This window comes from Manis pentadactyla, chromosome 12 (assembly GCF_030020395.1).
Source record: "Manis pentadactyla isolate mManPen7 chromosome 12, mManPen7.hap1, whole genome shotgun sequence".
NCBI lineage: Eukaryota > Metazoa > Chordata > Mammalia > Pholidota > Manidae > Manis > Manis pentadactyla.
This window is the reverse complement of record NC_080030.1, coordinates 3,220,707-3,286,969: the sequence shown is the minus strand read 5'-3', so window position 1 is coordinate 3,286,969 and position 66,263 is coordinate 3,220,707. Positions and strand designations below refer to the sequence as shown.

Below are 66,263 nucleotides of genomic sequence, written 5' to 3'. Positions count from 1 at the left end.
GGTGGGGCATGCAAGAGGGCTCAGGAACCGGTGAGGTGGAGCCCAGGGAAGGGGGCAGTGCAGGCGGGGAGGGGTCGGGCACACAGGCCTGGCGGCTTCAGGGAGTTCGGATTTTCTTCTGAGGGCCTTTGTGGGGGACAGGGGGCATCATGTAATTATGGGAAACGGCGCTAACAATGTTCCCATTTAAAATGTGGCCCTTCTCTCTATCTGACCTTGTGCAGGAGGCTTTATGCACACAACACCAGATGGGACAGAACTGTGTGTAGCCCACTTTACAGATGAGGAAACTGGGGTGGGAGGGGGTACAATCACCCTGCAGGGAACAGGGAACAGGGTGGGGGGGCTTGGAGCAGGGCTTCTGTGGCCTCCTTTCTGTGGCCTCCTGGCTGGCCTGCCCCAACCCCCACCTCCCCTGGTGTTCCTCCCGGTGGGGTGCAGTGACCCGGTGTGTCCAGCAGGTGGGGAGACCTTTGGCTGCCCTGGCTGACCTCGGGAACCAGCCCCAGAACATCCAGATGGGGCAGAAAAAAATGCCATCTAGACCCAAAGCCTCAAGGGGCTTGGGACCTGGGTCCTGCCTTCCTGGGTCCCTGAAGGGCTGGAGAACAGGGTCTCCAGGGAGATGACGCGGGTCCCGTAGAACAGGGCCTAGGGTCCAGGATTTCTGGATGTCTGAGGGGCTGTGAGCCTCCACACAGTGTCCCAACCTCTCAGAGAACCATAGGCATTGTCGGTGAGAAACCCCCAAATCTCCCAGCACAGGCCTGGAATGCTCTCAGGATTCCGGGGATGGGCTGGCTCAGCCCCCTGGTCCCTGGGGTGTGTGGGGGCCTGGAGAGTGGGGGATGTGGCCTGGGAGGCTCTCCAGAAGGAAGGATGGGGACAAGCCAACCTCCGTGTCCCCCTCATCTGCAGCCAGCCTCTCCCTACCTGCAACGTCACACAGAACAAAGCCAGCCCGGCTCCAGACCCCCAGGCTCCAGGAAGGTGAAACTGTGGAGCCAGCCCCCCCATTCCATGCACATTCCCTCTTCCTGTGGACTTGCTGTCGGCATGGGTGAGGGTCCAGAAGGCAGCAGGGAGGGATGTAAGCGGGTGGGTGAACGTGGCTGTGAGCTCAGGGCCACTCTGGGGGATCCCCGGGGGACCCCCAGTCCTGGGGGAGGCCCATCTCCTCCAGGAGCTCAGGGCTGCAGAAAGGGGGATACAGAGGACCGTGGGGGCTCAGAGGAGGCTCCTGGCCTGGACTCTGTGGTCAGGGAAGCCTCTGTGCAAACTGCCACTGTGGGCCACATGGACTCCAGGCGTGGGACGCTGCCAGGGCAAAGGCCTGGAGGACTAGCAGAGTTGTGTGCCCGTCAGGCGCCTGGGAGGCTCGTAGGAAGTGGAGGTGGGGGTGCAGAGGCAGCAGCCAGCCCAAACCTGAACTGTAAGGTCAAGGTAAAGTCCTTGGATGCCAGGCAGGGGAGCTGGAACTTTGGACCACAGCAGAGGGGAGCCATGGAAGGTTGTAAGCAGGGGGAGGATATGGTCATGTCTGCAGGGAAGAGACTGAGGAAGGGGTGGGAGGGAGACCAGACAGGGGCTGTCACCCTTGTTCAGGAGAGAGGGCAATGGCTTGGCCTGTGGAAGAGAAGACAGGACTGATCAAAAAAGGGGAAATGTGGAAGGTGAGGGCCAGGGCAGAGGCAAGACCAATGTGACCTGTGGCTGGGTGGCGGTGGGGGGACAACGCTGTGCTCAGCATGGGGCAGGGGTCACAACTGGCCTTACACTGGGCTTCCCGATGTTCCTCCAACACACCGGCCCTGGGGGGTCCCAGCAAGCACTGGGGGACCTGAAGCCAGGAAAGTGGCGACCACACAAAATCTTGTCAGCTGGTGCCATTCACCCTGGCTGGTCCCTCTGCCCAGAATTCCACCCCCCCATCTCTGAACGCTGGCTCTTCATTCCCTTCAGGGGTCCCTACCCAAATATCATCACTTAGACAGCCTCCCCCAACCACTATTTAAACAGCACCCATGCCACCGTCCTGCTGCCTGCGTCTCTTGGTGATACCCATCACCACTGGACATTTGTCTGTTTCCCCAGATAGAACATGAGATTCCAGGGCAGGGATTCTTGCCTGTTACAATGTCCAGTGCCTCCTGGAATGAATGAATGAATGAACAAACAAACGAATGAATGAATGGGTGAGTGAGTTAGCGAGTCACTGCATGAACAAACCAAGCTCAGGAATTCGGCTGTGCTGAGGACAGAGACCCGGAAACTCAGCAAGGATCAGGGGTGATTGAAACCGAGGGGTTCTGGAGAGGCAGGGGGTGGGGACCTCACGGGACACTGAGGCCCGGAGTCGGGGGAGGAGTGTGGAGGGCTGCTGATGGAGAGGGCTCGGAGGAGGGCAAACGTGTGTGTCCGTGCGGCCACCCGACTGCTTGCATTGTGTGTCTGTACTGTGTGCCTCTGTGCGTTCTGTTCGTGCGTCTGTTTCTGTGTGTTTCTGTGCATTTGTGCCCACGATTGTGCCGCATGTGTGTGCACATTGTGTGGATCTGTCTTATTTCTGTACTTTGTGTGGTGTTCCTATCTGTGTGCTTATGTTGTGTGTGTGTTTCGGGAGTGCTGGTGTGTGTTTCTATGTATTTGTATCTGTGCGTGTGTGTTGTGCGTGTCCATGCCTGTGTGTGCACGGATGTTCGTCTGGTTGTGCTGTGTGGCCTGCTGTGCAGGTGTTGTGTAGACGTCTATGGGTTGTCTCTGTGGCTTTATTAGATGCTGTGTTTGTGTGTGTGTGTGGTGCACGTGTTGGGTGTGTGTCTGTCATCCAGGGGTTGCCTGCTGGTGTCTGTGTGTCTCTGTGGGTGATGGTGTTGGGTCACTTCGCGCATGTGTGCACACGCGCGTGTGTGTGTGTGTAGCTGTGTGTCTGCGTGTTGGGGGTTCCCATACCCGGCATCCCTCATTCCACTGAGTCATAGCAGTGGACACCTGGGCCCAGCCCTGATTTCTTCAGAATTTCCACTTCCTCATAGCCTGGAGTCCTGCAAGAGGTCAGGAGGCCTGCCAGCCTGCACAGGAGGAGCTGACCAGGACCTCTGGGCTTCCAGGGCCAGGAATCCAGTGCCCTCCTCCATGGGGGAAACTGAGGCCAAAGAAGGGCAAAGGCTGCTTAAGCCACACGGGCAAGGACAGGGGTGCTGCTGGGCCTCTGAGAGCTGACAGCATGGACAGCCCCCGGCCGGGAGGAGGCGGGGCACTGGCTCATGACTTTGAGGTTGCAAAGCCCCAGGGGAGGACCTGTGGGGCGTGAGGACAAAATCCCAGGAGCTGCCCCTGCCTCTGCTGGGGCGGGCCTCTCAGAATCCCCCCATTCCCCCAGGCTTCTGCATCTGCCAGTCTAAACAAGTTTTCCTCCATTCTTGCTTTCCACCACCTTGAACTGTCCTATGCATTTATGGATTTGAATCTGCAATGTGGAGGGACCTTGGGGACACGGTGCTCAGGGACATAAGCCAGACACAGGACAGACCCTGTCTGATCCCACTCCCAGGAGGTCCCCAGAGGAGCCCCATCCCCAGACGGAAAGTGGGTGGTGGGGCCAGGGGCTGGGGGATGAGGGGGGACTGAGTGTTTCACGGGGACAGAGCTTCATTTTGGGAAGATGGAATGTTCTGGAGACAGGGTGGGGACGGCTGCACCACAGTCTGAGTGTACTTAATGAGGCTGAAAATGGTTAAAATGTAAATGTTATGTTTTACCCCAGTGAAAAATAAAATATTTGTTTTTCCCCCTCATGGGAGCTGGGACTTTATCTTGTTCTCAGAGCCCGGCACACAGTAGGTGCTCAAACAGTGGGTGCTGGGGGGAGAGCTGATCTGTCCACAGCAGACGGAGAGAGAAGGAGATGCGAAAACAGCCGGAGTGAGGATGACTGAAGCCAGCACCTTCCCCTGGGCTGCAAATCGTGCTCGAAGCAGCGGCTCTAGGGGAATTTGGCCCTGTCTGGAGGTATTTCTGGCCGTCAGGACCAGGGGGAAGCTGACGGTGGGGGTGCTCCCGGCATCTAGTGGGGGAAGGTAGGGATGTGGCCGAACACCCTACAATGCCCAGGCGGCCCCACGACAAGGAATCATCCAGCCCCAATGTCAGCCATGCTGAGAATGACAAACCTGGCTCCAGACACACCTCCTCCTGGAAGCCCTCCTGGATTCAACACACCCACTGCTCTAGCCCACCATAGGCTCCTGCTTCCCTTCTCCCTGTCACAACACCAGGAGAGGTTCATCAGGTGGGGTGAGCCCGAGCTCTGCCCCAGTGGGGTTGGGGCTGGGTGGCCTGTTTGCTCTGAGTGGGGGAAGGGGGCCCTGTCCCAGGTGCTGAGGTTTCATGTTTGGCGCAGTGGGTGCGGCTCAGCGCACGGAGCGCAGGTTAGGGTCGGGGGCGAGTAGGGTCAGGGCCGGGGCTGGGGTGCCATCCCACCTGGGAACTGTATACAGTCACTGAGGGACCCCCGGACTCGTCCACACTGAGTCCAGATCCTGGACTGGCGATGAACCAGGCGCAGCCCCAGCCTCAAGAATCCTAAACCTGAAAGAAGAACCGACACCCTCAGACCAGGGCCCACATCCGCATGGTTTCCTGTTTTCCCCTGAAGGGACACCGCAGGGGGGAAGAAGGAGGGGACCATCGCGTGACAGGGTCCCCGCAGCCCCCAGTTAGTGGTCAAGGGTTCACCCCAAAACCATCCTCTTGATCCTGGCAGGGACCCAGCCTTGCAGGAGCCTGGAGCCTTGAAGGACACAACAGGGATGGGGGCAGGAAGATGGCCCCCCCAAAGCTCAGAAATGCCAACCGCACCCCTGCCCTCCCCTCCCCCTGCACCCCTGGCCTGGGTCCTCCAAACGGACTTGCTCCCAGACCGCCGCTTCCTCCTCCTGTGTCCCCGTCTCTAGGTCAGCCCACCGCCACCAGACCCTCCAAGTGGGACACCAGAGCTTTCCACGGCATCTTCTGAGCACCCACCCACCCTGTCACCCATTTCCAAGGCTTGCCTGCTTCTCTCCATCCCCATAGCTGCTGCCGCAGGCCACCTCCTCCAGCCCCTGCGTCAGGTGACAGCACCCTGTGTCCTCACTCCCCCCTGGCCCCCAGGTCCCCGGGGCCCCCTGCCGTCTTATCCACTCAGCAGCCCCGGTGACCTCTCTTGGATGCCCACCCCACAACTCCCTTCCCTACTTAAAACAGACAATCTCTGTCCTTCGGCAAACGTCCAGTGGCTTCAAGCCCCCACTTAGCCCAGATCAAGGTGGACAGGGGCACCGGGGGCCCTGAAAGAACAGCAGAGTCCTACACTCAGACATGTGCTGAGGGTCACCTGTCCGCAGGCGGGAACACAGTACGACAGACGAGGCGGCGTCCACCTGCCAGCCCAGAGTGCATGGTCCAGTCATGCCCCTCCCATCTGGTGGCTTGCTGGCTGGGTCTTGGCTGGGAGGTGGGACGTTGGGGGCTCAGATGGGCGTCCTCTGAGTGAGAGGCAGCTCATCAAACCTTGGGTGCGGAGGTGGCCCTTCCCAGGGTGGGGGCTTGGCAGAGGGCATCCCCCAAATAAGAATAGGGAGGGACTTTAGGATCAGGGAACACGTTTTAGGAAGGAGCAGCAGGGTGTGTGAAGTGCCAAAAAGTCCCTGTACGTACAAGGCTAAGGGCACGTTGGTTAGGGCTGCAGAGTCGGGACCCACACTGTCTGGGTGCAAATCCTGGCTCTGCTGTGTGACCTTGGATGAGTTACTTAACCTCTCTGTGCTTAACAGGCTTCATCCGCAATGCAGCACAGATAACAAAAGCCTCTACTCATGGGCAGTGGTGATCATTAAATGTGTTACTGCATCTCAGACACAAGTCCTGGGCTCAGCTCATGTTGCTAATAAATTAAACAATGTAACAAAACTACCAGTGTTGGACCAGAATGTTAACCCCATTATCTCATGGATCTTTCTTTTTCTTTCCTTCCTCCCTCCCCTTCCTGTCTCTCTCTCCTCCCTCCCTCCCTGTCTCCCTACTCCCTCCCTCTCTCTCCTTCCCTCTCCCTGCAGCAGTGGGTGGTGGATGGCATAACGCTTTACGCATCTTCTCAGTTTAAATCCTGACTCTGCCACTTGCCTCCTCCGGCACCTTGGGACCACGGGCTGGGCGTCTGAATCTCATTCTGCTCACCTGAGAAGGGGGATAATAATAGCAGGGGCTTTACCGGGTTGTGGGGAGCGTTGGAGGAGGCCATGCATGGAGCGGCAGGAGGTGGTGGGTGGTGAGCCCATAATTAGGTCTGTGAAAATAGAACTGTGGGTGGGTCTGCCTGCAGAAGGCGTCTCTCCGGGGCAGATCCTCACCCCAGCCCAGGGCCCTTGCCAGCCTCTCCAGCAGCCCCAATAAACCAGAGGGACAGCGACACGCTCAAAACTCATGTGAGTGAGTGTGGGGTGCAAGCGTGCGGCTGTGTGCAAGTATGCAACCTGTGCGTGTGTGTGTTGGGCTGGCCATGGGAAGTGGACACGAAAGGTGTCCTGGGAGAAATGACCACCGGGATGAGTCTGAGGAAGGACCAGGGGGAGGTTTGCATGAGGGAAGGGCAGAGGGCAGAGGGCAGGGGGCAGGGGGCAGAGGGCAGGGGGCAGGGGGCAGGCATGGAGAACTGCCAGGTGTGCGGGGACCTGGACTGGAGAAGCGGAAGCCAGTGGCTGGCGTGGCTGAGCAAAGAGACGAGCTTGGTGGGGGCACTGGGGGCTGATGCGGGGGGCTGGGCATCGGGGCCCTGGTCCTTGCCTCTTCCCAGCAGACACCCACCCGGAGGCCGGGCGTCCAAGTGGCTGAGCAAAAAGGCTCAAGGTCGCACATTCTGGGTTCAAGCCCAGTCCTACTGTGTGTCCACTGTGTGACGTGGACTAACTCCTGACCCCCTGGGAACCTCCGCGGCCCCAGGGTTACTGAGCGCCCACTGCGCGCCGGCGCCTCACCGGCTACCATTCTTCCTCCAGCTGAGCCAGCGTCACTCAGCCCCAGTGTGCTGAGAAGCTGGTCCGGGGAGCTCCCAGGCTCAGGCTCCCGTCTGGCCAGCCCGGGCTAGGGCGCGTCCGGGCGCAGGATGGCACCGCATCCCAACGCTCAGAGAGGGGAGGCGACCTACCCGTAGTCACACAGGAAGGAGGCAGCTGGTGACCCCCAGGCCGGTCTGGTCCCAAGGTCTGACCTCTTCAGCACACAGTAGGTGCCTTAAAGTCAAGCATCTTTAAACACGCCTTGGGCACGGAGGCAGAGGAGGCCATGGAGGCCTGGTGACGGGAGTCTCTGCACTTCCCAGCGGGACCTGGCTCGGAGTAGACGCCTGACAAACATTTAGGATCTGAAGACCCACTGTGCACAGAACCGCCCCGGGGGCCTCACGGACATTATCTCATTTGGCCCTACCACGACCTCATCAGCTGGGTACTATCGCCACCCCTGACAGAGGGGCAAACAGGCTCAGCAAAGTTGAGTCCCGGGCCGAGGTCGGCCAGGAAGCAATCGTCATGAGCTGATGGTGTTTTTGATCCTTAGGCCTTGTTCAGAGCACCGTCCACACCCGTGCAGAGGCCACCACCCTACAGTGTGTGCCTCCCAGTTAGCTGCAACGCTGGCCCCCGGGTCCCACACTGAACCATATCAGCCCATGGTCACTGAGCTCCTCGAGTCCCAGAGGCGCCCAGTGCCAGCAGCCGGAGCCTGACATCTCCCCTTCACCCTCGTTAGAACCCCGATCCCAGCCAGAGCCGCGACCGTGCAGTCCAGGGAACCTCTCTTGGGTGGTGAGCACCCCGTCGCTGGGAGGATCCAAGCAGGGCTGCCATGGAGGAAGGCTCCTACTCAGGTGAGAGGACCCTGGAGCTGAGCCTGGTGAACGCAAGAGCCCTGACCAACTGCCTCCCGCCCAGGAGGAGGGTGGGGCCGGGGTCCCTCTGGGAAGAGGAGCCAGGGTGGCAGGGGCTGAGCCCTGACTGGCCTTCCAGGCACAGAGCCAGGTGGGGGGGAGTCGCGGCCCCTCCCCGCCCTGACTCAACACGTTATGACAACCATCCGCTCCTGCATGAGCGCCTGGTAGATTGGGGGCCGAGCAGAGCAGGGCCTCTGAGCAAGTGGATTTCAGCCAATGAATCCTCACGGCCAAAGCGAGGGGAGGGGGCCTGTGCCCGCGGTGGGGCACCAAGGTAGGGTTTTGGGGGGGCCCAGGTGTTGGGGGATCTGACATCTGGGGACAGGACTGGGGAGGAGCTCAGACATGGGGAAAACTGAGACCCCTGTGTTTAGAGAAGGGACCCAGGGTCGGGGGCAGGCATCAGAGTTGGGGGCTGGGGTCAGAGGGGGAGCAGGACCCGGCCTTCTGGGGTGAGGCCGGGGATCCAGCGTTGGTGGGCAGTACCTGAACCCCGTAAAACGGGAAAGGGTACAGGCTAGCGCTGACTGGGGGTTGGCCATCTAAAGAGGGAAAGAGGGCCCCACAGAAGAAGGGTCCCGGCTCCTGGCCCCGGGTTGTCTCTCTGGACTCAGGCGTGCTGATGCTGGGGTGCGGGTGGAGGGGACAGTAGACACTGGGCTGGACAGACTCGGAGATGCACAGGTGCAGAAATGGGTGAAGGCCTGGGGTGGGGTGCTAGTAGGCACGAAAGACGGCAATGTGGGGGGAAAGTGTGCAGAGGAGGCTGGGGGTCTACTTGGACCCTCTGCTTCAGTGTGGGCTCTGGACAGGCTCCCGGGACTTTGAGGCTCTGGGGGATATGGAGTGGGGCAGAGCCGGGGCCCAGCCTCACCCCGCACCCCTCGGTGCTCCCCCAACTCCCAGTGGAGTTTTCTAGGCTCCGCAGAAGGCGGCAGTGCTGTGGACGGGGCATGCAGCTGGGGGTGCTGGCGCTGGTGACCGTGGCGCTGTGGGCCGGGCTGATGACGCTGCTTCTCCTCTGGCGTGAGGACACCCCCAGCCCCATGGGGCCCCCCTTCAGACCCTGGGAGCCCAGGTTCCCCATGTCTCCCCCTTTGTCCTGACCAGCCCCTGCCCACACCTGTTCCACCCCCCCCCCAGAGAGCCCCCTCCTGTCAGTACCCCCGCCTCCCACCCTTCCCCACATGGTAAACCCCAGGCCTCCTTCCCAGCCGGCCAGGGGGGTGTGGGTGGCAGGGGTCCCTGAGAAGCCCTTCCTTCTGCCTCCTGCCCAGACTGGGACAGTGTGCGGAACCTGAAGCAGCTGGAAGGGACCACTGCGTGGAACAGTAAGGGGGAGACGGGGGCGTGGGGGGGCTAGGACACCTTGTCCTGCTTCTGTCCCTGAGCCCTGTGGGACGAGGGGGACGCACTGAACCCCAGGGTCCCCTCCCCAGGAACCGAGCGTCAGGCTGGGCCCCCACTCCCTGGGGCTGCAAACCCAGCGGCTCCGAGATTGGGGTGGGCTCTGAGAGGGCCTGAGGGAACCGCACGTGCCTCGGCGTCCTTGCCTGCGAAATGGGCAGAGTCGGGGCCGCGAGGCAGGAACGAGCCGCGACCTGAGACGCGCCCAGAGCCGTGTCCGCGAGCTCCTAAGAAATGCCCTCTGCTTTCACATTTGATTCTGGGTCGGGGGAGGGTGCAGGGGTTCGTTCCATTCTTGCCTGTGGTTCCCAGAGTCCCTTGGCCCCCAAAATTAAAAAGCAAAAGCCGCAATGTGGGTGGCGGTCCTGCCCGTGGGGCCGGGGTGGGGGGTGGGCTCAAGGACCTGCCTTCCCGCCTCCCGAGGACGGGTCCCTGTCCTGCTGCCCCAGTGTCTCAGGTTTCCAAGGACGTGAGCAGACAGAAGGGTGACCAGAAGGCCCAGAAATCCCGGGGTGAGTGGCCTCAGCTGGGGTCTTGGGGGGGGCCTGGATTAGCACCGGGGCACAGTGTTCCAGGTCATCGGTCAGTTGCCACTGGGGGGGACACAAGAGTGGCCCTGAGGACGTGCTCTGGCCTGAACCCCCTTCCCTGCAACCAGCTGCCCAGATGACACAGGACATGGAGAGAATCCAGGCGGAACAGGAGCGGCTGAAGGCTCAGGGTGAGAGATGGGGAGGGGCGGGCTCCGGAGGCCGGGGGACGGCGAGGCCGGGACGCCCTTCCGACACCCGTCCTGCTCCCGCCCCACCCACATCAGGCTCTGAGCTCTCGCAGAACCTGGACGGACTTCTGGAGGACCTGAGCAGCCTCAAGTCCCAGAGTGAGCCTCGGGAGGGGGCCGGGAGGCAGGGAGGCAGGGGCCCTCAAGTGCCTCTTCGACGCCTGCTGCCACCCAATCACCCAGGTTTGAACGAGAGGCGCACAGACTTGGGTTCACTGGAGAGACTCCAGGAGGAGGTGGCGAGGCTGTGGATAGAGCTGCGCGTGTCCAACGGTGAGTGCCTCTGTGCCCTGCACGTTGGCAGGTGCGCGTGCCAGCACAGGTGTGTGGAGTGGCTCAGGTGCGCGGTAGAGGCGTGTGCGTGACAGCGTGGTTGGCGTGTGTGTGTGTGTGTGGCGGGGCGCATGGGGGACACGCAAGAATGCCCTTCCGAGTCCAGCTGTGTCCCCCCACAAGGCTGGGGTGCGGGCTCCCACACCTACCCCCCAGGTGAAAGCAGACCTGTGTTTGCCATTGCCGGGGCCTCTTTGCTGCTCTGGCTGTCGCGGCTCAGCAAAGGGTCAGCAGTAGGATGTCCACAAACCTCCCAGAAGATTGTCGACCCAGCCAGGGGGCCTGAGGGGGTCACCTCCACGGCAAAGGGCAAGACTTAGGCGCTGCTGCCCGTGTTGAGGGCCACAGGGGTGCCCCGGCAGGAAGAGCAGACAGTGGTTAACCTTTAGCCTCAGTAGGAGCCTGGTGTACTGCCCCGAAGTCCCCCGCCCCACTCACCCCTGCTTTGGGGCCTTCCACCTCTGGGAAGCCCCAGCTGCCCCAGTTTGGCCCTGAGAAGAGGAAGGCTCCGCGCTGGGTGTGAGGGAGTCGTGCCCTGGGATGGGGTGTGGCTGCGGGAATCCCAGCAAGAAACCCCTCTGGGGTCCCCAGGGGAAGGAGGGAGGAGGGCTCTGGGCCTGCCCACGCCTGCAGATGGCCTCCCGATTCCTACCCAGTCCCGGGGTGGCCTGGGGACTGAGCCCTGTCCCAGGGCTGTCTCTCGGTGACCGTGTGACACGCGGCCACAGCACCTTCCCCGAGGTTTTCTGTGCCCACAGACGGTCCCTTCCTGTTTTAGCACAGCGCACCGGTTACCCATCATGTGTGAGAAGCACCTCCGGCTCTGCCCCGGGGACCCCAAACCACTGTGGACCCCAGGCCCCTATAAGAGAGCCCACCCAAGCTGTGGAGCCCTCCCTGGTGCAGGTCCCTTTAAGAGAATCTATTTTAAACCAGGAGTGGGTTTAACCTCCCACCTGGGGGTGCTGGCGGGAGTGACAGCGCCCGAGAGCATCCCTGGGGTGGGCGCAAGGGGAGAGAGACACCACGGAGGCCCCAGGTGAGGCCATGGGGACCCAGCCTTCCAGCCCCTCCCCAGCCCATGGGCTCTCCTGCCCGTTCCCTCCAACTACAAGAACATCATCTCAGTTTCCCAAAAGTGGCCCAGAGTGCTGGCCTGGGGGTGTCGGCGGCCAGGGCGGGGGAGGGTGCGGGTGGTCTGGGCCTCAGTAAGGCGGCCCAGGGGTTACAGGCGGGGTGGTTGGGTAAGGACGGTGCTGGCCATGCTGGCAGTGGAGACGGTGGTGGTCTTGGGTCTGTGGCAAAGGTCTGCTGACAGCAGGGGCACTCATGGCCGTGGTTTTGGGGGTTGACATCTGTGAAGGTGTTCATGGCGATGCCACTGGTGGTTAAGGTGCTGCAGGTGGGGCTGGTGACGTGGTCTTGGCACTGGTGGTTGGAGGGCTGCAGCCACGGGTTATTTATGGTGATGGAATGGTGGCTGAGGGGCTCCTGCAGGCGGACGGGTGCTGCGTGGCAGTATCAGAGCTCCGGGGACGAGGGCTGCCTGCAGGCTGTCCGTTAGGCTCTGGGGTGGGTCTGCTTTCAGCCCGGAAGAGAGAGACGCTGCCACCCATTCTGCCCACTGTCCCTACGGTGCCAGCCACGGCTCTCACCACGGTGCTAACCACAGAACCCACCACAGTGCCAGCCACGGCACTCACCACAGCGCTAACCACAGAGCCCGCCACAGTGCCAGCCACGGCACTCAACACAGTGCTAAACACAGAGCCCGCCACAGTGCCAGTCATGGCATCTGCCACAGCACCCACCGCGGCTGCCCCCCTGAGCTTCTCCTCCACCCCAGGCTCCGTGTGTGACACGTGCCCCGAGAAGTGGGTCCATTTCCAGCGGAAGTGCTACTACTTCGGCGAGGGCCCCAAGAAGTGGATTCAGGCCCGGTTTGCCTGTGAAAACCTGCAGGGGCGGCTGGTCAGCATCCACAGCCGGGAGGAGCAGGTGGGCCTGGCTCTGCGGAGGGGCGGGGGTGCCGGTCCCCACCCTGACCTCCCGCTCGGCGGGGCACCCAGGCCCGTCTCCCAGCCCTCCAGCCCCGTCCTGCTCCCCAGGCCTTCCTCACCAAACATGCCAGCAGGAAGGGCTCCTGGATCGGCCTTCGGGACCTGGACATAGAGGGGGAGTTTATCTGGATGGACCAGAAGCCCCTGGACTATACGTGAGGAGGCGTGGCCCCCGGCCCAGACTCGGGGGGGCTCTGTGAAGAGAGGGGAGGGTATTTGGGGGCGTGGTCCCAGGCCCGGACTTGGGGGAGCTTCTGGACTGCACTGGAGAAGGGGGGACAGGGCTTGGGGGGCAGGCGCAGGTTAGGAGGAGGGCCCGGGGAGGGTCTGTCTGGGCTGCTGGGCCGGGGGGCGGACAGGGCCCAGACTCACAGGCGACGTGAAGCTCCCTCCCGACCCCTGACCTGCCTTCTGCTCCAGCAACTGGCGGCCCGGGGAGCCCAACAACCAGGCCCTGGGCGAGGACTGCGTGATGATGCAGAGCTCCGGGCAGTGGAACGACGCCTTCTGCGGCAGCCGGCTGGACGGCTGGGTGTGTGACCGGCTGGCCGCGTGCTGACTGCCCGCCGCCTCAGTGCGCCGGGGTCCGCTGGGATGAGCTCCCGCACCCGGGCCCTGGCAGACCCCCACCCACCTGCCAGGTGCTCCCCTCCGCATCACTCCCCACCTTGAACATGGAGACAGCTGGGCCCACAGTGGGACCCTGAAGACCCCCAACTGAGGCCGCATGCCTCTCTGGTGGTTAAAGGTCCCCATGATGTTTTCCCCACCCAAACGGAGGCAGCCGACCCATCCCCAGCCTCCACCACTGCCCCAGGGGCCTGAACCTTGCTTCTCACCCCGGCTGGCACTACCACCTCCCTGCCCTCAAGAGCTCAGACTTCCCACTCCAAGAACCTTCCAGGGATCAGCAGGGGTCACCTTGGACCTCTCACTGTCTGATGGAGTCTAGAGTGGATGCCCCCGCCCTCCCCAGATGCAGCCCTGGTGTCTCCCTGAGGCTGGGCTGGAGGCACCTCCTAGTATGGCGAACTCAGCATCAGCCCTTGTCCCCTATGTCATTGCAAGAAGCATTTACTGTGCAGGAACTGGAGATGAAGCCTCGGGGGCCCAATGGAGCAGAGATATCCCCCAGAGCCCCAGGGATATTGCAGGGCAAGGCAGGGGACCCAGTTGAGCCTGGTCCCCCAGGCCTGGCTGCTGGGGAGAGGCGAGGAGGTGACACAAGGCAAGTGCTCAGAGTGGGCCCGGTGCACAGTGGGTGCTCAGTAAGCAGATGCTGCAAAAACTGACCCTGCGGCCTGTCCAGGTCTGGAGGAACCGACCCTCCCCTGCCAGCTGCTGGGGAGGCCTCCCCCCCACCCCGAGCTCCCCCGCCCTCCCGTCTAAAATGACAGCCCCTTCTCCGGATTCCTTTTACCCCCTGTGCTGTCGCCACGGTGCTGTCCTTCCGATGAAAGGTGTGATTTACTGGGGTGAGAATGGGAGCTTCAGGAGGGCAGGCGCCTGTTTTGTTTTCCGCTGTGTCCCCAGCGCCTGGTGTACAGTAGGCACCCCAAAAATAAACGTCTGTGGAGTTAGCGCGTGGCCATGGGGAAATGACCTCTTCTCTCCGAACCTGTGGAATGGGACGCTGCCTGCCTGGCTCACCAAGGGCGGGTGCTGGCTTCCGCCACCTGCAGCTGTCCGGGCTTCAGTGCAGACGGACCCGCAGCCCACAGCATCGGGTCCGCGCCGCCCCCTCCTGGACGCCCGCCCTCCGGCCCCCAGCAAACAGGCTGGGAGCAGCGCGCTTACCTGTGACCGGCCACGGCCCCCGCCCCCAGCGTCCCAGCTCCTCTGTCCGCGGCGCCTCCCTGGCTGGTCAGGGCCCCAAAGGATCCTGGCTCTAGGTTATTTTCTGAAGGAAACATAAAATGCTTATTGAATGGGCAGAGTCTCCGATCGGGGTCTGGGGTTGAAAGAGGAAACACAGAACCTGACCCTTGTCCCTTGTCCTTCCTGGAAGCCACTGGAAGCCGGTGCTGTGAAAATACTCTATTTATTAAAGACTGGTGGAGGGAGGCAGGGCTCCCGATTCTCTATGGGACCAAGTCCCAGCTCCAGTGAGGAAAAGCTGGCCACTCGGGAGGGGTCACAAGTGAGTGGCCGGGCCCCAGTCGAGGCCATCTCTTCGCAGAGGACTGCACATCTCGGGCTCCTGTAAACTTTTTCCTCGGAGCTTCCTGCTCACAGGTCTGGGGATCAGAAATACAGGCTGTGGGTGGGGAGGGTGTGAACTTACCTACCAATGCTTGCGGCTGACTCTGTGCTATGGTGTGGACAGAGATGAGTAAGACTGGGCATTTAGGGGTCAGGCCCTATTTATTAAAACAAAAAACTGCTATAGATCCTTCAAAGCCCCAGAAAAGGCAAGGCAGGAACAATGTAACAAAGTGCAAAGAAACCCCTACCAAACTCCCTGTTCAAACATTAAGAAAAGTCTGAGTCACATAGATTCTCTAGGGTAGAAATACCAAACTAGGAATATAGGCATTCTTCAGTAAGATTAGTTAAAACTAAAAAGCCAGGAGTAACTTGGCTTGGAATGTTTAAATGTCCCCCAGATAAGAAAATACTTCAGCATAGCCCATGCCTTCATTGTGTCAGTTAAATCATGGTGGTGTAAGACTTACTTTAGCCTGCTAAAAGGCCCAGCTTATTTTTTTAACTTTACCCAGATGCTGCTTTTCCTCCTCTAGCCCTAATAAAATAATTTGCAACCTGGGCAATTGATTTAGCAAGCAAGCCTAGTCATAAACAACGTAGTAAAAACAGGAAGGATTCCATGGTAAAGATAAGATTGCATTTTAAAACCCAAGAAGTTAAAAGGTAAGTTTCTTAACATCTCTTCAACAAACAGATAATAACTCAGGCCACCTTGGGAGCAGGGCAGGCAGTCCTGATTGATACAATCCCAGACCAAGAAGCTGCTATCCCAGGGGGGAATCCGAGCAGCAAATTTCTTGTGTTAAGCTAACTTTGCAGAACAGCACGGAGGACTGATAAGCAACTTAATGTCTCTTCAAAGATACATTTTGGGACCATTTAGCAGGTCAGCATCCCTGGCCCTTTGTCTCAACCGCCTATAAATCCCCTAGACAACCCACCACCCTGGGGCTCTCTTATCCTCTGGCTTTATCTCTAAATAAAAGCCTCTCCCTGGCTCTCCTACCTTAAGTGTTTGCTAAATTTATTCTTCAACTCTCTGCGAACAAGAACCCCGGCATCAATATGTCGGTTTATGGCAAGAGATGATTCAATCTACAGCCCTCTTTTATAATACATCCAAATTAATTCCAGATGAATTAGAGTCAGACATTAAAAAGACAACATAAAAATACTAAAAAAAAAATCAGTAATTCTGCATACATAGGGGGTGAAAGTCATGACATCCAAAGAAAAAATATATATAAATACTTGAAAAAAATTTAAAAGTTAAAATGTCATAAATATTCATATTTGTAATAAAAGATGAAAGAAATACCAACTGGGGAATGTTTTCAGTACTACTATAGAGAAAGAGTGGCATCATGAATATTTTTAAAAGCTCTTATAAATCAAAAGCAAAATATAAATGTAAATCCCTCTCCTCTGACACTAAATGCAACGGTGTGTTTTTTTCTCTACATATATGTATTAACAATAACAATATTATACATGGCAGTAATAGTAGTATAACTCTATTTGGGTTCCTGGACTGATTCTAATGTGTGTAAGTATGTGGGGTGGGGGTGGGGGTCTTCCCACATACACACCACACCAAGCAATTCTCGAACACCAGCAGGATGTCCAAGAACTCAACTCAGTTCTGATGCTACCTGCCCGGAGACAGCACTCCTACAGGACTGCCCTCTGCCCTCCACTCCAGACCCCGGTCACAAGCCCCAGGCAGTTCCCAGGGCTTCTGACCCACCCGCTACAGACTGGAGGTTCCCACGACCTCCCCCTTGGGTTTGACTAATTTTCTAGAGCTGCTCACTGAACTCAGGAAAACACTTATGCTCATCAGTTTAATAAAGGGTGCCACAAAGGATACAGGTTAACAGCCAGATGAAGAGAGACATAGGGAAGGTCCCAAATAAGGGAGCTTCTCTCCTCATGGAGCTTGGGGCCTGGCTGGGTGGCCTGTGGAGGCCTCCTGGTTCCCTCCCAAGCATAGAAGCCCTCTCCGACTGAGAAGCAGGATCCACTGGGGCACAGCGGGAAGAGCAGAGCCGAGAGACAGAGAGACAGAGAGACAGAGAGACAGAGAGACAGAGGCAAGAGACTAGCTGTTCTCAGAGGTGTTTGTGAATGAGGGCATCATTGCATAATCATGATTGACCAAATTATTGGCCACTGGCTGATTCAGCCTCCAGCCCCCGCCCTTGGGGTGGGGGTCCAAAAGTTTCTCATTAATATGACAAAACACCTGTTTTACCTTTAAGACTATAGTGTTTTCGGGAACTGTGGATGAAGACCAAATATACCTGGGAAATACATATTTGGTCACCTGAAAGACCAAATATGTATTTTCTTATGACTCATTATATTGCAATAAAAAATCCAATACAATATGCAGGGGCTATGCACAGAAAGTTACAGAATTATAAATACAAATGCCTAATAAAGATATGAAAACAGTATAGCTCCTCAGACCCAGGATGGATAGTAGAAATGGATGTACTTAATAACGAGCAAAATTACTGTTTTGGTTTCTTAACTTACTATCTGAGACATATTGCTGGGTAAAGGTCAAAGGGCTACTTCTAGAACTATTCCCTAAAATAGCAGTCCAGAAGCAGTACCTAACTCATGCAGGAATTTCAGAGATTAGTACAGCTATAAAAATACTGAAAGATGTAAGGACTTCTTTTATTTATTTATTTTTTTTAGGAGAGCCAGGGAGGCTTTTATTGAGAGATACAGTGACAGGACAGACAGAGCTCCTGGCTTGTGCCAGGACGGGATGAGAGAGCCCCGTTAAGGACTTCTTTAAAAAGTCTTTCTCTGAAGACATTAAGGGACCAAATGTTATATAATATTTCACAACTGCTGTCTTGATCCTATTTAAAAGTCATGGCTAAATAGTCGATTCCCCTTCACCAAACTGTCCATAGACCAGGTACCACACAATTAGGGGCATTTCCTCTGCCCCAAACCCACTGAATTATTCAAATTAATTGAGCGCATGGAAGCCTGCAAAATCTAGTTCACCCCACTCTGCTCGCTATACATGTGCCACTACCTACAGTTCCAGCTTGCTGTCACCCTGTCCCCTGGTACAACCCAAGTGTGGCCTGACCTGGTTTCCTTCTCTCATTTAGGGGCTCTAAGTAACAACAGCTCTACCTTTCATCTGTTCTAATGTTTGTGTGTGTGTGTTGTGTCCCACCATGAAAAAAATCTTTAAAACTTGTAAAACACAACCCATCAAAAATTAATTTTTAGATTTCTGTTTATAAATTGACAAGTAATACCATCCCATCTCAAACTGGAAATATTTCTCTGAAATGGGCAGCTTATTAAATGATTAACAGTTTTTGCCCATTCTGTTCTGTACACGAAGAGTTGTCTGGTCCACCCCAAATTTATGTTTTTTTTTTTTCTTAATTCAGTTGCCTTAGGGAACACAGCCATGACATTTCAGAGTCCTCTGGGGACATACTCAAAAACTGATCTAAAATAAATCTCTTTCCAGTGTAAAATGAACACCTGGAAATTTTAATAAACACAGCTCATGTTTTGTGGATGTTTTGCTAAGAGTTCCTGCACTGGGAGTAGGATTCTGTTAAAAACAAGACAACATGATGGGGGGAGTCTAGTAAACATAATGTTCCTCATGCAATTGTAGATTAATGATACCAAACCAAACAAAACAAAACAAGACAACAGACCCAAAATGGAGTGACCATATGCTAAGTCCTGAGTCACCAAACTCACGCTAAATTACAGCCTGCGGGTAAAATTGTAATATTTCCAAAATATCTTGCCAGGCTTTAGTGCATCTGCATATCAACAGGCGTTCCTCAGGGGGTGGGGATTTGTTCTTTTCCATATCAATGGGTAATTAGCTGGGCACCCTAGGGCTTATCTGAACCTGAGAGGTTAGGGGGAGGTCTTGCTTGCTTTTGCCTGAGCAGGAAAGACAAGGCCCCGGACTGCAGTTTGTAACAATAAACGGGTTTTAAGTTTTATTTCTCCCTTCGACTGATTTCGGTTTTAGAGGTATTTTGCCCCCGGATTTCCTTTCCCCGAGTTACACTGCCATTCGCATCAATTTATAACAGTCTATCAGGAATTGCCTGATACCTGAGGTGACCTTGCCACAACCAATCTGCTTTTTGTGGTGTGTCTTCCTCGGTCCTGCTGCTCCCTCCTGCCTAGAAAATTTTTTCATTTTGTACAGCTCCGCGGAATTCTGGCGCTGAATGGGATGCAACCCTATTCATGAATTGTTGAATAATGCCAATAAGATCTTTTAAATTGACCCCGTGGAATTTTTTGTTTTAAAACAATCCCTACTTTTCACCAGCTCCGAGCTCTCAGGAAGCGGGGGGATTTCCTGGTTAAAGTCTATCCAATAAAAAGTGTGGATTTAGATCAGGAAAAACTTTATTCAAAATGACTGTTGTAACAGGGACTAGGCTTGGATCTCAGAGATCTGCAAGCACCTCAACCCAAACAAAAACGGCTTTCCCCCCCCCGCCCCCCCCCCCCGAAAGAGGGGCATGGGCGTAAGTAGACAGGGACCTGAGGGCGGGACTAGCCAGGTAGGACAGGGCAGGGCCTTCGGAGTGACCCTGGGGCATCTCCAGGCTGGTTCAGATGTGGGAAGTTTGATGACGTGGGGTAAAAAATGGGACTTGAGGAACCCTAGGTCAAACCTCAGAGGTGGGGGCATGGATGGGGGGGGCTCCTGGTGTCATAGGTCACACATCAAAACCTAGCCAGACCCTGCCTTTTCCGCGGCGACATTACTGTTGTCTTTGTTCTTAAAAGGACACCCATCGTGCCCCCGCCCTCGTACGACCTCTGGCCCCAGGGGTCACCAGGCCCTCCTGCTCCGTTCAGGCTCGGTCGGACAAGGGGGGCTCGGAGGGGAAACTGAGTCAGGCTTTCGCGGTCCAGGAGGAGGACGCAGGTGGGGCGTCGAGCTGCGGTTATAAGACAGGTCCAACCGACCGAGATGGGGGTCTGCTGGGAGCCGACAACCCGGGCGGACAAGTCCCAGTCGGAAAGTAGGCCGGGCACAGGAGGCTGAGGCCGAGAACCCGCGGTTCCATCCGGCTCAGCTACGTGCCCTCGGCCTCTGCCCATCACTCTGGCGGGGGGACTACAACACTGTCCAATCAGGAACGACGGAGGCGGTGCCCGGGAAACTGGCCGATTCAGGGACAGAGGGAGGGCATGGACAACCATTCAATCAGGGCCAGGGCATGCCTGAACATCGCCCAATCGCTGAGTGCCTGACGCACCATTCAAACACAGGGCGGTGTCCGGAGCATTACCCAATGAATGGACTCGGGGGCGTGGCCTTGAGCCTTGTCCACTCAAGGGCGGGGAAAGGTCTCCGACCACCGCCCAATCAGGGCCCCAAGAGGAGGAGCACCCGGATCACTGTTCATTCAGGGCACGGGAGCCTAAAGCAGCGTCCAATCAGGGCCGGGGGCGGGCGCGCTCTGCCGCGTGGAAGTCCCTCTGCACTGCGGTGTCTACCTTGCGCACCTGCCCCGCGCGGCCCTGGGTGGGCGGTCTGTGTGGCTCTTACCTGCGGGGGCAGCAGGGCGGTGGGGCCGCGGGAAGGACCCCCGGAGAGCCCAGAGCGGCCGCGAGATGGTGAGTGCTCGGGGCCAGGGCCGGGAGGGGCTGGGACAACTGGCGGGAACCGGCTGGAAGCGGCCGTGGCTCGACTTTGCCCGCCCCACTGGGGGCCCGAGCCGAGGCTCCGCCCCGGGCGGTGGGTGGGGTTTGCCGTCCTGTCCTCTCCCCGCGTGGGGGTCCCGGGAGCCATGGGAAAGGCCGCGATTAGATGTCAGCCCTGCCCCATCCTCTTAAAAAGGGGGAAATGCTGAACGTGGAGCTAATGATGGGTCATGCTAAGGGAGGAAACCTCCCTAAAAATCCCAATTGTAGGGGGTTCGGACAGCTTCCAGGGTGGTGAGCAGGTGGAGGTGCCCTCCACATCGCTTCCGTCCGGTGTTCATCTCTGTCCTTCCCCACATTCCTTTAATAAAGCGGAAAACCTGTTTCCCTGAGTTCTGTGAACCGCTCAGGAACATAAATCCGAGGGCTTGCGGGGACCTCTGATCCGCGGGCGGTGGGCCGGGAGCCCAGGTGGCAGCCTGCGCCTGTGCCTGGTGTTAGCGGCAGGTGTGTGTTTTGGGGGCTGGGGGCAGGCTGGTGGGACTGAGCCGTCCCCTGTGGGACCCAACGCCGCCTCTCGGTAGAGGGTTTGAGGGTGGGACCACCGCCAGCTGCTGGTGTGGGGGGAAAGCTCCCCACATTTGGCGACCAGCAGTGTCAGAAGCGAAGGGTCCTCCGTGAAGGTGCCGGAGACAGACGGGAAAGGAACGCACAGTAGGGAGGGAAGGACTGGGATTTTCCCCGCAAAGAAAAAAAACCTAGGATTTCACTGGACTTGGCTTAACCCCCTCAACCCAGGCTCTCCAGAAGGCGGTCGTTGCTGACCCGTTTTAGCTGCCAGTTTATGACTCTGCGCTTTTTAAAGCTGTTCTCTAATTTTTTTTTTTTTAGTCACCTGTTAGGGTACCAAACCCTGCAGCTGCCACGTGATGGTGTCCTGGGCTGTGACTCTCCCCAGGAAATCGCGATTAAAGTGGCTTTGGGGTTGCTGTGTTCACCCTGTGTTTAAAGGAAACTGCCTGAGTTCCAGAAGTTTTAGTCTCCTTTAGAAATAGGAATAGGCTCCTCGTCTCATCTCTTGGTCCTTGTTGGGACGCGTCCCAACCGTGGAAGTTGGTGGCCAGGGCACATGGGGCCCTGGGCACCTGACTAAACCGTATTCTTTGAAAATGTCTTTTTCTTCCTGTAACCAAAGTAAGAACTGAAATTGATTCTTGAATTTTATAGCTTTAGCCAGCACTCAGGTTAAGCTCAGTTAAACATTTTAATAATTTTGTCTGTAGGATTTGGGGGTTTCTAAATACTAAATCTTAATACCTGTTAATAATGAAGTTCAGTTTTTTTCTCTCTGCAAATCTTTCATCCCATTTCTTGTTTTCTGTTATTCCCCTGGCGAGGCCTTCACGGGTGTAGAATTGTGTGTTTGGGCATCCTCACCTCCTTGCTCCTGATCTCGGCGGGAAGGGTTTTAACATGTCACTGTTAAATAGGAAGTTGGCTCTAGGTTTTCTTTAGACCCCGTTTCTTTTCTGATTATGTTTCCCTTCTAGTCTTTAAGTTGTGTGGTCATTAATGAGGACTGACGTGAAACAGCCATGCCTTCAGCATGTATGGTTTGCAAGCCTGCGGCTTTGATGCCGGGGTTCTTGTTCACAAAGCCGAAGAATGAGCTTCACAAACACTCAAGGTAGGATCCTGAGCAGAGTACAGGCTTTTATTTAGAAATAAAGTGAGAGAGTAGAGTTCCTGGCTCATGCCAGGAGGGGACAAGAGAGTCCATAGTGGTGCGTTGTCTAGGGGGTTTTATATGCAGTTGAGGATTTTTCGAGAACATGAGAAAAACTTAGGGGTGTGGACTTGCATCACCTGCCCTGTCCTCAAGGTGGGCTGGGTTATAGACTGATTGCCAGGGCTGACAGTGAAGTCGCGGGTTATGCTGAGATACCCTTGCAGAACACTCACACATTCGAGGCCAAGTTGCTCCTGGCCCTTTGACCTTTAACTGATCTCACTGAAGATGTCTGTATTCTTAGGTCTCTTTCCCTAGAGAATTAGTGTGACCTTGACTTTGCATAATGCTTAACAGTTTCAATGGGGACTTCTGTGCCCATTGTTACGTTGCTCTGACTAAATATTCTGCCCAGCTTTTCCCCGGAGCACCTCACCCTACTCTGACTACACCCACCGTCCCTGTCTCAGTTTGTTCATCTGTTCGTTTTCTTTTTTAAAAAGATCTACTTGGTTTAACTTTTTTATTGAAGTATAGTTGATATACAATCATATTGCTTTCATGTATACAACACAGTGATTCATCAGTTACAGCCATTATTAAGTCCTCACCCCAATTAGTGTAGTTACCGTCTGTCAAATAGGAAGATACTGCAGAACTACTGGCTGTATTCTCCATGCTGCACCTGAAAGGGTATCTAGCGGCGACCTTCCTTACCCAGAACGACTCAGGACACGGGCCCATGCAAGAGATTTTATTATCTGAAAGAGAAAGCAGCTGCCCCAGGGTTGGGGGTGGGGGGAGAGAGAGAGAGAGAAAAGCAGCATGGTGCAGACAGTTGTGCCTTTTAGTGTGGCGGATCCGCTTGGCCTGTTGCCTGGCGGGAGGGTCGGATGTTTAGAGATAAGGTGGGGCAGGCCCAGGCATGATTCTCACCGTGCCTGGGACTATGGGGTAAATGGAAGATAAATTACTATTTTCTTATAGCACTTCCGTCCCCTTGACCAACCGGCATTATGATTTGAGATTTTGTGCCCCGTTATCCACGTCATCTCCTCTCCCACGCACCCTAATATGTTTTGACATGAGTGGGAAAATTACACTCATGGAGGAATCGGTATGTAATCCACCTTGCCTTCCTGGAGTGAAATCAACATGTTGGCTTCATATGCTGTTTGAACACTTCTGTGTTAGATTTCCTTTTAAAAAAAGCTGTGAAAAATTTTAAAAAGGAAACCTCATTTAAGATGAAGTCAGGAGGCTGGCAGAGGTAAAATTACTTGCAGTTGTATTTTTAAGTTTAACAAAGCCTTTTGCCTTTCTACTTAGGAATGTGGTGATCTTTTAATAGTTTTAGAATTGTCTCTTTCTGGTCTTGGTAATACTCTGCCATTTCTTTCTACAATTTGGAATCACAGAGTTTTGAATATTTGGTACCTGGGCGAGGAACCTTTTGAGGTTTGCATTAGGAGTATAGGGATGTATGAATCTACCACTTTCATTCCTTTAATGAGCACAGACATCCTCAGATGTTCCGTGTCCTGGCATAATCTCCACTGTTTCCTGGTTTCTATACATCTATTCTATTACATCTAATTAAAAACAAGTCTTTTCCCGCAAGTGGTTTGTCGTATCTCCTTGTAACATCTCTGACACCAAATGCAATGGTGTATTTTTTTTCCTACATATATGTATAACAGTAACAATATATTACATAGTAGTAAATAGTAGTGTAACTTCATCCGGGTACCCAGACCCAATTCCAATGTGTGTAAGTACGTGGGAGGGGGTCTTCCCACACGTATTTACACCAAGCAATTCTCGAACACCAGCAGGGTGTCGGAGAACTCAGCTCGATTCTGATGCTCTTTGTCCGGAGCAGCATTAGGTTCCCAGGTGAAGGGCTCCGACCTACAGGACTGCCCTGCACTCCTCACTGCAGACGCCAGTCGCAAGCCCCAGGCAGTTCCCTGGGCTTCTGACCCACCGACTACAGATTGGAGGTTCCCATGACCTCCCCCTTAGGTTTGATTAATTTGCTAGCGGTGGCTCCCAGAACTGAAGAAAACACATTTACCAATTTAATAAAGGACAACACAAAGGATACAAGTTAACAGCCAGATGAAGAGAGACACAGGGCGAGGTCCCAAATAAAGGAGCTTCTGCCCTTGGGGAGCTGGGGGGCCTGGCTCTGGGCACGTGGAGGTGTTTTCTGGCTCCCCAAGCATAGAAGCCCTCTCCCACCAAGCAGCAGGACCCAACCGAGCAGAGAAGGCAAAGCAGGGCTAGAGGTAGAGAGAGACAGACAGGAGAGACAGAGACACGGAGAGGGGCAGAGCTCTAGAGAGAGAGGAGACAGACAGACAGGAGGCTGGATGGAGGGTGAGGGAGGGCTCAGGGGTTTTGTGAGCGCGTCGTTGCACAGTCATGATTGACTAAAATATTGGCCACTGGCTGATTCAGCCTCCAGCCCCGCCCTTGGGTGGGGGGCCAGAAGTCTCATTAACCTGACAAAACACCTGTTTCACTTTTAGGACTGCAGTGTTTTCAGGAGCTGTGGATGAAGTCCACATATACCTGGGAAATACATATTTGGTCATAAGAATGTCCAAACTGCTCGATGTCGGAAACGTGTACTTTTGTTCATTTTTCAGTTTTATTTACCCAACCTCGTGTTGTTTTTGAATAAAATTGCCTTTAGTTTAAGAACAATATATTCCTAGGTCATCAAAATCTATTTTTTAAACATCTTTAATGGAGATATAATTTATACACCATAAAGTTTACCTGTTCAAAGTGTCACATTCAGTGGTATTTGGTCTATTTAAAGATATGTGCAATCATCTCCTTATTCTCATGTTAAGAGTACACATATCACTGCAGAAAACATGTATTTGCTGGAAGTCACTCCGGTTTCCAGTGTACCCCCTCCCTGGATTCCAGGCAAATTATTAATCCACTTTTATAGATTTGCTGATTCTGTACATTTCATATGAATCATATACCATGTGTAATCTTTCGTGAAGTCTGTTGATGTTATGAAGGCCCATTGATTTTGTGCTGTGTGTCAGTACTTCATTTTTTTTAGTGCCAAAGGATATTCCATTGTGTGAATATGCCACATTTTGCCCATCCAAGTCAGTTCGTGGACTTTTGAGTTGTTGCCACTTATTGGTTATTATGAGTCGTGCTGCTGTGAGTATCTATATTAGTTTTAGCGTTGATACTTGTTTTAGGTTTTCCCAGGTAGAGACTTAGGAGCAGAATTGCTGTTTAAGGGAACTCTGTGTTCAACATTTTGAGGAATTGCTAGACTCTTCCAAAGCAGCTGCAGCATTTTACTTTACCACTGGCAACGTACAGCACTTCCAAATTCCTCCTGTCCTCACCAGCAGTTACTCGTCTGTATGTATAGCCATCCTAGTGGGCGGGAAGACATATCTGCTTGCAGTTTCAATTTGTATTTCCCTGATGACTAATGTCTACCCTGTTTTCATGAGATTACTGGCCATTTTTATATCTTCCCTGGAGAAATGTCTGCTCACAGTATTTTCCCAAGACTTAATTGTATTATTTGTCTCTATATTGTCCTTTTTTTCATTGTTATCATAGGAGTTTTTAAAAATATCCTTGGAATACAAGTCTCTTGTCAGGTGTGTGATCAGCAAACACCATTTGAAGTAGCACTGCCTCCTTTCTAGCTGATGAGCTTGGGATTTCTTGGCTTTAGAATGAGAATCGAATCTATTTTTTGTTTAAACAATTTCTGATTCCCCCCTGACAATTGTTTGCTGTTTATTCACGAGTGTGATGTCATCCTGTACTGCGGTAAAGATACCGAGTAGGTGTTCCTTTCTCTCTGTTAAAGTCGCCTTTGGCTCTGTTACCTTCGGCTCCTTCGGGACCCACCTTTGTCTCTGTGGTGCCATTCCCTCTGATTCTGAGAACTTGGTTATTTATTGGATAGGGCCTGTTGGCTTTCCAGATTCTTCCAGAACCAGGCACTCATCTTACACAGTAGGTGTGCCAGGCCCCCGGGGTCTGGCCTCTGTCACTGCCCGCGGTGACCACCTAATCTTGGGAGGGGTCAGGTCTCTGCCTCTTTTGGAATGAGGGGACTAGACCAGGCACCTTAGCATTTGAACACTTTCAATGGGAGAGCTGTTCAGATCCGCCAGCACTGGAATCTAAGTGTCAGTGACATCCTGACCTTCTGATTCCAGTTCTTGGAGCTGAGAAGGAAATAATTTTTTCAATGAGCCAAGTATCAGTTCCATATTATCTGAATGAGGGCATCATTTTTCAGTCTTTACCATACCTCGGAATCTGCTCTCACTAAAAATTATCCTTGTAAACATTGTGTGTTTAAGTTTTTATTAGTTGTTTTCCCATTTTGCTTTAAGTTTACAAGCACTTACCATCTCTGAGTATATTCCATTTGCTTTTCTTGCTTATTGTCATTTTCCCATGAGCGTGTGAGCTCAGGAGGCCTAGGAGTTGAGGCCAGTTCCCTGATGGTCAACTTCCCCCACCCTCCCACGCTGGTGAGGTGGTGCCTTACTGAAATAGAATATGCGGGGTGTTTCAGGCCTTGGTGGTCTTTGAGGATGTGGCTATGGACTTCACCCCGGAAGAGTGGGCACTGCTGGATCACACTCAGAGGGGGCTCTACAGAGACGTGATGCTGGAGACCTGCCGACACCTGGCCTCTGTGGGTAAGGACGGCTCCCTCCCTTCAGCTAGTCCTTTAGAAAACCAGGATCTCCTAAGATTGTCCTTTTGGGGCCAAGATTGGGAATTCTTTATAGAAAAGAAAGATGTGGTCTGTGACTTCATGGAATGTATCTAGAGTCAGTCAGCTTTTCCATGAACACAACATTTGAATGTTCCTTTGACTCTCTGTTTCTCTTGATGCATGTCTGAGACTGCATGAGTTTATGTGTGAGCATGGTCTCCCGCGTCACTTTGGGGAAGTGAGAGCTGTTTTATGTTTTTCACCCCTGTAAATGTTACACTGAGGTCCATCCACATTTGACACAGTGATCTTTCTGCAGTGAAATACACACTTACCCATCGCCAATGGCCTTGAAGACCAAAGTAGTGGCGCATCTCATGGACTCCCTGTTGCCCATCAAATCCTACCTCTTGCTGAACTTTTCTCCAATGGCAGGGCAGCAGCCACACACACAGGGTGACGTCCCCAAGGCAGCCAGGGCAGTGCGGGGAGGCTTCATCCGGGGCTTCTGTGCCTGCGAGCACCAATACAGCAGCAAGCCTTGGGAGGAGCCGGTCCTGCGTAAAATTTGAGTGATATTTGGACACATCCTTTAGAAGTGTGACTCAGTATTTCTTTCTCAAGGGTGCCATTTGTCATGTACCTGGCTTCCCTCATGCCCTTTTCCCATCTCCTCACCCACTTGGGAAGATTCTGTGTATTCCTCTTATAAAGGCAGCTCTGGACAGGTACATTTTGCCCAGTTTATTCCCCTGTTACTTTTCTGACAGTGTCTCCACATCAGCCTCCATCTCTTTGAAGTGTCTCTTAATGAGTAGGCTTCCCTTTGGACACACCTTCCCTCTAACGTTCAACATCCCAAATAGCTGAGGTCTGCAGAGCTTTTCTTTCCGTCCATACTCATTCTTCCTTATGAACTTTGTTTATATTGGGATCAGTAGATGAAAAGAAATTCACACACCATCTGTTTTCTTTCATTTGTCCCACTATAAAAAATGAATGTGCTACCAATTTCAGAGTGTTACACTCAAGCTCAAACCAATGGATCCAGTCCTCCATGGGATATTTTGGAGAATGAAATACCAAGGCGAGGGAAAATAGTAAGTGTTCCAAGAAATGATTCCATGTGTATTTTTGGAGAAAATCGGACATTTTATAACATTGGAGATGAGCCCCAAGTCCAGGAGAGGCATTTGAGGTGAGTGGCCCTCCCACAGGAGGAAGGGGAATCTTGGCAGAATGTCAGACTAATTTGAAATTAAAGAAAAGTCTAAACCTAGCTCAGTAATTGTGTACTCAGAGAACTTACACAATATTTTCATAAATGTGATAAATATTGACTGTCTGAAACATGATTCAGTTGGAAAGAATGATTAAGGAAACTTCACGTGTAAGAAAGCCACCTGTTTAAAAAGGCCACACATAAGCCAGGAAAGTTATGGTTGTGTTTGAGCCCTCAGCCAGAGCCTCAAGCCGGTTTTACTTGGCAACAATGCAGACAGTGCCAAAAGCATGCCCGTGTATTGAAAATGGCCAGTATGTAGTCAAAGTAATCATTAACAACCATCAATAGATCATTCATAAATCAGTGATGATAATGAATAATCCTTAATGGTGTGCTTCCTATTTTGAACAGAAGCCATTTCTTGGAGAGTCTCTGTGAACGTGATGAAGGTAATCAACGTGGAGAAGCCCTGAATCAGGTTACAAGTCTTCTTGTACATGAGCGTTATCCTACTGGAGATAAACCCTATGAATGCCGTAAGTGGAAAAACCTTCAGGGATTGTTCTTTCCTTAAGGATCAACAAAGATCTCACCCTGGGCAGAAACTTTATCAGTGTGGGCAAGCCTGCAGTCCTGTCTTGTGCCTAAGCACTCGTGTGGGAACTGACATTGTAGAGAAGCTCTATAAAGGTCAGAGTACTGAGATAGAATCTAAGAGATATGTGGAACATATCAGTAGTAGAAAGTCATTTGAGTGTACAAAATGTGGGAAAGCATTCACTTACCACTCCTCCTTTCTGAAACATGTGAGACGTCAGTGTGGAAAAGGATATAGTTGCCTCTCCTACTTTCGTGAGCATGTGAGAACACACAGTGAGGAGAAACCCTATGAATGTAGGGACTGTGGGAAAATGTATAGTTGTTCCTCATCCCTACAACTGCATGTGAGAACACACACTGGGGAGAAGCCCTATAAATGTAAAGAGTGTGGGGCAGCTTTCAGCTCTCACTCCTCCCTTCAGAGACACAAGAGAACACATAATGGAGTGAAACCCTAGAAATGTAAGGAGTGTGGAAAAGCGTTCACAGAGCTTCAACATTCTAAAAATCATATGAACCTGCACAGAGGTGTGAAGCCCTATGAATGTCAGGAGTGTGGGAAAGCTTTCAGTTTTCCCACAAACCTGCAAGTCCATATGAAGATGCACACGGGGGAGAAACCCTATAAATGTCTGCAGTGTGGGAAAGCCTTCATTTCTCCTTCCTCCCTTCAAGGACATGTGGGAACACAAACTGGAGCGAAGCCCTATGAATGTAAAGAGTGTGGGAAAGCCTACCGTTGTTCCTCATCCCTACGAAGACACGCGAGAATGCACACCAGAGAGAGGCCCTATGAGTGTCCACAGTGTGGGAAAGTCTACAGCTCTTCCTATTCCCTCCAAGGCCACGTGACAGTGCACACTGGGGAGAAGCCATACAAGTGTCAGCAGTGTGGGAAAGCTTTCAGACGGCTTCATCAGTTTCAAAGTCACACAAGGTCGCACAGTGGAGTGAAGCCCTATAAATGTAAGGAGTGTGGGAAAGTCTACAGTCAGTCCTCATCCCTTCAGATACACACAAGAATGCACACTGGGGAGAGGCCCTTTGCATGTCCACACTGTGGGAAAGCCTTTAGTCGTCTCTCCTCCCTTCGAGGACACCTGAGGACGCACACTGGTGTGAAGCCCTATGCGTGTGGGGAGTGTGGGAAAACCTTCAGATATCCTGCAAGCTTGCGAGGCCATGTGATGACCCACACAGGAGAGAGGCCCTATGAGTGTAAGGAGTGTGGGAAGACGTTCAGGTATCCTTCAAACCTGCGAGCCCACATGAGGACACACACTGGGGAGAAACTCTTAATACAAGGAGAGTGGGAAAGCCTGCATTCCCCTAAAGCCTTGTCATGAGAACAAACTGGAGGAAAATCTTAGGAATGGACAGATTGTTGGAAAACCTTCAGTTGTGAACTTCGCCCATGCTGTATGTGAAAACTCAGGGCCAGGCAGAAGCCTTTTGTCTTTGTAAGGGCCTCATCCTTGATTCCTGGTATCACTTTATAATGCATGCTCCAGATACGAACACTTTTGTAATATGTATTCCTTTGTGCCCCCTTCATCTTCACTACATATATTTTGTCTCTTGGACTTTCAATAATTGTACAGTTTCACAAAACATGTGGTATTTCCATTACAATGTTTTGGACCCAAATTAGATGGGTGTTTTTTGTATTTTGGTCTTCTTTTATACAACTCAATATAATTTTAGATGAAGAGTGTTTTGAATCTTCTTTTCTATTATGTTCCTAGTATTTGATCATGGTATGAGATCTATTTTGAAATTCCTGTTCTGGCCCACTGTTGCAGATACTGGAATTTCCTGCCAAAATGTTTACCTTCCCCTTCAATCTTTATTATTGAAAAATGTATCTTCCACATTTGCTGGTTGCTACTAGATACCACATGTGTGTTCCTCACAGCAATCACTAATTGTGGAAAGATCTAGAAAGTGAACAGTCTCTTCTGATTATGTTCATAATTTGTCTTCTGCTCATTGTCCTTGATGTTGCAGAGAAGTTGGACACCGTGTATTGAATTCAGAAGAGAGACAAGGCATGAATAGTAAAGCTAGTGTCCAGACAGTTCTACTGAGTTGTGTAGTCCGCTTTGGTATGGTGGGAAACTACATCCCAGTGTGCTTGTGTTTATGGCTCTTAAGTTACATTCGTAAGAGGAAGATGCATGAAGTTTGGAAAGCAGAAGTGGAGAAGCCATGATTCTCTGTTCTGTACCACCAGGAGACAGAGATGCATGGGAACTAGGTGGGCCCTGAGTACAGCACATGGTCCCAACTCCTGGCCCTGCCCATGTGGAACAGATTCCCAGCAAGCACATGCTTCATGTTGCCTCTTAGGCACCAGCTTCTCAAGCTTGTTCCAGAAGACCCCTCCTGAAGGACCCTTTTGTTTCCAGGTCCACACAGGTCCTTGCACTTTCCTGTAGCTCTTTGGTGTGCCTCGGACCTCTGCAAGCTGTCACACCGAGCAGTGTCTGTCATCCTGTGACCCTACTGATTGCCAACACTTCTAGTTACATGATCTCTCTAGTAAGCATCTTGTTCTAAGAGTCGATCTGTCTCCTGCATCCACCCTGACAGATTCAATGCTGTAGCCACAGACGCAGAGCACTTCTCTGGTTGCACTGCTGCGTGGCTACATTGGCCTTGTATTATTTATTTTTCGATAACTCCAGGATTGAAATAAGCACTTGTGAATATAGTTGGTAGTTGTCGGAGTTTCCTCTTCTAGCTGATTGCCTTCTAAATGATAAGCCCAGTCAGTTTGATTATTTGCCATTTTTATATAGGATTGCCTACCATGTATTCTTTCATTTTTCATATATGATTCAAAACAATGCATTTTTTTAAGCAAATATAGTTCTGTACATTGTTTCTTAGCTCGTTACCTAGGTTTTGTAAATGTGCCCATATTTCTATATATATTCTGGAGTAATAGTATAAAATGCTCACACCTTTTGACATTTTTCTTCTTGGTGTGTTTTTATTGAATTCCAATTCATCTACCTTTTTTTTTTCATTAAAACTAGTTTTTCATTCCTAATAGTGAAATCCTAAATACTGCTTATGTAATGGCCTCCAGCCCCAAGGTCACCAGGAATCTGGCTTCTGCAGTCCCATAACTGGTGAAGGGGGAACCGTGACTGGAACAAAGACGTTAGTTGTTGAAGTGAGTAGTGAGTACTTAGTTGTGGTGGGAATGAGTTCGTCCAGTTTATAGGTATAACTGCTTTGAGTGAATTCCACAGATTCCTGGAAGTGCAGTTTCTAAATGTTTATTTTCCAAATTGCTCTTAGAGGGTTAATGGAAAACTGATACCTGAATGGAAACCTCTCTTCCCTCTTTTTGTCTTGCTAGTAATTTTGCCTAACACCTACAGGATGTCTTTTCCTGGTGGTAGTTGCTTGAATAATGCTGTTGCCCAGCAATGTTCCCTTGAATTATTCCACCGGATGAAAATGGGCCACGCCTTTCTCTTTTCATTCAGACTTGCTGTGAGTCAGTTACCTGCCACCAACTGAGAAAGGTCAGTTTCTCTCGCCTTGGGCATAGGGGGAGAGTATTGCATTTTGGGGGACCCTGGCTGTTCCAAATGATGTGTAGGATAAGCATCCCCTCTGGGACTTGGGAGAGGAAATGGCCAGTAAGCACATCTGTACCACCTTTACAGTGAACAAGTTCATACATAAGCAATGCCAACAGTTGTCAGAGTGGATTTCCTCTCTGGTGGTGATTCAGCACCCCTATGACCATTGTTCATGGGGATACCAGCACACAGTAGGGCTCCGTGTAGTGTCGCTGAGAAGTAATGGCATGGAGGGTGTAGATCACAACACTGCCATTTCCCCACCAGTGGGAATGAGTTCACACTCACATTTCCCGTAGGACTCTTGTTTTATTCAAAGCAGAACCATAAAATTCCTGATTTCAACCATTTTCTACAAATCATTACCCCTTCTAAACACCCAGACAGTGCTTTCCTTGTGACTTAAGGGTTCTTTTGTTTCAAGTGCTTCTCAGAACCTGATCCTGAAATCGTGGAGGGTTTGGAGGCTGTCAATCTGCCCCTGTGCTGTGTACTTCTAGGAGATGGCCAATCATGGGAAGGTAAGAAGATGGGGCACAGAAAGGCTCAAGAAAGCAAGTGTATTACACTCAGGTCTTAGACATACAGTAATGGCTTGCAAAAAGGGGGTGATACTAGGGTGGTGCTAAGGGAGCAGGTGGGAATCATACGGCATGAGGAACCGTGGGCAGGGCTTAGATAGGTATGGAGCATAATTTTTTATTTTGCACTTAGAGTGCAAATAATGACAATGAGTAATGACTGAGAAAATCATTTGGAATCTTGATCCTGTGTTGGTTTCATCCTAGATTTTTGGCCTCTGGCACGTCACCTACATGAATAGGCCTTAGTCAACGCATAAAAGGAGATAATAAAAATATCTACATTATAGAGATTGCAGAGAAGTAACTGAATTGATATGTTCTGAGCTATTTTATGGAAAACGTAAAACAAGTGCCTGATAAGATTAAGATACGTGTTAGTGTTCAAATAGTAAATGAAAGTGGCAGTCGTAGTCGCAGACAAGTGCCAGCTGGCCTGGCGCTCACTACTGTGGCTTTTCTCCTCGAGAAGAAACAGCGTCCCCCAACTCTGTCATCAGATGGTGCAGTTGGGTGTCTGTGATGGGTCAAGGCAAATGAAGAGCATGTTATAGTCATGCATATGTAAAAAGGCTAAAAATCAGACTCCAAACTGCAAAATAACCATTCCCCACTCCTTGCTAATCTCTGGTGCCTTTTTGCCAATCATTTGTAGCTGCACTGTATTCTTCGTGGTTTCTAGATAAGAACTACAAAGATATACAATCATAAAATTATGTTTGCCTTCTGAAGCATCGAATCCAGGGCAGAGGAACACTTCTTGGACATTCAAGTCATCCAACAGAAGTTTAAATGCTGTAATATGTCCTTTAGGCACTTCGTATGTGAAACTAAGTCCTAATGCCCTGTATGTCATAATATTTCCTCTTATTTGACACATCCTACACTTCATGGGGTGTATTATCCCAATTCTCTAAGTCAGTGTACCCCCTTTCTTTGACTATGGGTGTGATCTTGTTGGTCTTTGACTAGAGAGCATTGAAAAAAATATTTTTTTCACCCTCAATGTATTGTAACTCACTTTAATGAAATAAGTTTAAGTATATAAGAATTAAAAATCCACCTGAAATAAAAAAGTCCCTACATGCATATGTACCTAGTAGTATTCACTAAGAATTCCCTTCCGTTGAGAAAATTGCAAGGTTGATAAGACAACCCATAATTACAAGGGGATTTTTTTATATACCTTCTCAGCTAATGAAAATTAAAAGAGAGTAACATTTATTAATATACAACGGATTTGAAAACACAGTAGGGCTTTTCTTGGAAATGTGTAGAATAATTGAGTTTGAATAAGCAAATGCATATCACTTTTAATCACATAAATACGGTGATGGAGCTCACACAGGGCCTGCATTCAGCTCTGAGTAAGAGACATGCCCACCGTCTGCTATGAGGAAGGTGCTTGTTTGGAACATCAAGTTTGGAACACTGCTCATTCAGTGCAGTAGGAGAACCGAGTGCCACGCAGATTTTAGCTGCACCATCGTTACGGAGCCAAATTCCTAGAGTCTAAAATTATTAAGAGAATGAGTGTTCACCGTAGATATGAGATCTTACACAAATTATCGTGACACCTAGAGAAGATGGGAATCAATGCATCAGTGAAAATCAACAACCATGGCAGCCTCTGGTCTGTGAATAACTTGCTGGAAAATGCAAACCTGTGGATTTCTGATGACAGACTGATCCATGATGATTAACAGGACTTTTCACCTAGCCGTTGAGTTATTAACCTAGCAGTTGAATCAATACACAAAAATGGTCGAGTCCTACAAGGGGAACACTAGGTTAATAAAAATGAGTGAATTGCAAAGGTATGTCAGACTCTAAACATTTTTGAACAAAAGATAGTTGATATAAAATATTCCGTGCTGTTTGATTCTATTTACCTGCCATATAAAATAGGAGAAACTTGTGTACACAGGGGATGAAACTATAAAGAAACGAGGAAATTCTCTTTTATACGTTTGGGATTTTGGTGTCTGCAGGGTGAGGCTCTGACAGTCCCAGTTCCTGGAATTGAGTGGCTCTGCTAAGAAGCCCCTCCCCACCAGTGGGCTGTCATGGGCAACCTGAGAGTGAAGGAAACAGAATCTTCATGAACTTGGAGCTGGTAATGATTTCTTAACTATGACACCAAAGTACAAGCAACAAAAAAATGGATACAATGGATACAACTTCATCAAAATTAAAATTGTACATCAAAAGATCCTATCGAGAGAGTAAAAAGACACCGGAATGGGAGAACTTATTTGTAAATCATCTATGAGATAAGGTTTGCATAAAGAAGATGATGCCAGGGTTCTCGTTAGCAGAGTCAAAGACTGAACTTCGTGAACAGAGAAGGCAGGAGATTTACAGAGAGTTTTTATTTCAGGTACAGAGAGCGAGCTTTATTCAGGATAAGAGAAAGTGTGGAACTCCCCTCAGGCACAGGGAGGGGAAGGTTGCTGCTGGGACTCTCCGTGTCCAGGTTTTATGCTTGCTGCAGCGGGAGTTTGCTATAGATTCAGCCAGAACGCTAATTATATTAACCTCTGTCTGTGAAGGTTTCCCGGACACCCTATTGTAAACTAATGGGCCTACAGGACTATGGGCAATGAGCTGTTCTATACCAATGGGTCCGGATGGGGAATAAATTGTTACATTGTTTCAAGTACTTGTTTTGTAAGACTTGTGTTTCCAGGGCCCACACCTACTCTAACCGGGCAGGAGTTAGGCCCTGCTGCCTCTCTGTCTCAAACCCTCATATCTCAATTAAGAAAAGTGCAAGTGCCCAGTTTAAAAATTGGCCAAGACATGAATCCAAAGATGACATACAAGTGGTCAATAAACCTATGAAAAGATGCTGACCTTCACTAATCATCAGAAAACTGCTAATCAAAACTGTGATGAGATCCCACTTTTAGAGCTAGAATCAGAAAATGAGAAAACAAGTATTGGCAAGGCTGTGAAGTTAGAGCGCTCATGCACTGCTGGTGGGGATGTAAATGGTGTACTTGCTGTGGAAGAGAGCTAGGTGGCTCCCCAAAAAGTTAAACCTAGAATTACTACATGACCCAACCATTCAATTCCTACCTATATTGAAACAGATACTCAAATATGTGTTCAAACAACAATGTTCATTGCAGCATTATTCAAACTAGCCACAGGTGGAAACATCCCAAATGCCCATCAGTGGATGAATGGGTAAGCAAAGCACAGCATATACAAAGGATAGAGTATCATTCAACCATAAAATGGACACAGTGCAACATGAACGAACCTTGCAAATCTTGTGCTAATGGAAGAAGCCAGGTACACAAGGCCGTTTGTATAAGATATACAGAATAGGCAAAAGCATAAAGTACTGGTGGCCAGGAGGTAGGGTTATGGCTACTTTGGCCTTTAAGTCTTTTTAAGTGGAAATATAATTAACATAATGCTCCCACTTTTCAGTTTTTTTTTGTTTTTGTTTTTTAACATCCACCAAGCTTAGCAACATCACTGCAATCTGAATGTGAAAATACAGACTTACTTTCCAAAATTCACAGGGACTTATTAAAAGCGTACCCGTTGGGGAGAGCATTGTGTATTCTCCTGGGTTCTTGTCCCCGCCGCAACAAAGAATTGAAGGGCAGAGACAGCGGCGAAGCAGAGTAAAAGTTTTACTTAAAGTTACTTAGAGAAAAAGTGCAGCAGGCGCCTTGAAAGGTTGAAAAGAGAAAGTTTAGAGTTAAAAGTTTACGCACTTAGAAAGTGCAGGCGACCTCAGAGAGAGGAGCGCCCTGAAAGGTTGGGGGTTCCCCCTTTTAAGGATTTTTTTAGGAATGTGACCACAGGCTGGGGGTGCAGACTTGCTAAGTGGCCCCTGAATATTTAAAGTTAACCTAACACACGGGATTTACTGCCCTCATTTCACCCTGGGATACCAGCTTCTTGGTCTGGGAACATATCAAACAAGGCTGCCTGCCCAGCCCCAAGGTGGGCTGAGCTATTGTCTGTTTGCTAAAGAATAAGTTAAGAATCTTACTTCTTAATTTCCTGGGCATTAAAATGTAATATTTGTTTGTTGAATGTACGCGTGATAGTTTTCCATTCATATTACCTCCTTGATTATGCCATGGATAAGTCTAAATACATCAACAATCACACACACACACACACACACAAAAATGCAATCTTTAAGATGGAATCCTTCCTTTTACTCTGTTTGTGTACAGCTGGGCCTGCATGCTAAATTCATTGTCCAGGTTGCAAATTACTTGATTGGGGCTGAAGGAGACAAAAACAGCATACAGGTAAAGTTAAAAAATAAGCTGGGCCTGCATGATTAATACAATAAAGACATGGACGATGCTGAAGTACCCTCCTTTACCTGGGGAATATTCAAACATTCCAGGCCAAGTTGCTCCTGGCTTTTTGAGCTTGAACTGATTAACTCCTTAACCCTGGGTCTTTTTTTTTTAGTGGGCTTTCCTGGCCTCACTCTCTCTCCACCCCGCTCATTTCTATCGTCCTGCCTAACAGTACCTGACAAAGTATTTTTGCAAAGTAAGTGGCACACGGGAAAATTCCAGCATTTCACATCTGTGGCTGTGCTGAGCCCTACCGGGCTGGTGGTGGGTGAAAAAGGACCCAAGCCAAGGTTTGCTGACCTCAAGCCCCCAACCCACCCAGAGGATGGTGGGACGAAGGGCTGGACCTCCCGGAGCAAGGTCACGAGTCAAGCAGCGGTGCTGAGTCGCAGACGAGGTGACGTAACTGCCGCGGGCTGGGGTGGGGTCTTGGTTTTTAAACAAAGGGTACAGATGTAAACTGATCTCTCCCCCATGACATCCTTAAACCTAGGGGTCACCACATTCCGGTCCCGACCTCCCGTCCCGGCTAGACAAGGGGCGCCCGGCGGGGAAACTGAGTCAGGACCCGCCGGTCCAGGAAAGAGAGCGCAGAGCGGACGCCGAGCTGCGGACAAGAGCCTGTCTGTCTAGCGGGAGCGGGACGTGCCCCGGGACGCAGCGGGCGGGTCTGGGTCAGGGAAGATGCGCGGCAGGTTGAGGTCGCGGCCCGCACCCATCTTGCTAGCACGGTCTAGCCACGTGACCACTCCAACTGCCAATCACGCAGGCGAGGCAGCGCAGACGCTCAAATTGTGCAATCAGCGCTGCTAACGTCAGGGGCACTGTCCACTCAGGGCAACCGAGAGAACACTGTCCATTCAGGGCGCCGCGGCTCGGGGCATTGTCAAATCAGAGGCTCGGAGGAGGGGTCCAGACTCTCCGAATCCAGGAGGCCGGCCCCACCGCGTGGACATCGCTCCCAGCAGCCGCTTCCCGCGTGCGCACCTGCCGCGAGCGGCCCCAGGGGACCCGTCCGCGGGGCTCTCGCCTGCCCGGGCCGCGGGACCGCGAGATGGTGAGTGCGCGGGGCCGGGGCCGGGGCCGGGGGGGGCGTTGGAAAAACCCCGGTCTCCCCGCGCCCTCCTCCCACCCGGGGTCCCGATTCTTCGGCCGCGGGTGGGGTCCGGCGTCCTGTCCGCGAGCCCGTGGGTGGTGGCGCCCGGTGGAAGCGAGACCGTCCGGGCGGTCAGGGGCCGGCGTGGGCGCGGGGACCCGCCCTGGACCTGCCGGGTTCGGTCAATTCCCGACTCGGTTAAGGACACCTCCTCCCAAGGCTGCTGCAGCAGGAACAAGGATGGGGTCCGAGGGCTCCCCCGGCGTGTCCGGCACGCAGATCGGGCTTTGCTGTGTCAGGAGGGCGGGCAGGGGCGGCGTGACCGATGGGGCGTCCCTGAGGACGGCGCACTGCCGCTCAGGCCACCAGGCCCTCGTTCTGCATCTCAGGGTTGCTCAGACCTGGTGGCGGGCGACCCAAAGTAGGGTCTGTGGGGAGGACAGTATTCTGAATAAAGTTTGGTCAGGACGGGCAATTGTGGGCACGTGGGGAAGCCAGAATCAGGTGAAAATTCGATTATAGTAGGTAGAGAATCTCATTCAAAAGAACTTTTGCCGGGGTGAGGGAAAAGGGACTGTTGCACCGAGGGCAGAAGCTCTGCATTGGGGGTGGGGGTCTTGCACTTACGAGGTCCTGCACTGGGGCGGGGGTGGGGGTTTGCACTGGGGGCCGGAGTCCTACGTCCGTAGGGAAGCCTCTCCGGGTGTAAGGTCTGCAAGCTCCTGGAACGCTGGGTAAAGGGCCTGTGTTAGGCAGGGAGTAAGGGGGGCCCGGGAAGGGGCAGGTGTGCTGTGCGGTGTGCGGTGCAGACCCCGGGCCAGCCTGTCCCCAGCCGGGCTGTCTGCTGCTCAGGCTGAGGGTGGGCGGAGGTCTGGGCTCTGGGGAAAGGAGGGAGGACCGGAGCTTGGGAAGCAGGCCTCTGCTCCGCCCGCTCACTGCGGACAAGCGGCCCAGCTAATCACCGGGGAGGCGCAGAATGGGGCCTGGGGTCTGGGCCTGGCCTTGGCCCCGTAAACGCGGGCTCCATGAGAGGCTTGAGTGGATGGGGAAGGGGCTCTCCCGCAGCATGCCGTTTCCAGAGCACCCTGGGGTCGGGGTGCCTGTCACCCCCACTGACGGTTTGCAGGGAGCGCTGGGCTCAGGCAGGACCGAGCGTGTCCCCTGGTGGGGAGGGCGCCTGGTCCCTGGCTAGCGCTGCGGGACGTCCTCTGATGCCGGCCTTGGGTTCCACAGGTGTCAAGTGACCGGATTCTTTCTGCCTCCTTTGCAACCGAGTGAGGGCAGGACGCGTCTCGGTCTTTGCCTTTCCTGCAGACTCTGCCATCCCGGGGCAGAACCAGAGGAGGCTGCTCAGCCCAGGAGGCGGCCTGTTCCGCACCTAAGCGCCTGCAGGGCTGCGCTTCCGGTGGGGTGGGAGGGTGGTGCTAAAGAATTCGTACCGGTAGTGACTCCCGGGCGCAGGGGCAGGTCATGACCGTGTGACCCCGTCCCCCCTCACCCCGGTTAACAGCTGGGCCTCAGGGATGAGTGCAGATTCTGTGAGCGGGATCCTGGCCAAATATGATCGTTTTCAGTTTGTTACCAAGAGGCTCATAGGTGACAGACACCTGTGTTCTGAGAGGGAGAAGCAGTTTGCAGGTGTTTGAACAACCCCTTCCCCCGGCCTAGCGCGCGCGCACACTTCCTCCTGGAACAGGGGGCGGAAGCAGGGAGCCCGGCTTCTCATTGACGCACTGGGACGGCCGGGGCCCCGCCTCCTTGTGACCCTCGGTGCTAGAGCAGGTGCATCACCTGGGGCGGGAGGTGGAGGGAGGCGGCTCCTCCCCTGCAGGTGCCTGCAGCCCAGGGTCCCCGGAGAAGCCGACCCTGCAGGGAGGCCCGGCAAGGTGCGCGGTGCTCTGTCCTCCCCGAGTGGTGCTGTGGGCGCCTCAGGGCCGTTTCCACACGGGTTGACGGTGACCTTAGTTTGACAACAGCCATAAGCCCCTGTGGAATCACCCACCCAGGTGAGCACCTGGGCTCAGTCCCTGTCAGTGTCCCAATCTTCCACCCGCTCTCCCTCCTGCCCCCGGGTGACCGCTGTCCTGGCTCTTCTGTCACTTGTAGCTTTACGCCTGTTTTCGTCACCCAGCAGTGGGTTGTGTGATTTTTTTTTGCATTTGCCGTAAGCGAATAAGACCCGTCGCACCCTGAGTGTCCCCGGGCTCAGCCCTGCTCACACATGCTGGTGTCACAGCCCTGCCTGCTGCACCGTGTCCGACTATCTGGGGCATTTCCTGAGCGCCACCTGGCCCGCGAGACCACCCTCCCGTGGCAGACGCTGGCGGGCCAGGTTTGCCTCCGTCCTGCGAGTGCCAGTCTGTCCCAGGAGGGGGGCCTCTGGCCGGTGGAGCCTCCTGGGGGTTATGAGGAGGCTGAGGCTGGGGAAGGGGGCCCTGATTTTCTGCATTTGGGATAGATCGAGAACCTGTGTGGCCACCGAGAGTGGGCTGGTTGACAAGGCTCGCCACGCGGCCTCCCCACCGGACCCAGTAAGCGTGGGCCTGCCTTAGAGCGGCGGCTGCTCATAGGACAAGGCGTGGGCTGTCCCAGGGCCGTTTGCAATGATGACCAGGCCCTTCAGGGGCTACAGCAGCTCAGCCCCAGTGGAAAGTTCCGTGGTGGGTCCCTGGCCCATTCTCCCCGCCCGGCCCTTCCTAGGGCTGGAACTAAATCCCTGAAATCCCAACTCCCTCTCCCATCCCCAGAGCCAGCCTCCCTCCCGCTGTGGGGCTCTGCGCCAGGGGTGACCTCTGCTGGAGCTGCGGGTCTCTCCTGTTTATCGTCAGCCCACGGGGACACCCACTCTTGGCTGCTTGCTGGCTGGCCCCCCACCCTAATGCCCCGCTCTCCTCAGGAGCACGACTGTGTAAAATCCCTGCCTCACCTTGCCCTGCAGAATATTCTGGCTATTTGTTGACATTTGTTCTCATAGGTTTGGGAAGCTCTTGTTAAATCCTGAAGCCTCATTTGGAGATTCAAAGCCTTTTGGAAGAGCTGCCATTTTGGTGACATCGAATCCCCCTCTCTGTGTGTCATTCATTGACTGCGTCCTTCCTTGATATTACCCAGTAGGTTGGATTTCTCCACCAAGGTCTTTTGAAATCCTTCACCAGCCTTCCTCAGTGCTTATTTAACTTTGAGTTTCACCTTCATAAATGCTGGGGTATATTTAAAATTATTTTTAGGGTGCACAGTGTGGCTTTTTATCGAAGTATCGTTGATATAAAATGATTAGTTTCAGGTGTACAGCATCGTGACTTGACTGTGATCCACATCACAGAATACTCGCCTGGTGAGTGTGTTGCCATCTGCCACCATCCAGTCATCAGCCTTGACTGTTCCCTGGGCTGCGCCTTCAGCCCTGTGACTTATTTATAACTGGAGGTTTTTGTCCCTCCATCCCCTTCACCTATTTCACCCAGCCCCCTAGATTTTTAAAAACTAACTTTCCAACTCACTGTTGCTGTAAGAAGAGACCAAATGCAATTTCTCTTTCATTTTCTGTTGTGGAATCTTGCTAAAAACTTAGGCTAGGATGATTTTTGTTCTGCTGGGGTTTTAGACACAAGATGGCCTGTTTTAGAGCCTGTGACTGAACTTGGGAGGTAAAATGAATACTTTGATCTGAATCTGCACTATCTGGTGGGCCAGGGATGAGTGTATGCCTGGCCAGGGAAATCCCAGGATGGGGAGCAGGTTTCCGGGTGGGGGGCGGGGGCTGCAGCGAAGGTCACCCATGACGCTGGCTGTATATGCCAGCAGGGGCGGCAGTGGCCACTGAAGCCAGTTTCCCTTCCAGAAGAAGGCCTGTCATCCCAGGGCCCCCGTCCCCCAGTGGGAGCCTTCCAGAGTTTGGGGGCAGAGGGGGTGATCACCTACCCCCAGTTGGGCCAGAGCCAAGGTCAGGGGTACCTGTGCCCCTCGGCAGTGCCGCCCTGGAGCCTGATACAGCAGCTGTGGCCCCAGGCGGGACAGTTGTGTCGGGGGCTGTGTCTGCTACTCTGGGAGGAGTCTGTCGTGCTGCAACGTGCTGGCGTGTGCGTACAGTCTTGAGTGACAAATCAGAGTGTGCAAGCTGGCTGTCCCTTTCCAAGTGGGGCCCCCCACATGGGCTTTCCCTAAACCCTGAGAGAGCCTTCTGCCACCGGCTGCTGCTCGGGAGGCAGCAAAAATGTGCCCCGGGCACCCCTTTGTGATGCCTGTTGTACAGCCAGGTGCACTGTGACCCGCTCTGCCGTCGGGGCCAGGTCAGGAGAGCCCGCCATGGCCAGGGACCTGCCACCACCGACTGCCTTCCCGTACCAGACGGTGGTGCCCCAGGCCTCCCCAAACTGCTAGAGGAGCCGGTGGTGCCCCAGGTGTCCCCAGCAAGTCCCTCAGAAGTCTGAGCCTGGGCATGAGAGGCTGGGCCTGCTGTGTGGCTCTAGGAGAAGGCGCAGAGATGCCTGAGTGGAACAGGCGGGTGTGCCACGTGTCACCTGGAACCATGAGGGCTGTGGGCAGCAAGCACGGTGTGTGGCCTCTGCAGAGGTGGGGGCTCTGGTCTACCTGGCCTGGCAGCTGCCACCTCAGCCCCCACTCCAGGGTCCAGGTCTAAGGGCTGGCGCCTGCCCGTTTGTCTCCAAGGTGTTCATCTCCATTTGCTGGTGGCGGTTGTGATGCTGGCAGAGGGCATTGTTACAGGGGGAGGTATCTGGCTTGTGACCCGGGGACAGGCCAGTCCCCGCCCCCTCCATCCCTCGCTCCCGCCATTGTGGTGGGCACTTATTGTGTGCCCTGGAGGGTGGCGGTCAGGTTCCCATTGGGCATGCCTGTGGGTGACGCAAGGGCCATCCAGGCCCGCCACTGTGACACCAGCCTCTGCTCAGCCCAAGGCCACAGGGTGGTGGCCCAGAGCTCACCGCTCAGTTCCAGGGGGGCCACAGTGCTTCTCCCGGGCAGAGAGCAGGTGCCTCAGGACCCACCGGCCGTCCCTGCCCTTGCTGGGAGGTGTGGCCCTCCCCACTGCCCATCTGTGGGGCTGCCCGGGGACCCTGCTCCCCCACCCACTCCTTCTCCACTACTGTGTTTTGCATTAAGTGCACATTTTCCAGTAAAGCCTTCCAATTTATTTTTTTTTTCAGCATTCTTTGGGTTTAAAAAAAATCGATTGTCTTTTACCTTATACATCTAAGGACGTTGGCAACAGATGTGTGATCATTGCTTTCCAGTGAGATGCAGAAACGCTGCTCCTGCATAGCTGTCCCCCTACGTGGCCTTGTGACATGTACACCTGTGACAAGTACAGCTGTTGATGTCAGGGAGCCGGCACACGTGGCTCACCTGACACCTCCCCACCTTCTCCATAGGCAGCTTCGGTCTGTGATTGGGAATCAGTCACAAATACCTTACATCCTCTGTGTTACAGACCCAACAGTGCATTCTAAACATAACCTATGTTTCACAGTTGCTTTTTTAAATCACTTAAGAAAAAGATGGAGGAAAACACACACTTCAGTACTTCACCAGTGTCCTTTGTTCATGTGGATTTGAATGACCTTCCAGGAATGATTGCCTCCACTGCCAAGAACTGTCTTAGTATTTTTTGTAAGGAGCCTCTCCTGTCGAAAAAGAAAAAAAGAAGTTGTAATTTTTCCTTATCCGGTGATGTCTGTGTTCTCCTTCCCTCTGGAAAGGCAGCTTTCTGGACATCGATGCCAGGCCGACAGTCTTCACGCCGGCGCGTGGAGCTGTGCACTTCCTCAGCCTCCGCCGTCCCTGCCGAGACGTCAGGCCTCTGCGCACTGCGCCAGTTTTCTCGTGATGTCAGGATTTCCTCCTTGTCCTTGACCTTCAGCACTCCCGCTGTGATGCACCGGTGTGGGGACCTCTTTGCAGTTTCACTGTCCAGAGTCCAGTCAGAGTCTGGACGTGCAGTTCGTGGTTTCCAGCAAACTCGGGCTGTTTTCAGGCATCACCTTGCGGCGGGTTTGTTCTGCCGGTCCCACTCCAGGCCTTGTGTCCCCCGTGCGTGTTGTATGCCACGTGGGGCCCTCGCTGCCCCAGGCCAAACCCCTCCGTCTGACTTCAGCTGATTCATCATCAGCCAGCTTCAGTCCGGGGGGAAGCCCCTCTACTGAATGACTTCCTAGCCCAAGGAACTGAGGCCCCCCGAGTCAGGGGTCTCCAAGGCACCACCCTCGGGCATGAGGGTTCGCCACAAGGGTCACAGTACTGTTCCCATAGGAGGACTTGCTTCAGAAAAGCTGTAATGGGTGTCGGCGTTTATTACCAGGAAAGGACACATTCAAATTAATGAAGGGAGAAGACATGGGACAGGGTCCAGGCAGAACCAGGCCCAAACTCCGGGCTGCCCCAGTGGGCAGCATGGTGTGTGAGTGCATCTATGAGATGTTAGAAGGCATGGGACGGGTCCAGGCAGAACCAGGCCCAAACTCCGGGCTGCCCCAGCGGACAACTTGGTGTGTGAGTGCATGTATGAGATGTTACCGGTCACGAGTGCAGCAAGCCTGGAGGCATGGGTGCCCCTGTGACAGACCCTGGCAGCTCGGTGTCCAGCCCTCCCTCCAGAGGTCAGATGGGGGCCATGTGCCCAGCACCCCAAAGGGGCTAAAACAGGCAGGCCTCCTAAATCCCTCTGTTAGTGCAAAGTCCGGCCTGGCCCAAGGCCCCAGCTACACACAGACACTCATAGCGGGCAGGGAATCCCAAGGGCTGACAGACATCCTCCCTCAAGCCAGCCAGGGGCTAGTCCTAAAGAATGCGCAGGGTTTGGACCACTGAGTTACCCTTCACTGTGCATCATCGCTTCCATGGCATCATCTCTGGGCCCAGCTTACAGAGGAGGAAGACAAACAGAGTTAAGTTTGGGGCCTTAGCAGGGCAGTTGCATCTATTTGGGAGACAGAATCACAGGGCATGTGGGAAGACCATGGAGTCCAGCGTGAGCTCCCCATTCCCCAGCTTTCGGACTGACCCTTTGTCCTGCCCATTCTGATGTCTCAGGCTCCGGTGATCTTTGAGGACGTGGCCGTGGCCTTCTCCTGGGAGGAGTGGGTTTTGCTGGATGCTGCGCAGAGGGAGCTGTACAGGGACGTGATGCTGGAGACCTTCCAGAACCTGGCCTCAGTGGGTAAGGACGGCTTCCAGCCTTGGCCTGCTCACGAGTGAGTGCGGATTCTCACCCGCGCATGTCCAAGATTCAGTGGCCATCGTGGGCCTAACTCTACTGCCATTTCCACAACAATCAAAATCTGTAAGCTGTGAGTTTTTGTCTTGGTTTATAAGGCTTGAATCTGCTTCAGTGCCACCAGTGTGGGTTGGCTCCGTGGGGCCTTGTGGTTCACAGACAGGTTTCTTGTTTGAGATCCGTGACCCCCGTCAGGGACTGCGTACGCCCTCCAAACCCTGTGCCAGCTGCTGATGAATCCCACTGAGGTTCGTCCCTCACGAGTGCCTTCATCATTAATATGTCCACTTTCTTTTTTGTTCCAGATTATGAGGCACCATGGGAAGCCACCGGGTCAATTTGTCAACAGGACATGCATGAGGAAAAAATGCCAAACCAGGAGAATATTGCAAAATTCACAATAAATGATGCTCATGCCAACATTTTAGAAAAAAATTGGGAAGACCAAAGCATTGAAGATCAGGGTGAAAAGCATGCGAGACATCTGAGGTGAGCGGCATCTGTGAGATCAAACAGTGGTAACCCAGGATAGAGTCTTATTATGTCATATAAAGTTTTTAAAAAACTTAATAACCCTAACTCTAAATTTGTTTATCCACAAGAATTTTAAGAAAAAAAAATTTTTAATTTGACTTGGGCATTGAAACAATTATAGGAAAGCCCCAAATGTAATACAATGTACGAACAGGGACTGTGCCTGAGCTTCCCTTCCACAGCATTCAATAATTCAGAGAGTAGAAAAACTTGCTGCATCCTGGCCTGAAGTGACATGCAATTCTGATACATATTAGCCAGTAATAACATCATTAATAAGTATACCATTAATAAAGTGCTTCTGATTTCCAACAGAAACCCTATGGCAGACAGATTCTGTCAGAGGGATAAAGGAATTCCACATGGAGACACCCTCAGCCACGGCTCCAGTGTCGGTCTGTACATGAATGTTTCCACTGGAGTAAAACTATACAAATGCACCAAGTGTGGGAAAGTGTTCATGCATCTTTCTTCACTTAAGAAACACGTCAGATCTCACTGTGTACAGAGACTGCAGCTGTATCAGGAATGCAGGCAGGCCTGCCCGTGTCCTCCACACCCAGGAACAAGTCCCGATGGGTGTACGTCGTGTGGGAAAGCCTTCCCGTATTTCTACTCCCTTGCTCGACACATCAGGGTTCACACTGCAGAGAAAAACTACAAGTGCGAGCCATGTGGGAAAGTTTTCCCCAAGTTCTCCAGCCTCAGTAGGCACAGGAGGGCCTGCGCTGGGGAGAGGCCCTACACATGCAATGACTGTGGGAAGGCTTTTGTTTACCCCTCGGTCCTTCAGAGACATGTGGTGATACACACGGGGGAGAAGCCCTACGAGTGTGTACTGTGTGGGAAAGCCTTTCACCATTTCTACGCCCTCAGGCAACACACAAAGATCCACACATCCGAGAAAAACTACAATTGCAGGCAGTGCCAGCAGACCTTCCGTCAGTTCTGCAGCTCTACCAGGCATGTGCAGATGCACATGGGGGAGAAGCCCCATAAATGCAAGGACTGTGGGAAGGTCGTCATCTACCCCTCCGTCTTCCAGAGGCACCTGATGGCACACATGGGGGAGAAGCCCTACATGTGTGAACAGAGTGGGAAATGTTTTTGGCATCCCTATTCGTTCAGCCAACATGGAAAGGCAGACACGGCCAAGCTGAACTGTGAGTGCATGTGGTGCAGCACAGCCTTCCACAAGCTCTCCAGGCCCACAAGACACGGGAAAACTCCCCCTGAAGAGAAGCCCTACGTGTGTAAGGAGTGTGGGAAAGCCTTCGCTTACCCTTCCACCTTCCAGAGGCACCTGATCACACACACGGGGGTGAAGCCCTATGTTTGTGAACAGTGTGGGAATGCCTTCCGTTACCCCCAGTCCTTCCAGAGACACAAAAAGACTCACACAGCAGAGAAGCCGTACATATGTAAGGAGTGTGGAAAAGGATTCAGGCGACTGGAGACCTTCCGTGTGCATGTGAGGATGCACACTGGTGAGAACCTCTATAACTGTGAGCACTGTGGGAAAGCCTTCGGCTCCCCCAGGTCATTTCAGGGCCACGTGAGGACGCACACTGGGGAGAAGCCCTATGCATGTGAACAGTGCGGGAAGGCCTTTACCTGGCCCTCGGCCTTTCGAAAACACGTAAGGATCCACACCATGGAGAAACCGTATAAATGTGACAAGTGTGGGAAGGGTTTCAAATCTTCTAGATACTTCCGAGCCCACGTGAGAACCCACACAGGAGAGAAACCCCACAAGTGCACACAGTGTGGGAAAGCCTTCAGCTGGTCCTCATCCCTGCAGAAACACATGAGACTGCACACTGGAGACAAACCTTACAAGTGCACGTAGTGTGGGAAAGCCTTCAGACGGCCCTCGTCCTTCCAAAACCATGTGAGAATGCACACACGATAGCAGCTTATTCCAGGAGCTTCCAGGGAGGCCATGCCCTCCAGGGAATCCTGTAACCATAGATAATGTCAGCAGATCTTGTCCTGAGTCACATATGATGCTCTAGAAGATTCACCCAGGGTGGAAATACTGTGGAAGTTATAAATGCAATTCTGCCTTTATGAATACCTCATGCTTAAAACAGACTCCTAAATGGTGAGTTTCCAGATCTTTCACAAATAAAAGTTTATGTGAGAAATAATTCTCTTTGAGCTAGAGTACTAAGTTTGACTAGTTTTTTTTTTCATTTTTCAGTTACTATGTATTTTCTCTCTTTTTTGTAGTTTTTTTATCAGATCCATAGTGGTCTGAAGTGTGCTTTTAATACAACAATGAAGTCAGCTTTTATGCAGTATTGTGGTGTGAGTATCTCACACGAAGCTTTTGATGGCTTAAGTGTCTACCTCAAAGATGTCATCTCAAACACACTGCCAGCCGTTAAAACTGCTACTTGTAAAACAACTAGATAAGGAGCCAGGCTGCCACCCTGGGTGCTGACAGTGAACCCACAAAAACCTAGGTGCGCCGCCACGCCCCCAGTAAAGGCAGAGCGCACAGTGTGTGCTCTCCCACTGCTGGCCTTGCATTGTGGCTCCTAGTGTGCCGTGTGCCCTCCAGGATCTGTGAGTCATAGACATTGTTCTTCTAAGCTCCCTGTAGGTCGTTGCTAAGCCGCATCTCACCATCAGAAGGGCCAGTCCAGTCACGACACCAGCTCTTTTCAGGAATATGTCTGGGCTCCCGAATAATGTGGGTCCAGGCGACCACCGGGCCTTTCTAGCCGATGGCATCACTGTCGACAGAAAAGTTGTTTCTCTGTATCATTAGGATAACAGGACTTTGCAATTTTTGTATTTTGGAGTTTTCTTAATGGTCTAGTATGGCACATAATAGATTCACTTCTCTAGTTTATGTATTTGTTGGGGAAGGTCCCTGAGAAGATGTGACCACTGGTGGTCCATGGGCTGGACCCCAGCAGTGGGGGCTCCTGTCCTTGGAAGGTGGCTTCTGCCTGCGTTCCCCACTCCCAGAGGCTGCCTCAAGGGCAGGGCTTTGAGACAGTCATGGGGTTGAGACCACCTGCACAGGGTATGTGACTGAGCCCAGTTAAGGCCTCCACAAAACTTGAGATCTGGTGGGCGGGTGCCAAGATGTACTTCTCTTGCAGCCCACGCAGGACCAGCCTCATATGGACATATCCTTGCTTCTTAAACCTGCCCCCTACCACCACTCAAAAGGACGGGGTGGGGGTCCCCACTTCTGGGGACCAGTCCATGGGTCACTGGCAGCCACATGTTCTCAAGGACCTTCCCCAACAAATACATAGACTAGATAAGCGGTATTTGCTATCTCCCATACTAGGCCAATAAGAAAATCACAAAATTACAAAAATTATAAAGTCTTGTTATTCTAAAGACAGAGAAAAACAACTGTTATGTTTGTCTCAGCCTATCGACAGTGATGCCATCTGCCTGCCACTTCCTTGTCTCTCCCTGCCCTCCGCATGTGGGGGCCAGTTTCACGTCATGCCTGGGGGCTCCCAAGAAGCTTACCAGCAGCTGGTGAGCCGGCCAAAACACCACAGGATGGGGACTTGAGAGAGGCATCCATGGGCACCCTGCGTCAGCTGCCAAGCTGAGCGGGAGGGGACGGCTGCACCAGCCTCTCAGCAAGCGGGGCAGCCTCCACCATGGGTGCTTGGCTGGACACCAGTGCCCACCTGGAGGCTGAAGCTCGTGTTGGGAAGTCAGAGGAGGAGCTGGGGTGGGAGGAGGACCTGCAGTGTCCACCTGTTTGCCTGGGCTTGCAGACACGCGGGAGGACGGTGGGGACCAGAGCGACACTTGGCAGAACTTGGGGTGGGGGGACATAAGCTGCCTCGGAGTAAGGCCCAAGTGCTCGTGACTGGGCCTGACTGGAATCCCCAGAAAGTGAGCAGAGTGAACAGGAGGGGGTTGGGGTGACAGACAATGAGATGGACACAACAGCCCTGCCCTCTGGTCCCCGATACACGGAACACAGCAGCCCAGCCAGTGGGACAGCCCCTGAACGACTGGGTTCTTCTAGTCTGTGGGAGGTGCAGCCCAATGAGGCGGACCTCCCTGGGTATGTGAGATCCTGGAAATATGTAGAGAATGTACAAGCAGCCCTTAGGGAGCTGGGAGTGAAATGAAATCTAGGCCCCTGTCCGTGGAAGCCCTGATGGGGCCTCCTTCACTGTGGGAATCCGAGCTAAGTTTCTCCAGCCCACCCCATACCTGGGATGGGATGTTAATATCTATGTTGAGCCGAGTTATGGGGCAAGACATTTATGCCCCTGGGAATCCATTGCTGATCTGGGGAAAACTGACAAGTCCTGGGCATGGGTACAAGTTGTGGGTAAGACCCAAGACAGGGAGCTCAGAAAGCCTTAAAACCTGGAATAGTTCACACCTGCCCCACCCACCACTGTTGTCCCTGATACCCTGCCTGCTCCAGTGGAGGCCTCAGGGTTACATCCTGTTAGGGTGGTAAACCAACATCTACTCTACTCTCCTTCCCCAAGTCAGTAAAAAGGGCCCATTACGTTGATGACATAATGCTAATGCACAAAGACTTGCCTCTGCTGCAGGATACCCTGCAGGCATTGCCAGAGCATCTGCGAAGGGAAGGAACCCACAGAAAATGGCCTAGGCACTGTCATAAGGTTCTGGGGGTCATTTGGTCATGTCAGAAGTTAAAGATGTAAGTGATGGGAACACATCACATGTCTGTGGGTTAAAGACTTCATATTCTCTAAATGTCCATACTACCTAAAGCAGTCTACAGGTTCAATGCAATTCCTATTATAATCCCAAAGACTGTTTTTGCAAAAATAGAAAAACCCATCCTGATGTTCACATAGAGTCTCAAGGGACCCCAAAGAGCCAAAACAGCCTTGAGAAAGAAGAACAAACTGGAACACTTTGCACTGCCTGATTTAAAACTTCTTACAAAGCTACTATAATCAAAACAATGTGGCACTGGCATAGATGCACCTATAGAGACGGCCCAATGCAATAGAATAGAGAGCCCAGAAACAAACCCTTGCATTTATGGCCAACTGATTTTTGGTAAGGGTGCCCAGACCATTCAGTGGGGGAAAGGAGAGTTATTTCAGTAAATGGTGCTGAGAAAACTGGATGTCCACACACCAAAGAATGCTGTTGAACCCTTGTCTAAACATGATATACAAAAAGCAACTCAAGATGGATCAAAGACCAAAATATATGACCTAAAACCACAAAACTCCTAGAAGAAAACATAGGACAAAAGCTTGACAACAGTGAATGTGGCAATGATTTCTTGGATATAACATCAAAGGCAAGGTAACATGGGAAAAAATAAGACAAATTGGATTTTTGAAAATTTTAAAACTTTGTGCATCCAAAGACACTACAGAGTAAAATGGCGACCTTTGTGATGGGAGAAAATATTTGCAAATCATATATCTGAGAAGGAACTAATATCTAGATTATGTTAAAGAATTCCTAAAACACAATAGGAAAAAAAAAATACTCAAAAATAGGCAAAAGACTTCAACAGACATTCTGCAAAGAAGATATACAAGATGTCCAATTAACACATTAAAAGATGTTCAATGTCACTAGCAATTAGGGAAATGCAAATCAAAACTACAATGAGATATTGCCTCAAACCCACTGGGATGGCTACTATAAAAAACAATGACTGTGAAGGGGTATGTGGGGGGGACTTGGTGAAGGGGGGAGCCTAGTAGACATAATGTCCTTCATGTAATTGTAGATTAATGATACCTAAATAAATAAATAAATAGAAACAAAAAAAAAGAACAGAAAACAAGTGCTGGCAAGGATGTGGAGAAATTGGAACCCTTGTGCACTGCACTGTTGGGGAGAATGTAAAATGGTGCGGCCACTGTGGAAAATACTATGGTCGTTCCTCAAAAAATTAAAAACAGAATTACCATATGATCCAGCAACTCCACTTCTAGGTATTTATCCAGCAGAATTTGAAAGCAGAGTTTTGAAGAGATCTGCACGTCCATAGCAGCAGCAGCATTCACAATACCTAAAATGTGTAAGCAACCCTATCTGTCTAACCAAGGACAAATGGATAAGCGAAATATGGTAGACATACAATGGGATATTATTCACCCTTAAAAAAGGAAGCTAATAATTTAATATGCTATGACCTAGATGAACCTTGAGGACATGGTGCTCAGGAAATAAGCCAGAGACAAACAGATCCTATCTGGAGCCACTCCTTGGAGGTCCCTAGAGGAATCACACCCATAGAGACAGAAAGTGGATGGTGGGGCCAGGGGCTGGGGGGGGGTGCTTTATGGGGACAGAGCTTAAGTTTGGGAAGATGGAAAGTTCTCGAGATGGATGGGGGGATGTTTGTACAACATTGTGAGTGTGCTTAATGCCACTGAACTGTACCCTTTAAAATAGCTGACAGGATAATTGTTATATGTGTATTTTACTAAAATACAAAAAGGAAGACAGTAGATTGAAGGACATAATAAAATTGTATATCCATCACCTTCCTGTAACACTTTTTAATCAGGTTTGTCTCTGCCTCATTCGTTTTTTTTTTTATTAAGGTATGATTGATACACACTCTTATGAAGATTTCACATGAAAAAACAATGTGGTTACTACATTTACCCATATTATCAAGTCCCCACCCACACCCCAATGCAGTAACTGCCCATCAGTTCTGCCTCATTCATTTTTATCTGGATAATTTTGAAGAAAATCTCAGATAATAGCATTTAGTTGATGAATATTTTGGAATGTATATTTTTAGTGCAGTGCATTACCACACCTAAAAATAGTTCTCCCTTTCTATATTCAAACAAATGTGCAATGATTTCACTAATTGTCTCCATAAGGATATAAGATCTATACGTATCAACTTAATTGAAATGTCATTTATCTGATAGGTGTCTAGTATTCAGAATATATAAAAACCTCTCAACAAGCTGACCCAGTTGAAAAAATGCTCAACACATTTAGGTCATTTAGGAAATCAAAACCACAATGAGCTATCACTTCATACCAACTATGAAAGCTATAATTTCTTTTAATGCCATAATAGATATTGGCAAAGATGTGGAGAGATGGGAAACCCTCATATATTGCGTTGGAAATGTAAACGGTGTAACCTCTGTGTTAGAAATTTAGTGGTAGTTCCTCAAAAAGTTGAACATAGACTTTCCACTTGACCTAGCAATTCCACTTGTGTGTATGTACCTAACAGAAACGAACATGTATGTCCACATAGAAACTCATAGATGGATGTTCCCTCACAACATTATTCACAATAACCAAAAGGTGGAAACAACCCTGATGTCCACCCACAGGTGAATGGATAAACAAAATTGTGATGCACATACACAGCCACAGAATATTATTCAGCCACAAAAAGGAACGGCTCACTGATGCACACTACAACATGGATGGGCCACGAAAACATGCTAACTAAAACCTACGCACAAAAGATCGCAAACTGCATGGCTGCTTTTATATGCAACGTCCAGAACAGGCAAATCCATAGAAACGAGGTGATGGGTGGCTGCTGTGAAGGGTGGAGGATATGCGGGGAATAGCGAGCAACTGCATCAGGTTATGGGGTGTTCTTTTGAGGTGAAGAAAGAAGACATGGTGAATGGACTAAATTATTAATTTTTAAATGGTTAACTATGCTGTGTGAATTTCACCTCAGTTTTCTTAAAAAGCAATGTAGATCTCTAAAAGACCTCAGATTTGGAGGGGGGTGTTTTCATTGAGTGTTCTTGGTAACCTAAAACCCCATGTTCTGTGAATAGCCATTTTTATTTCAAGTCAGTGTCTGTGTCACAGCTGCCCGATCTATTCTGCTCAGAGTCTTAAATGCCACCGCACAGCCATGGCCACATCGCACATTCATTAGCTCATCTTGCCTCAGAAAAGCCCTATTCCAAGGACAGACCGTTTCTGGAAGGTGTCCTGACCACAAAACTGGTAATAAGCGTTTGGCTACCATAGGTTAGGGTCTTGCAGCCCGATTGTATCTGCCTATGGCCATGAGAAGGGACTGACGAAGGAAACAGAGTCGCATACAGCCAAAGAGCGGGCCCAGTGCACAGCTCGGCCTCGATGGTTCTGGAGGTGGTCCAGCACTCAGAACACACAAAGTTTCTGTTGCGTGAGCAATCCCACGGATGCAAAGCCAGATGAAGCCCCTCTGGGGCGGTGACGGAGCACGCCCACAAGGCCATGCTACAGGCATGCCTAAGGCACACGGAACTACTGTCCCAGTGACAATCAAACCAGCTCCCAAAGCCAGTGAACGGGGGAACCTCTGCTTTCCCAGTTGCAAGTTAAGATCTCCATTTCCCCTGCTTTGTGGGTAAGAATTACCAGGGGTCCTGCCCAGCCACCACCCCACCAGAACATCAAACCACAGCAGGCCCTGCTTCCCCCATCCTGGCCCACACTGGCTGAGCAGGTGTCTCTCACTGTTTCCCAGGGACCCCTCACGGCTCCTCCTGCAGTGGGGGGTCCACGCTGCAGCCGACAAACCTCATGCCATTCAACCACACTTGGGGCCGTGGGGGGCACGGGGCATGAGCAGTTCCGTGTCTCCTAATGGGAGGGGCCTGGGTAAAGGCTTCCCCGCATAGCCCTCCCTCTTCGGACTTCATCCCTTTACGAGCAGCCACAAGTCCTCTAGAGATGGAAGCCATCAAGAACCTTCTGCCATCTGTCCTTTCCCAGGTTTTCTGCTCACTGTGACCCCCGTTCGTCTCAGAAGATGAGTGACCCCGTTCATCTCTGAGAAGATGAGTGATGAGAGAGTTTCTCCACATTCTTCACAGTCAGAATTTCCCGAAGCACCCTTTCACACTTCCGAGGAGACGAGAGCTCAGCGAAGGTGGTGGCATGGGCCCACTCATGGCCTCGCTAGCGATGGCTGTTCACACGTGTGACACTGTGCCCGAGGGCCACACGCTTAGGGCACTCGGGCTGCTGCTGCTCTGGGTGGCTCGCTCTCGTTCACACTTAAGATTCGCCATCTGGCTCACGATTTCTCCACGCACATCATCCCCTTCACTACTGTCCCGGAGGCACGGCGCCACATGATTTCAGTTCAAAACAGGCGGCACCTTACAGACCTGCAGCCACCACTGATCAGTAAGAACTGACGGTTTTTGGCGATCAAGAGGACGTATTTACCAGTATCAGTGACTAGATGCGTGTGTTTCCGCTGTCTAAGTCACTTGCAAGTGGAATGAACTGATTTTCCTGGCCGAGGGCTTCAACATGAGCCATTGGCTTTGCGATGCTTCGTAACTACGGAGTTTTCTCATCCACTGTGTCTCAGATGCTCACTGTCTGAGTCGCATCCCTGCAGGTGCTCTCTTGGGGGAAATACTTCCTGAAAGCACCACCTTTCACACAGACCCACAGGTCTGTCGGTTTTTGTTGCATGACATCGTGCCCCTGTGCTGAGGCATCGCCTTCCCGCACTTAACGGCCACTTACCTCAAAGCACTTCTGGATCCTTCCACCGCCTTCAGCTGTTCGAGCTCCTCAGTTTCCTAGAAGAAGGAAACACACTCGGAATCATCCCTTGTCAATGTCTGCATTTTCTTCTATGGCATTTCATCCCCCAAAATATACTGGCACAGATTCAACCCACTGGTTTTATCCTAAGTGCTAAAAACCGACACAAATGATAAAAATAATGTTGAGGGTAAGCAGTGGTGGGATGGAGGGCAGAAAGAGGCAGACCGTATGAGGGTATCTGTTTCGAAAAATGTAAACAGGCTTCAGGTAGAGTAGGCTTTGAGCAGAGGAAGACATTGAGGAATTTATTGGCTTTGAGCAAATACAGGTCAACGATAAAGCAGATCAAGATGGCAGCCGATTTACCAGGGAATACATCCATCAAGATAAAGACTGATGGTGACAGAAACCGGGTCTGATCAGAAAGGCAAAGAGGAGAGAGCTGGATAAAAAGTATCTGCCCAAATGCTAGCCTTAAAAAGGAAGAAACAAAGGGCTTGCTTTGAGAACAAGAAAAATGAGAGACTGGAGGAACAGTCACAAGAGAAAGCTAACATAAGCACAAAGCTTGGCCTTCCCCAACAAGATGAATTTGCTTTTCTGATTGGTATTTCAAAAGGGAATTCCCCTGTGCCAGGCCAGTTACTCCCCAGAATTCCCGCCTGGCTGGTACCTGGATACACAGTACACAGCCACATGGATAGAGAGAGAAGATGTTCATCTTGTCATTCCAACTCTTGAAGAAATACTTGATGATTTAGACAAAACCCCAATATCTTAGAGGGCTCGTCCATACCTGTAACTAAAATATACAACAGTAATTGCAGGAAGACCAACATGAGAGAAACGAAAGATTTTACGTAGTCTAGCTTTTGTCACTTCCTGTCCCACTACTGTGTCTCCCTGAAAATTTAGAATCTAAACGTTGTTTTTCCTTGTTTTCCCTGCTACAAAGCTGACCTCCGCTTGGGCCCTGTTGTTTCACTTGCCAGAGGCCACAGGGGCAGGAGAGTTGGGAACCGGCCTCGGTACGGTCCTCTTCCCACCATGGAGAATGTTAACATGGGCTGGGGTCAGTCCTCTGACACCCAGGCCCTGGTGCAGAAGTCAGAGACACAGTGTCAGGAGCCCTGCATCTCTACCATCAGAAGAGCAAAGAAGAGTCAGACCCTATTGGGTGTCCACTCCCAAGGTGGGACCATCACAGAGCGAACTCCTTGGGGGATTTTATGCATCCATAATCTACAACTCAGCAGTGTCTCACCATGTGAAGATAATTTACTATGTATTTGCAGTTCAGGATAAAACAAAGCAAAACAAAAAAACCAAAAGACCTAAAACAACAGAGGCCCCAAAGACAAACGGATGAATTACTTAGGTGAAACACAGCCTCAGAACCAGGTCGGGTCGAACAGTGTGGTCCGGTGTGATCTTAACGCCGTATTATTGGCTAACATACATTGACTAGAAGTTTAAAAGCAGCAAAATGGAACTAAACGCTGTTTGGTGGTAAATTACATCAGAGGGTAAAGCTGTAAAGGGTAACAACAAAAATCAGGACATAGTTCCCTCTGGGGGACAGCAGGGGGAGGCCAGATGCCTGTTTACTTTTCTGGGTGGGGAATCCATGGTATTTATATTTATTACTTAAACAGTATAATGCAAATCTTATCTCTGGCATCTTCTTGACTTCCTTATCTGATCACTCAGTCCTATCAGGTTAACAACCAAGAAAATAAAACTCTTGCACCTTCAAATACTGGATCAATTTTCTTAAATGTGTGGACCAATGACAGCAAAAGCCCACCAAGGAAACAGAAGGGAAGAGAGGCCACATGGGAGCAGGTCAGCCCGCAGCTGCTTCGCCCAGGTGCGCAGGAAACCTGGAGACAGAGGGTCAGTCCCTCCTGAGCCGGGGGCCGGGCTCTCCCTGCTGACACTGGCCCAGGGAGGCAGTGAGGGGAGCTGAAGCCCCGGGGGGACCCAGTCCTGGCCCTGCGCACAGCCTGCTCTCCCTCCTCAGTGGGGAACCACCACCCACTCCAGGGCCCATTCTCACCAAGGAGGAAACGTTCTTCTGGTATCACTTTAAGTTCTGATGCGTATGAACTCTCTACTACGTCGATTTTCCTTTGCTACAGTCAAATAAATACAAAGGAGGTTGCCCGAATCTGACTCTCACACCCTCAGCTTGCACAAATCACACTCTTAACTCCACCAACTCTAAGAATGACGCCCAAACCATCAGGAACGTCCGTCCCCAGGGCCGCCACAGCACGCCCCGCACCTTACGGAGGGTCCCCCTGCACGCGCGGCTTCTCCGGGCCCTCACCGCTCCCGCTGCGGGGACCCTGGGCTGCAGGCACCTGCAGGCGGAGCCACCTTCCTCCACCTCCCGCCCCAGGGGATGCACCTGTTCCCGCACCGAGGGTCACAAGGAGGCGGGGCCCCGGCCGTCCCAGTGTGTGCATGAGAAGCCGGGCTCCCTGCTTCCGCCGCGTGTTCCAGGAGGAAGTGTAGGGGGTGCGGGATGGGGGTGGGGGTGGGTCAAATACCTGCAAACCACTCCTCCCTCTCAGAACACAGGTGTCTGTCACCTATGTGCCCGGCGGTAACAAACTGAAAACGATCAGATTTGGCCAGGATCCCGCTCACCGAATCTGCACTCATCTCTGAGGACCAGCTGTCAACGGGGTGGTGGGCGGGGGGCAGGTGTGTGTGTGTGTAAAGGACGCGGTCACGCTGTCACGACCCTGCGCCTGCGCGGAGTCACTACCCGGTGCAAACACCGAGTCCGTGTCTCACCCCCTCACGGTAACGTGCGGACCCGCGTGCGTTATCCGCACACCTGTAAGCAAGGACGCTGGGGGCCCCTCTCAGGCTGCGGGCCCAGACAGCACCGCAGAACATGCGCCGGCGTCAGGAGCTGCTGGAACACCACCACCACCGTCGCGAAGGAGAAAAAGGGAGAAGGCTCAGGGTCCTGTATTTTAGCCTCACAGAAACCTGAAACCGAATGATCAGGGGGCGCCGACAGACCTGTGCGGGCGGGAGGGCAGCCCGAAGCCCGCCCCTAGCGGCGCCCGTCCCTCCTGCCTGGTTCCCGCCAGGCAGCCACGGCCTCGGGACCCGGGGCCCCCACGCCGGGAGAAGACGGGACGCTGGCACTCGGGTCGGAACATCGCGGGGCGCGGGGAGACCGGCCAAGGCCGCTTCCTACCGATTCCGCCGGTTCGTCCGGGCCCCGGCCCCGCACACTCAGCATCTCGCAGCCCCGCTCCGCCGCCCGGGCAGGTGAGAGCCACGCGACTGCACACCTGGGGCCAAGACGGGTAGGTGAACTCGCGGGACGTGGGCAGCCAGCGGCGTCCACGAAGGTGGGCGTGGCCACCACCGCCCTGATTGGACGGTGCCCTCCCGACTGGGCCCCTGATTGGGCGGATTCTAGGATACCCCTCAGCAACCTGATCGCGCAGAGCTCCGGACACCCTGCGTTCAGAGGCCACACTGTGGACCACGCCCCCTCACGGTGATTGGACGACGGCCGGAGCACTCTAAGACGACTTCCCTGACTGGGCAATCACACAGGTCCCACCCCTCGCGTCCTGTGGCTTTGACTAGATAGTATCTCCCACAGTTCTGAGCGTCAGGCTGTTGTCAACCAAACTCTGCTCCTGATGTAGCCAGCCAGCAACTGGCCGGGTGGGCTGCCCTCTGCCTTCAGCTTGGCGCTCCGCCTGGGTCCTCCCCTTGGATCGGGAAGTCCTGACTCAGTTTCCCCTCCCAGAGCCTCGTGTGCGGGCCTGGAACTGGGAGAGGGCCTGGTGACTTCGTGGGTAGGGGTAGAATTGGGGGCACAAGTGAGTCTGTGTCCTTTGTCTATGAAGACAAATCCTCAACAGTGAGGTCATTGCAAAGGAAGGTTGTGGCTGATTTAACGTGTGACCTTTGCCACCGTAAGGCCCCATCCCCTGGGGCTTGTAACTCTTTGAGACCTTTACCCCCACTGGAAAGTGGGACCCGGTGGCCCAAGCCTGGCACAGGAGTCTTCTCAGCACACCCGCAGGTGTGAGACTTTAGAATTCTCGTGTGTGCATTTTACTCTGCAAGGACAATTGTGTCCTTCTAGTTTACACTCAGTCTCTCTGAATTTTGAAATACAAAAGGCAGTATACCTTATTCAGATCGTACAGAAATGTTACACAGCTTTTCAAATGTACACTTGAGTTTTACTTGAAAGTGCGAACTCAGAGTATGTGACTTGTGTCTCCTTTTAAAAAAATTTAAAGGCCATCATATCCATGGTAACCTTACCTTCTGGCTCCCACAAAACACTTTGTCTCTATGCATATGCCTATTGTGGATATTTTGTACAAATATATTCATACACTATATGGCCTTCTGTGTCTGGTTTCTTTTATTAGCATTAGGTTTTCAAGGTTCATTCCTTTTCACAGCTGGATAATATTCCATCCTATGTATATGCTATACTTTATCCATTCTCCATTGATGGGACTTTGGAACATTTCCACCTTTTGCCTATTTATGTATGTGGCTATATATTGTGCTACACGGAATGGACATTCATGTACACATATTTGAGTATTTCATTATAGGCAGAAGTGGAATGGTTGGGTCATATGGTAATGCTGTGTTTAACTTCTTTAAGAACCACCCAGTGCTTCTCCACACCAGCTGCACCACTTTACATTCCCACCAGCAGTGCACGATTTTACAGTTTCTCCACATCCTCAACACTTTTTTTCTGAATTTTAATTCTAGCCATCCTAGCAGGTGTGATGTGGGATCTCACCGGTTTTGATCTGCACTTGCCAAGTGATTAGTGATATAGCGATTCTTTTCATGTGCTTATTGGCCATTTGTTTATTCTTTCAGAGAATTGTCTATTCAAGTCGTTTACTTGGTTGTTTACTTTTTTGTTATTGAGATGTAAGAAAAATAAAATCTTATCACATATATGATTTACAAATATTCTATAGGGTGTCTTTACTCTTGAGTGTTCTTTGATGGTGCAGGTAAAAATTACAAGACTTGTTTCTCTATTCCATTGTGGAGTGGCTGCACTGTTCCATCTTTCCATGAAAGAAAGCAGCAGCTTTGGCATATATCAGGCAGATTGTGGTGGTGTTACTGTTGCTCAGAACTGAATACAAGTTGCCAGTATTGTGATATTTATGTTCATCACATAATGATTTGCATTTGATTATGCAAACAGAAGATTCTATACATGTTTCCCAGAATCCCATTAACTGTTTTCAAATCAGTTGTACATTAACAAATATTATTCTCTTTACTTCTCATTGACTAGATTACATAAAAACATCCCTTTGCACTTACTGGTTGTTAAATTGAAACTACTCCACAGGGTTCATTTGAACTGAAGCCTTAAGATAAGGACACCAAAAAATAACAATAGTAGCAAAATGTGTAAAGTTTGCTTTTTCAGGGCAAAGGGAATTCAGGGAAATGTGAGAAGTTGCAACTTTGCCTGCAACCAGCTTAAGCCAGACTGGAGACATGCACAGAAATGGAGACATGCACAGAAATGGAGACCTGCACAGAAACGGTTGCATATGGCCTTGAGTTACCTTTTCTTATTGCCATCACCCCTTGGTGGGATTTAGCTGCCATTTTTAGAACATACAGTCTATGTAGTAGCATGTTAACATGCTATGCAGGTGCAGGAGAAAAGTCCTGCCCCAAATCTGTTAATTTCACCAACCACTGCTAACTATGCATAAACCCCTTGCAAATATGCATAAACCTTCCTTATATATTCTGTACTCCCTCTGAGTGGGAGCAAACAGATTTGACCTTTGCCTTGTGTCAACTCCTGGTCCGCCTGCCTTGCAATAAAGCCTTTTCCTTTTACAAGAGCCAGTGTCCGATGTTCGCCTTAAGATGAACATTGGGCAGCACAACCTTGTCTAATAACAAAATCAACCATGCAGTTTTCTTAAGTGAAGAGAATTCTTATTCAATATTCTTAGGCATTCTTAGTCAACAGTACCAAGTGCATACAAGAGTAGGGTTTTTTTTTATTTCAGGTAAGTTATTCTAATATACATAAATCTTTTGTCATTAAAGTGACTTATAATACATTAATGAGAGTAAAATGATGATTTTTGTCAATGGGCTCTAGCCACAGAGCACTAGGATGACACCAGTAGTCAACATGGAGTACACTTACTTAGAGCATGCAGATTAGCACATCTCATGAAGGACGAAGGGTGTGTCAGGAGGGACAGATGACATATGACATGAGCACATAGCTGGACATATTATAGCATTTAGACTTCTGTTTGGCAGCTTGGGTCTTAGAGGACGTAGTCCTTACTCTGAATTAGATGTGGTCAGAAGATAAGTATAATTTGATCATTGGATATCTTCACAGTTCTTGCCCAGATAGTAGAAAGAATGCAGTGAAACTAAAATTAATTGGTAAAGAGGCAACAGTCACATTAACAAGATGAAATATTGGTCATTTTTGTGGCCTGGACTCTTGATTTTTAGCCTCCTCACAGGCATGGCTGTAACATACTCTTCCTTTGTCTTGACCCATCAGACACAGAACCACTTCCTCTGACTACAAATTTGGTGGCATTTTTTTTCTTCATGAGGAGAAAAGGCCACAGTAAGTGCCAGGCCAGCTTCCGCATCTCTGAGGCTCCGTTTGACATTCTCGTACTATGTAAGTGCTCACATATAATTGACTGGCATCTAGCGCTGTTTTGAATGTCTTCCACATAGAAACTCGGCATGTCTGAATCCACTTTCTCCTCGGCAGACTCTGAAAGGAATCTCACTGTATGGGTTAGCTGAAGCCCATGAACCCAGGTGGTATCGAGTCAATGTAGGTAACTTTATTTAAATAACTGTTATCTGACCCCCCAAAAAAGGGTATGTTGCTTTGGATTACATAAAAAGTGAAAATTAGACACTGGGTAATCACATTTAAAAAAGGAAAGTGAACATACTTGATTCATCATTTAGAAACCAGTCAGCTATAAGAGAAAACTCCTACAAACTGCCACATATTTGCTTATTTCAATCATAGAAGTATCTAGAAAGGAAAAAAAAATGCAGCTAGTACAGTCTCAAATGTACGATGAGAGAAGGAACTTCCTTAAATTTGTGGCCAGAGCACTAAATCTGTCAGGGTGCAAGGAAGAAACAGACCTCTTGGAGGAAAGAAGTTACTTAATACAGAAATCATGGAATTAAAGTTTCTCTCCAGTGTTTACTCACATTTACAACAAGGTTTTAAGGGAAAAATGAGGGACTTCTCAGTCTCTTCTGTTCAGTTTCTTGCCAGTGTGGGTCCTTCCCTGTGCTTGCAGGTTTAACGGATATCTGAAGACTTTTATACACTCTTTACAGTCATAGAGTCTCACTTCAACTGAAGGGGTCCCTATACCACTACATCACAGGGTGTCTTCCCAGTGTGGGCTCTCACATGCTCTGGAAGGGATGACGAACAACTGTAAGCTTTCCCACACTCAGAGACCTCATGGTATTTCACTCCAGTGCGTTCTCCCGTTTTCACATAAAACGGGAGTAACAAATGAAGCATTTCCCACATTCTTAACACCCATGGATTTTTCCTCCCTGGTGAACATGGTCCAGAAAGCACAAAAGGCAAATGAAAGTATTTCCACATTTCGGACACTCAAAAGATATTTTACCATTAAGACTCTTAACATCTTTTTTACTTGCTCTCCAAGCACCCTGCCATTTAAAGAGTTTCTCTACAAAATCAGCTGCCACGTGAGTACTTAGGCATCAAGTACAGCTTCAGTCTTTCCCAAACTCATATCGATAAGGTTTCTGCCCAATATGAGACCTTTGCATGTTCTTAGTAAAAGAAATCGGAGAAAGCATTTCCATGCATAGAGCATTCACAGGGTTTATCCCCAGGAGGGCAGAACCCACGCCCAGAACAACTTCTCATCTGACTCAGGGCTTCTCCACACTGATTACCGTCATCTCACGTTCAGAGACTCTCCAAGAAATGACTTCTTTCAAAATAGGAATCCATTATTAAGGATCATTCCTTATAACTGATTTCCACATGGATGATTTATTGGTGGTTATTAGTGATTATTTTCACTGTATATTGGCCATTTTTAATGAATGGGCATGTGTTTCGCATTGTCTATTTTTTACAAAGTGGTATGAGTTTAACACTCTGCCTGAGGGTTCAAATATATATATATACAACTTTCAGTGTTTCTTACATGTGGGTTCTCCTGATCTTTGTTTCCAAATAAATTATGTTTCAGATGCTTCATATCTACATCACATTTATGAAAACACTATGTTGTAGAGATTCTCTCAGTACACAATTATTGAGCTAGGTTTGGATTTTTATCTCAAATGAGTCTAACCATCTGACAAGATCTCCCTTCCTCCAGCGGGAGTGCAGCTCACCTCAAATGCCTCTCTCAAATGGGGGGAAAGGAGGGGGAATAGACCACATGTGGGTTTCTTTCCATGTACTGATCCAAAAATCTACACAAGGTCCATGAGGAAGAAATGACACATGAGCAATGAAAAACTCTAACAACCCTGGCTATTTGAGTCTTCAGCAACTGTATGGAAAGTGTGTCAAAATGGAAGCCTGTTCACCGAGATGTACTTCAAAAGAGATAGAGGCTGAAGTGGAGATAAATATTGTCATATTGTCAGAAAAGCAACATAGAAACAAACTGGGCAAAATGCACCTGTACAAATACTGCCTTTGTAAGAGGAATACAGAGAGACTGCCCAAGTGGGAAGGGAGGGGTGAAAAGTCCGTCAGGGAAGCTAGGTACGTGAGCAAGGGCTCCCTTCTCGAGGACTAAGTCATGTTTCTGAAGGATGTGCCCAAATACCAAACAATATGCAGAACCTGCTCCACCTGGGGGTTGCTACTCTCCTAGGGATCGCAGGCAAAAATACCCGAGATGAAGCCTCCCCGCAATGCCCCGGCTGCAGTGGGAATGCCACCCTGTGCGTGTGGCTGCTGCAGTGCTTGTGGGAAAAAACTCGATCTGGGGCAAGATTTGAGGGCAACAGGGAGTCCATGTGATGGGTTGCTACTTTGGTCATCGAGGCCATCGGTGACGGGTTAGGTGTGTCCGTCACTGCAGAAACACTGTTGTGTTGATTCTACACTGACCACAGTGTAACTTTCACAGGCGTGAAAACCATCAAGCAGCTCTCACTTCCCCAAAATGACACTGGAGACCACACTTGCACCTACAAAATGACAGAGACTAACACCTGGATCAAGAGAAGAAGAGTTGATTCAATATATCAGATGCTCTCTGTTCATGGAAAATCTATCTGACTACAGGTACCTTCTGGAAGGTTAGGATCAAATCTGTCTTTTCTAGAATCAATTCCCACTCCTTGGCCCCAAAAGGAAGGACAGTCCTAGGAGATCCAGGTAATCTAAAAGACTAACTTAAGGGAGGAAGTGTCCTTACCCAAAGAGGCGAGGTGCCGGCAGGTCTCCAGCATCACATCTCTGTAGAGCCCCCTCTGAGTGTGATCCAGCAGCGCCCACTCTTCCAGGGTGAAGGCCACAGCCACGTCCTCCAAGACCACCAAGGCCTAAAACACCCCACACGTCCTATCTTGCCAAAGCACACCAGTGCAGAAGGATGGGGGAGGCAGGCAAGTGGGCAATGGGCCTCAACCCCTAGGCCTCCTGAGCTCACAGGCTTGTGGGAAATGACAATATGGGAACAAACAAACTGCATTAAACCACTGATAGTAAGTGCTTAGAAAACTGAAGCAAAGTGAGAAAATAACTGACTTAGACATACACAATTATGATATTATTATGAAAAATGGAATCATCCTTCAAATGATGCAGAAATTCATACATGGCTTGCTCAGAAGTGATACAATCCTTATCAGCTCCAAGAACTGTAATCAGAATACCAGGACAGTAAACACTCAGATTACAGAAAAAGACATACCCTTTATTTCCCACCAGAAGAAGCCCGTTACTGCCTCAACTGCCGGAAGGAAGACTATCTCCTTGCCTGGCACAGCACAGCCTGTGAGAGACCATCACCACTCAACCAAGGAGGAACTACTACACTTTGAACTCCTTGTTTACCCCATTGGACTCTTTGTGGACAACAGCCTTGCCCAATGCCCTGCTTTCCTCTATAAAAGAGCAGAGGTCTCCTTTGTTCTCCAGATGTGCTTATGTTTCGCCATAACTTACAAAACCCAATTACAATTCCCTGCTATTCCCGAATAAACCCACATTTGCTGCTACGTAGCATAACTGACGGCTGTATTTTCAAGAAACAATATAATGAACCGTGTTTGACATGAAAACGCACATTGTCACATATAAAAAATGAAAAAACACTGGGTAATCACTTATGAAAACGGAAAATAATAACTTATTGGGCTTGTCATTTCACAGCAGTCAGCTCCCACAAACTGCCAAATATATTCACAAACACGTATGTCAATCTTGGAACTATCCAGAAACAAGAAATGCAGGGCCAGTGCAGCCACTCGACAGTACATCCTGGAAAGCAAGTGCCCTGCAGCTGTGGCTACAGTGTCAAATCTGTCAGGGTACAGGCAGGAGACACATCTACTCTTAGAGGAATGAGATGCTT

General features: G+C 51.0%; 3 protein-coding genes and 1 long non-coding RNA gene across 5 annotated transcripts; 3 read left to right on the top strand and 1 right to left on the bottom strand.

Moving 5' to 3' along the window:
- The first annotated feature begins 6,346 nt into the window (after nt 1-6,346).
- LOC118915259 (low affinity immunoglobulin epsilon Fc receptor) lies at nt 6,347-14,191 on the top strand. Its single transcript, XM_057489687.1, has 11 exons — nt 6,347-6,467; nt 7,789-7,906; nt 8,876-8,995; nt 9,247-9,300; nt 9,826-9,888; nt 10,035-10,097; nt 10,194-10,256; nt 10,341-10,430; nt 12,337-12,488; nt 12,599-12,705; nt 12,971-14,191. The coding sequence occupies exons 2-11, from the start codon at nt 7,885-7,887 to the stop codon at nt 13,107-13,109; spliced, it is 873 nt and encodes a 290-aa protein (XP_057345670.1). The 5' UTR covers nt 6,347-6,467; nt 7,789-7,884; the 3' UTR covers nt 13,110-14,191.
- A 6,030-nt stretch (nt 14,192-20,221) lies between these two features.
- LOC118915209 (zinc finger protein 77-like) lies at nt 20,222-35,568 on the top strand. The gene is made up of 8 exons (XM_036890727.2): nt 20,222-20,410; nt 26,755-26,881; nt 27,919-28,099; nt 28,538-28,662; nt 29,402-30,983; nt 31,076-32,265; nt 32,750-33,692; nt 34,898-35,568. The coding sequence occupies exons 1-5, from the start codon at nt 20,408-20,410 to the stop codon at nt 30,070-30,072; spliced, it is 1,107 nt and encodes a 368-aa protein (XP_036746622.2). The 5' UTR covers nt 20,222-20,407; the 3' UTR covers nt 30,073-30,983; nt 31,076-32,265; nt 32,750-33,692; nt 34,898-35,568.
- A 7,942-nt stretch (nt 35,569-43,510) lies between these two features.
- On the bottom strand, nt 43,511-59,022 carry LOC130679995 (uncharacterized). Of its 2 annotated transcripts, XR_008992986.1 has the most exons (4): nt 58,832-59,022; nt 55,588-55,643; nt 43,877-43,984; nt 43,511-43,656 (listed from the first exon to the last, which is right to left on the bottom strand). It is a non-coding gene; the product is annotated as an uncharacterized LOC130679995 (long non-coding RNA). The 2 variants fall into 2 exon arrangements; XR_008992985.1 differs by lacking the exon at nt 43,511-43,656 and having other exon boundaries at nt 43,814-43,984; nt 58,832-59,019.
- Nucleotides 44,814-48,257, top strand: LOC118915208 (zinc finger protein 555-like). The gene is made up of 3 exons (XM_057489686.1): nt 44,814-45,516; nt 45,879-46,062; nt 46,423-48,257. The coding sequence occupies exons 1-3, from the start codon at nt 45,381-45,383 to the stop codon at nt 47,954-47,956; spliced, it is 1,854 nt and encodes a 617-aa protein (XP_057345669.1). The 5' UTR covers nt 44,814-45,380; the 3' UTR covers nt 47,957-48,257.
- Nucleotides 59,023-66,263: the final 7,241 nt, after the last annotated feature.

What these genes read in the sequence shown, in the direction of transcription:
- LOC118915259 (XM_057489687.1), top strand. Translation starts at nt 7,885, where the DNA reads ATGGAGGAAGGCTCCTACTCAG. An exon ending in GACGCTGCTTCTCCTCTGGC is followed by an intron (nt 8,996 to 9,246) that starts GTGAGGACACCC and finishes CCTCCTGCCCAG; the next exon opens with ACTGGGACAGTGTGCGGAAC. An exon ending in CAGAAGCCCCTGGACTATAC is followed by an intron (nt 12,706 to 12,970) that starts GTGAGGAGGCGT and finishes CTTCTGCTCCAG; the next exon opens with CAACTGGCGGCCCGGGGAGC.
- LOC118915209 (XM_036890727.2), top strand. An exon ending in CCGACACCTGGCCTCTGTGG is followed by an intron (nt 26,882 to 27,918) that starts GTAAGGACGGCT and finishes TACCAATTTCAG; the next exon opens with AGTGTTACACTCAAGCTCAA. An exon ending in GTCCAGGAGAGGCATTTGAG is followed by an intron (nt 28,100 to 28,537) that starts GTGAGTGGCCCT and finishes TATTTTGAACAG; the next exon opens with AAGCCATTTCTTGGAGAGTC.
- LOC118915208 (XM_057489686.1), top strand. Translation starts at nt 45,381, where the DNA reads ATGTCTCAGGCTCCGGTGATCTTTGAGGACGTGGCCGTGGCCTTCTCC. An exon ending in CCAGAACCTGGCCTCAGTGG is followed by an intron (nt 45,517 to 45,878) that starts GTAAGGACGGCT and finishes TTTTTGTTCCAG; the next exon opens with ATTATGAGGCACCATGGGAA. An exon ending in AAGCATGCGAGACATCTGAG is followed by an intron (nt 46,063 to 46,422) that starts GTGAGCGGCATC and finishes GATTTCCAACAG; the next exon opens with AAACCCTATGGCAGACAGAT.